The following is a 60,948-nucleotide window of genomic DNA, read 5'->3' on the forward strand; positions in this document are numbered from 1 at the left end:
TATAGCTCTTGGTACTGGAAATCGTAATAATTATCATCCTTGGTATGTTTAAGTGCATGCTGTTGGGTGTCATGAAGGAGTCATAATGAATAGTTTTGATTTTTTTTTTTTGCAGAATCATGTCTTTTCATTTCTGCTTTCCAATACCAATTCTTTGCATGGCAATTAACAGAGATAATGCACATCATTATTTCCCATGATATGATTAATAAAATGTCATCATCTAAACTTTGGTCAACCTTTTCTGTTAGCATTAAAAACAGGCTTGGAATACATACAGCTCAAATAAAAACACTACCGGTCTGAGACAGTAAATTATGTAACATTTAATGTGTGAGTGGCTGGCCCAGTGTTTGTGAGAATGTTGCAATCCAATTTCTGCTGAGCGATGGGCTGACCTTAAGCCAACACTTCCATTAATTCTGATTGAAAGTGAGACAGCGCACGTGAAATTCATTTAAACCGGCATCCATTTTCTCTACACACGGACATGGTGTGTCTTGGTGTGAGTTTGTGTTTTAAGAGGTGGTGTCACTTCAAGGCTTCACTGGTCAGCTGAGTGAAGAACACATGCACATTCGCTTACAATGACTTGTAAGCTAAGTTTGTAGTAGACGTACACATTCCACCATGACGTCCCTGATACACTGGTGAAAAGGATGCTTTGATCCTCTCCTCTTTCATCTAAAACGGCTTCATGTAACAAAGAGGGTGCAGAAAGTGCTTCAGAAAGAATGACTCACTCTTGTCTTTGTGTTGTCATATTATTTGCTATTTAGTTTTTTTTGTTCTTTTGACTTGAAGATGGCGCCGCGAGCGCGACTGCCTTTCCAGCAGCTCATGTATTTTTTTTTCTACCTCTTTAATTCCTTTCATTTTTCTATCATAACTTTGCTGCTGTGAAATGTAAATTTATCCCCTGAGAGAATTATAAAGATAAATCCAATCCAATCCAATGACACTGATGAATAACTAACTTTCCAGTGACCTTGAAAGGACCCAGATGTTTTATTAATAAGTCACTGTAACACCGGAAATGTGTTTCAAATATGGCATAAAAACATTGTAATGTAGGGTTACAGAAAATGTAATAATTGTGCTCAATCACAACAAATTTAAACGTGTCTATCAGAGAGTTTTGTGGTGTGTTTGGCACAAAGCATACATTAGTGAAGACTACATTTGTTGTGGAAAGAAGAATGTATAAGAACAATGAGACCAGATATATTGCCCTCTTTCTCTTCACTTCTTTGCTTCATTGATTGCTTCATCGAGCATACTGCTCCATAAATCAGTAAATGACTTGAATGCATGAAAGAAATGCAAATTGAACATCACCCCAGTTGGGATCTGAGGTCATAACTCGGCCAAAACGGTGGATTCCAGATTTCAAAGCAAACATGGGTAATCAGCATTTAGCTGTAATGCTGCACATAAATGGCATATGCTTCGGACGAAACTGTAGTTATCCCCGAGTGCAAATTCTCTTGAATACAGTGCAAATTATTTTCAATCAATCTTTAAAACTTAGCCGCCGCATACTTATGATTGAAGTCTGTGAAAGCATGTTCATATTTTTTCCAAAGTCTTGTTCTTTTGCTGCTAGTTCTTTTCAGTACAAGAAAAAGCCACCTCACCTACTATCACTTAGTTAAGTTGAAGCTAATTATTGTTCTGTGTGGCTTTTAAAGCATATACAGTGAGACCTCAACTTACGAACGCCTTATAATACGAACTTTTAATCATATGAACGTCAAATTTATGAAAATTAAGCCTTATAGTACGTACTATTTTCATAATACACACCCACCACGGCCGGTCCATCAAGCACACGACCTTCGGATCTGGCGAAAGTGATCTTCGGCAGAAGCACGACCGAACAGCGCGGCGTTACTTTCCATACCCCTTCTCATTGAATGCACACGTCGATCGCCTACTTGGAGCTTTTTGCTGATCATTTTACTATTATGGGACCGGAAAATAAACACCACAGGCTCGTGTTCAGCCTCAGTTCAAATGTGGTGCGTTACTATGAATTAATTGAAGAAACTACCAGCCGTACACGTCTACACTGCTCTGTTTATTTGTCATCCAAGACTTGGGGTGCGTTCAGGTTCGAGAACAGCGCACGATTTCTTAAGACTCTCGGCTGTTTGGAAAGCATTGTCTAACTCAGTGACGTGCAGTCATGGAGGCAGGGGAGGCAGTGCCTCACCTGTCATCATGGAAAGCTGTCATGGAAATATCAAATGAAAAAATAAATTCAACAGTTATATGTATTTAGTGATTTATACTTTAAAGTTCTTGTCCATTTAACTTCACAGTTTTAGGATTTTTTTCTAAATCGCTGAATTTTCACATTTACCGTTCAAATACTAAGTAGAGACGATCAGTGAGGCACCAGCCGGCTGATCCTCACTATGGATTGCGCAATCACTATGCTTACTGTGCTGGCTTGCTCTGCAGTGAGACCGCATTGCTGTCCTTCTGCATATCGCTATTAAAGCGTTCAAACACGTTTAGTATATGAACTAAATTTCTACAGTTTAGCTGGTGTATATAATGTAGAGTCATTGTACATTATAAACACTGTACTCCAGTGTTTATTTTGTTTTATTTTTATCAAAACGCTGTGCGTAGGTGAGGCACACAGTTCTCCCGCCTCATGACAGGCAGGGGGCGCTTGTGATTCCAGAGATACTTCTTACTCCACGTCTGCAGAATAATAGAATTAGAGACAGAAAGCTACAGTAAACAGTTAGCAAGTAAAGTGCAAACCTGCAGTCATTTTTTCGTGTTGCTTGGCCTCACTTTCAGAATGGAGGATTACATATCAAAATTGAAAGAATTTTCTAAACTGGACTTTCAATCGAAGCAGGAGGTAATAATTAAAGGAAGACCAACACCGGAGCTAACAGGTTTGCTTCAGACAACGGGACACAATAATCGCTCTTTTCAGGCGGACCTGGTACACACGAAAAGGCTGGCTGTGTGGATGTCCAGCAAGAAACCGCCTTTTTTGCTTTTCCTGCCTTCTGTTCTCAATTTGTGACAATGTCTGGACTCAAATGGGATATTGTTTCCTGAAAATTTTACAACGGAGCCTCATCAAAAATGAGCGAAGACTCAACATCAGCATCCACAATGCTAAGGTAAAGGAGAACCGGGAGATTTTAAAAGATCTCATCAATGCCACATGCTTCCTTGCCAAACAACAGCTGGCATTTCGTGGAAATGATGAAAGTAAGGGCTCTGCTCATCGTGGCAACTATGTTGAACTATTACATGCTTTCGCTCAGAAATATGACAGGCTAGCGAGTCATTTTGGGACACCCACTATATTTTCTAGCCTGTGAAACAGAATACAGAACGATTTAATTTAAGCAGTTGGTGATGTCATTAGAAATGACATTAAAAAGGAGATCGGTGCAGCCCCATTTGTTGCTGGAGAAGTAGACGAGATTGTCATTCTCAGCACTGAAAACATACAGTCGGAACAGGACTGATCAAGGACGACTTTCTTCACTAGCAGTGATCACCGTTGAGACAGAGAGACTTTTAAAACTGAAGAAAGATAAGGAAGGCTTCTACAAAGAAGTTATCGATGCCTTTCTTCAGAAGGAGCGGCGCATGGACTAAAGGTAACACGATAAAAACGTTTTTTTTAATTATTTTTTTCTATGCTACAGTTTGTATATATAAAAAATGCTGACATGAAATTTTAAACAAAATACATTAACTGTTGCCAATCAAATGGTGAATAAACTATTCTGTAGAGTTCATATGTTTGTAAATCTGACTATGATGACGTCAGTGCCTCACCAGCCATGAACCTCACCGCACGTCACTGGTCTAACTGAATGAGCGGTGACTAACACTTACCAACATTTTTGTGTTGCTACACATGAACGCACTCCTCTGTCATGTTGCGATAGAAGTGATTGTGATTGGCTAAACGGTAGAGTCATGTGTCATGGTAAGCCAATCAGAGCTAGTGTTTTCACACACACCGGAACAGCGTGTCAATAGTCACGCTAGATTGTCACGTGCGAGTTGACAGGTCGGGCGTGGCCTACGTTCGCGACACTTTCATTGTCGTTCTGCAATTTCATTTCATTTCAACGAGTCACTGTCACCTCACCAGTGACATAATTACGACGAAAGTGCATTGCTACGTCTTGTGCTCCAAATGTTTGCTTGTACTCCAAGTGTTCGCTTTTCACGAGGGGATTGTTAGACGCGAGTGTGCCATTTTATTCGCCCCGCCCGCCTTCTTTTGTCGCGTTTTATTCCGCGTCCGTGGAATCATCGGACTGGCGCCTTTTGTTGTCATAAAATCTCTGCCAGCACCTACGGGACTCGAAGTGAATGTAGATGACATCGAGGAGCTTGTTGCTGACCATAATTGTCACGTCACTCGAGGCTCGAGGGCTGGGCTCGAGTGACGAAAGGACAGCGGGGAGTGTGGATCCAAAATACACGGCGAGACAGATACTCGGATACAAAAGTCTTTACTGAGGCACGCATGAAAAAATAACAAACAGGGAAGAGTGGAGGAAGATAGCTAAATGACAGCAGACCTGGCAACACGGAAGTGGAAACGGCAATGTCCAAAAATACTCCGACGGAGACGGTAGTGAGCGACAGACAGATATAGGCAGAAGGCACAATCAGTGAATGACAATCAGCTGTGGGAACCCAGGTGAATGATGATTGGAGGGGCCGTCTCCCAAGATTGGCGGAGGAGGTGACAGGAGGGGCGGGGCGCGCCCCGGATGGCAACGAGATGTGACAGTGCCCCCCCCTCAAGGGACGCCTCTCGGCGGCCCACCAGGTTTGGATGGGTGAGCCGCATGGAACGCCCGGGTGAGGGATGGGTCGAGGATCCAGGAACGTGGGACCCATTGACGTTCCTCAGGTCCATAGCCCTCCCAGTCGACCAGGTACTGCACTCCTCTGCCCCTGCGCCTGGAGTCCAGTATCTCCCGCACGGTGTAGACTGGTCCGTCGTCCAATATCCGGGGGGGAGGTGGGGGGGCGGGCGTGGGGGCTAAGGGGCTGGTCTCCACTGGCTTGAGGAGGGAAACATGAAAAACGGGGTGGATCCTCATGGTGGGTGGCAGCCGGAGCCTCACCGAGACTGGGCTGAGGATGGCCTCGATGGGGAAGGGACCCGTGAAGCGTGGGCCCAGCTTGGCTGAAGACCCTGCCAGCCTAAGGTCTCTCGTCGACAGCCACACCTCCTGCCTGACCTGGTAGTTGGGTGCCTGTCTCCGGTGACGGTCCGCCACCCGCTGGTTCCGGGATGCGGTGCGTGTCAGGGCGTCCCTGGTCTCCTTCCAGACTCGGTGGGCCCGTCTGAGGTGATGTTCAATAGACGGGACCTCCACCTGGCCCTCCTGAGTGGGAAACAAGGGCGGCTGATAGCCACAGGCGGACATAAATGGGGACCGACCTGTGGCTGCGGAGACCAGGGAGTTGTGGGCGTACTCCACCCAGGGTAGGTGCAGGGCCCACGACGCCGGGTTGTGGAGGCACACGCACCGGAGGGCCGCCTCCAGGTCCTGGTTCTTCCTCTCCGTCTGTCCGTTGGTCTGGGGATGGTATCCAGACGACAGGCTCACCGACGCCCCTAGGGACCGACAGAAACGTTTCCATACCTTGGACACGAACTGCGGTCCCCGGTCCGACACGATGTCCGTCGGAATCCCGTGGAGACGGACGACGTGGTTAACCAGGAGTTGAGCCGTCTCGATGGCGGACGGCAACCTGGTTAACGGGACGAAGTGGGCCGACTTGGAGAATCGGTCCACAACAGTAAGGACGACCGTCTTGCCACGGGAGGGGGGGAGGCCTGTCACGAAGTCGACGGAGATGTGGGACCAGGGTCTAGACGGTACCGGTAGCGGCCGGAGGAGTCCTGCCGGGGGCTGATGGGAGGCTTTCCCACAGGCACAGGTCGGGCAGGCCTTCACGAAGAGGGTGATGTCCCTCCGGAACCCCGGCCACCAGAATCGTTGGGCGATGAGTTGGATCGTCCTGTTGACCCCCGGGTGACAGGCAATCCTGGAGGTGTGCCCCCAGACGAGCACCTCCGTGCGAAGAGGGGGGGGGGGGGGACGAACAGGCGATCCTTCGGACAGCCCCTGGGGATGGGGGTCGTCCCCTGGGCTTGCTGGACTTTTCTCTCAACCTCCCACCTCAGGGCACCCAGGATGCGCTGGGCCGGCAGAATGTTGGTGGTGGTGGTCTCCTCCTTTTCTGCCGGCTCATGGATGCGGGATAGGGCATCGGGCTTGGTGTTCTGTGACCCTGGGCAGTAGGTGAGAGAAAAGTTAAAACGGGTGAGGAAGAGTGACCATCGGGCCTGACGGGAGTTCAGTCTCTTGGCCGACCGGATGGCCGCCAGGTTCTTATGGTCAGTGAAGACGGTGAAGGGGTGTTTCGCTCCCTCAAGCCAGTGTCTCCATTCCTGCAGGGCCAGGACGACCGCCAGCAGTTCCCGGTTGCCGACGTCGTAGTTGGCCTCAGCGGGGCTGAGCCGGCGGGAGAAGAAGGCGCATGGGCGTAGCTTCTGGTCTGTGGGAGAGCGCTGGGACAGGACGGCCCCTACTCCGGACTCGGATGCGTCAACCTCGACCGTGAACGGGAGATCCGGGTCGGGATGACGCAGAACAGGGGGATTGGTGAAGGCTAGACGGAGGCGATTGAATGCCCCCTCAGCATCGGGCGTCCACCTGAAGGGAATCTTGGTGGACGTGAGGTTAGTGAGGGGGAGTGCCTTCTGACTATACCTGCGTATGAAGCGGCGGTAGAAGTTGGCAAACCCCAAAAATCGCTGAAGCTGTTTCCGCGTCTTTGGGATCGGCCATTCCACCACCACTTTGGTTTTAGTGGGGTCGGCCCTGAGCTGCCCCCGCTCCACGATGAACCCTAGGAAGGACAGAGAGCGGACATGGAACTCACACTTCTCTGCCTTCACATAGAGCCGGTTTTGCAGGAGCCGCGCCAGGATCTGTCGGACGTGTTCCCGGTGCTCCTCTGCGGAACGAGAAAAAATGAGAATATCGTCAAGATAAACAAAAACAAAAACATTGAGGAAGTCCCTGAGCACATCATTGATCAAATTTTGGAAGACGGCGGGCGCGTTCGTGAGTCCGAACGGCATCACCAGATATTCAAAATGTCCTAACGGTGTCTTAAATGCAGTTTTCCATTCATCCCCCTCCCGGATGCGGACCAAGTGGTACGCGCTACGGAGGTCTAATTTGGAAAAAATGGTTGCTGATTGAAGGGGCGTGAAGGCTGAGTCCATGAGGGGGAGGGGGTATTTGTTACGGATGGTGATGTCGTTCAGACTCCGATAATCGACACACGGACGCAGGGTTCCGTCCTTCTTGTCAATGAAGAAGAACCCTGCGCCCAGCGGAGACCGAGACGGCCGAATGAGTCCCGCCGCGAGGGAGGAGTCTATGTAAGTGCTCAGGGCTTCCCGTTCCGGTTGTGAGATGTGGAAAAGTCTGGAGTCCGGTAATGGAGCCCCTGGCTGCAAGTCAATAGCACAGTCATACGGTTGGTGGGGCGGCAGGGATTGGGCGTTGTTCTTGCTGAACACCTCCCGCAGGTCGTGGTAGCAGTGTGGCACGCCCTTGAGGCAGATGGCCTCAGGCGGTCCACCGCGGGAGGCGTCTCGCCCTGCCGTAGCCGACCGTAGGCAGTTGGCGTAGCAGTAGGGGCTCCAGCCCTGAATGGTGGGACCCTCCCAGGAGATTGACGGGTCGTGGGTATTGAGCCAGGGGAGACCCAATACCAACGGCGCATTCCGGGAGGGCATAACTAAAAATTGGCGGTGCTCGACGTGGTTCCCCGTGACCCGGAGTTTGAGCGGGGCCGTGAGGTGGGTGACTCGGGCTAACAGTCTGCCGTCCAGGTCGACCATCTCCTTTGGGGGGTGGAGATCGATCAGCTGGCAGCCCAACGAGTCCGCCAGCTGGGGGTCAATGATGCACCCGTCGGCCCCCGAGTCCACTAGGGCCCGCACGGTTTGGGAGCTGGATGGGCCGATTAATTCGCTGTCCAGCTCCAACCGCGTAACGGGGGTCGTGGATTTGACCTCCAGAGGTCGCTGTGGTCGCCGTCTTGTCGGGGACTTGCGTGGACCTGAGGTCTTCGCCTGGGGGCCTTGGGTGCGACGAGCCCCGGGGGTAGTGTGGTCGTTCCCCCCCCCCCCCCCCTATGATCATGGGTTCGGGGGATTCCTCCAGGCGCCGCACACGCTCGCTGCCGGGTGTGGGAGATCTGGACCGGCTGCGTGGCTGTCTGGCCCGTCGGCCGCGCTGCTCCCTCCGTCGCTCCCGAAGGCGGTGATCCAGGCCGATGACTATGGCGACCAGGTCGTCGAAGGTGGTGCCCGCGTCGCGGGTAGCCAACTCGTCCTTGAGATCGGTGTTCAATCCGCGACGAAACACCCCCCTCAACGCTCGGTCGCCGTAGCCGCTGCCAGCGGCCCGGATGCGGAAGTCGACGGAGTATTCCGCGGCTGAACGGGCCCCTTGGACGCAGTCCAGTAGTCTCCCCTCCGCTTCGGACTCCGTCACCGGATGATGGAAAACCCGGCGTAACTCGGCGACGAAGTCCGGGTACGAGGTGCGCAGCTCCGGTCGGGATTCTCGGATGGCCAGCACCCACGTCTCGGCTTCTCCCGTGAGCAGGCTGGTGATGAAGGCTACCTTCGCCTCATCGCTAACGCAGGCGTATGGATGTTGCTCAAACACGAGCGTGCACTGCATTAAAAACTGAGCGCAGCGCCCGGTTTCGCCTGCGTAGCGGGAGGGAAGAGGAAATTGAGGAGCGTGCCTACTCACGGGCGGGGAAGACTTGGCCGTGAGAGCGGAAATGCGTGCCTCAGCCGCCTCGAAGCGTTGAGCCAGCCTGGTGGTAATTTGGCTGATTTCCGCGATGGCTCGGGCCAGCTGGCTCGAACGCTCCGCTTGCTCGGTGAGGGCGGCGAGATATCTGTCTTCGCCGGCGGGATCCATAGTTGGTCGGAGTATTATGTCACGTCACTCGAGGCTCGAGGGCTGGGCTCGAGTGACGAAAGGACAGCGGGGAGTGTGGATCCAAAATACACGGCGAGACAGATACTCGGATACAAAAGTCTTTACTGAGGCACGCATGAAAAAATAACAAACAGGGAAGAGTGGAGGAAGATAACTAAATGACAGCAGACCTGGCAACACGGAAGTGGAAACGGCAATGTCCAAAAATACTCCGACGGAGACGGTAGTGAGCGACAGACAGATATAGGCAGAAGGCACAATCAGTGAATGACAATCAGCTGTGGGAACCCAGGTGAATGATGATTGGAGGGGCCGTCTCCCAAGATTGGCGGAGGAGGTGACAGGAGGGGCGGGGCGCGCCCCGGATGGCAACGAGGTGTGACAATAATGAGGTCATCAACACAGAGAATTTGATTTGCCTTCAAGAGACAAGCAGAAGCAGGCCATTCAACAGTTGATGTGCAGCCTTTTATTGAACAGTTCCATTCAGAAAAGGCTATAAGAATCATCAACATGATGAATGATAATGTGATGCCTCAGTTTCGTAAGACCTTACAAGTCAGAAAGCAACAGGTGTCAATTAAGAGCCATTGATGACCATCACAAATGTAAATAAGGTGACTTTATTATACAGTGCAGTGTATTTCTTTCATTACAATACAATAGCACGTTTATTATACATAGGATAAGGTAGGTTGTGTGTAGTTTTAAGGCTTATTTAGTTGAAAAGTATATTTTATGGAAACCCGGGAACGGATTATTCCCATTTTAATGGTTTCCTATGGGATTTTTTTTTTTTTTTCGAGATACACACTTTTCGCCTTGCACACTCTGTCTGGGAACCAATTAAGTTCGTAAGTTGAGCTCTCACTGTAGTACCAAACCTACACTCAAACTGCCATTGTCATCTTAATGTGTAACGTGGTACACATCATAAAATCATCATAAAATACTATGCGCTTAAACACTATTTGGGAGAAAACATAACATGATGTCAGTTTTTCTATTATTATGTATGAATTTATGGCATGACAACATCATTGTCTGGCTCAATGTTTTTGCAGACATCCGGGAATATGCCTTGTGTGCAAAGATGAAACAATTGGACCTGAAACATATAAAACATTTCATCAAACATTTACACGAGATGTGCAAAATGTTGTGCAAACAGGTCAAGACAAGGGCACTTTCTGGGTGAGTGCAAAGCAAGCACCAGTAATCAAGACTTGAGTCGTTTGCTTAAAGACAGATGCAGCTTTTTGCTGGCGGTTCTTGATGAAGTGTTGCTCTCCTGCTGAGGCACCAAACTATTTCTAATCAACAGACCGACTGCCTATAGGTAGGAAAAATAAAAACTGCCAATCTTTCTGTTCTTTCTTTTTTTATTCCATACAAATTTCCTCACATCTATCGGCCAGTATAATACAATGACAGGGTGATACCCGAGCAGAGAATAAACACAGGAGAGAAGCAACAGTTGAAAAGTTATTTTGCTCATGTGACATGCAATTGACATTTTAAAACATTGCCTTCTCTGTAGTCAGCTTAAATGTCAGCCATACTCTTTGGAGTTGCACGATCAGATGCCCAGCCCACTTGCTGGCATTATCAATAATAGAAACACTTCAAACTTGATAGTCATGTGTAGATATCGAGCCTCATTGCTTCTTTTTGTTTAAAGTCAGAATCATCTTTATTGCCAAGTATGTAGAACACACAAGGAATTTGTTTCCGGTAGAACACGCTGCACTAGTATCGTCGTCAAAAATCTGTGGCACTATACAGTTCCATTTTGGCTACTGTTGAAGTGTACGGAAATTAATGTATTTAGCTTTTCTGTATATCAAAAACACTCCTTTGTATGCATGTTTAAAACAATGACACAGGCGAGTGCCTCATGCTTCAAGCATCGTACTTTCCCATGAAAGGTGACTTTCTTTTGATTTTACAACATAGAAGCCTTACTAACCATTAGCCTATTACGCAACAAGCCAGCATCATTAACAATAATCCGAGGTGCTGACATATCATTCATCATCAGGGGGTTTAAACGTTGATCTTTATTTAGGAAACGCACTCTCTAGAGGTCGAAACTGAAAAGAACAATCATGAGTTCAGTTCCAACAATAACACAGTGAAATGTCAAAGCTATATGTTAAAATGTCAGCTCCATTAGCGGTGCTGCCAGTCTACGGGAGAAAAATGTCAGGAAGAAAACAAAAGCAAGTGGCAGTGAAGGAAATGTGAAGTCATTGAAACATATGCAAAAACTGAGTGCAGTACTGTCATGGTCCTTGACTTCTAACTTATGATGAGAAAACTTAGATTTAAATGTTGATGGATTTGGTAGTGTGTGTTGATGTGTACCGGAGTAATCAATGATTCCATATTTGTTGCGCTAAAGAATCATTGTCAGATTCAAGGGGGTTAGTGACTTGAGCAAACAACATGTCTTCCATACACCTCCACAAAGTCACCTTCCACTGATTGGAAGGAAGTGTAGTGCACTTGAATGAAGGGGCAACATAAGAAGTAGACCAAAAGAAGGTCAAGAGGTTTTGACAAATATATCTTTCTAGATTCTTAAGTGAGATTTAGTGGGTTGATCACAGAATCTTTTTTGTTTTCTTGTTTTAAACAAGTTAAATTGAATTTGAGAAAGTGACTCAAAATTGAAGTACAGTAAAGTCTCGTTATATCGATATTCAAGGGAGTCCGAAAAAATATCGATATAACCGGGACTATCGATATATCCGATCCTGCGCCGAACTGCATTAAACAAAAGCCGCCAAAAGAGGGCAGCCAAGCGCCATATAAGAAACGGAGCTGGCCATTAGCTCCCTTTTTTTTTTGGGTGAGAGATGTTCCCCCAATGTTGCCTCAAAATGGCACATATAATTCTTTAATGATTGTAAACATGTATGCTTTAATCTTCAGAACTACAGTGTATTTGAAACATATTCATAACTGGATGTGTAACAAGAAAGCATATTATCCGAATCTGAAGCCATTGTTTGGATTCACAAGCAATGCAAGACGTCTTGGCGTGAAGTCATTTTTATTTGCATTTGAATAAAAAGTGACATCGGCTGTCCTTTAATACACAGTATGAATGTTAATAATTTTCAAAATCATCGCGCTTCAGCAGACAAAACAAGAAACATTGTTGCAAAAAACGATTGCATTCATATACAGTACAGTGGGCATGTACATAACACAACAGGGAAACTGCAACGCTTACATCTTACTGTATTATGTATACAATTTAAAAAAGTCATCAATCTTCTTCTGCTTCCCATTTTTACCTTTGAACACAAACACTTCAATCTCGTCTGCTACACACGAGCTAGCATCTGAAAATGAAAATGGCTCTGCTACACGGGTGCTGGGCACGTAACCAAGTCACCTGACCAAGTCGACCAATGGCGTTACTGATGGCGTGACACGTAACCAAGACACGTGACCAAGTCGACCAATGGCGCGACTGAATGCGTGACACGTAACCAAGACACGTGACCAAGTTGACCAATGGCGCGACCGATGGCGTGTCACGTGACAAAGTCACACGGCCAAGTCGACCAATAGCGCGACCGATGGCGTCTCACGTAACAAGACACGTGACCAAGTTGACCAATGGCGCGACGGATATATCGATATAAACAACAAAAATGGCCGGCGGGGGATGAAAAGGAGCACCGTAATAACCGGATTATCGTAATAACCGGGTATCGTACTAAACGGTACTAATTATACATAAAAAGACTAGAAATGTGCAAGGGAAATGAAAATAGTATCGTAATAAGCGGTACTATCGATATAATCGATATCGATATAACGAGACTTTACTGTATATCCTATGAGACAAAAACATATCCACATGACACCTCTGAGGGAGTGTCGCATGAGTGTGCCAGTTCATCTTTTTCTTTGGTTTGTTGCTCCACCATGATGCAGAGCAGTTCTCCACCATTTAAATGTTTCACAAAAGCAAAAGAGAAAATAAGAGGATCCTTCAACATATAAAGTTGACAATGCCATTCATTGCCAGCGTCACACATTACCACAAAGCCTTCCCAAAATGACAACTTTGGAGTGGAGGGGGAAAACGCACGACAGCAAAGTACTGCTCAATACCCAGGGAGGAAAAGCAGTTGGCCGTGATTGATGGGTCTGACCCAGGAGGGGGAGGGGACGTAGCTACAGTGATGGTCTCAGTGATGGTCCAGAAGAGACAGGGAGTCAGCAAAGCGCCTGCCCCTCTGCCCAATGCATCCAATACTTGTCAGGATGAGAGGCATCTTGTTAAACTCCCTCTGTCAGTTCTTCTATCATTCGTGTCAAAATAGTCTCCATATTCAGTAGACGAAATTTGCTCTTACGTGATGGGAATACCAAGGCACAGCTACAGCATCCATCAGGTTTGTAGCATCAAGGCACATAGACACTCCTTTCTTTCAGTCCTATTAATGACAGCACAATACATCTTTGCAGCGTTGCAGGTCATTGCATACAAAAAAATGACAAATAAATTATGATGCTTACAAAGAGTCTGTCCTTTTATTTATTCATATACGACCAGGGATTAAATTGTGTTTTTGAACTATTATACTATTGCTTGTGGATTTCAGACATTCCTTGAAGTCAAACATGTAGTTTACATATTATGTCAAACAATAATAAGACCTGTCGACATCTGAGTTTAGGAACTAGGACTTTGGAACTGGAGGGCCATGGTGTGTAAAATAAAATAAAATAAAATAAAATAAAATAAAATAAAATAAAATATCAACTAGTTCGAGGAGGAATGTTGCTCTAGTTCTTGACTCTTCACACAATGCCCCAAGGCAAGGAACCAACAGACCAACCCACCCACACAGTTCAAGAACGTAACACTGGTTGGCTATCTTTGAGTGTCTGTGTAAACTCTCAGTCATACGGGAGTGGTCCATCGATGAAAAGGTTTCTTCAGCCGTCATCTGTACTTCTTTGAAGGTGTCGGATTGTTTCACTTCTTATCCCAGAGGCTTAGACTTTTTTTCAACTTTGATAGTTCAAAGGCAGAGTGTAGATTGCAAGGTTAAAATTTCCATCAATCAGGCTCCACAAATAACCTGCACTAGCCATCAGTTCAATTTGAAATGAAAAGACAAGCAAGGGAATCAGCTATTAATGATGTTTCTCGTGTGTCTGCTTGCGTCTGTTGCTGTTGCAATATCACAACTTCCAAGATGAACAACCCAGAGCTCCTTGAGACACTTTATGCAAAAAGCTATCCATTGCATCAAGCCATCAACGACCATCACAAAGGTAAATAAAACGACATTATTATACAATACAGTGTATGTATTTAATTATAATACCATAGCACATTTATTATACATAAAATAAGGTATATTTTGTGTAGTTTGAAGGCTTAGAAAATTAGAAAGTAGAAAATTATGTTTTATGGGGACCTGGGAACACATTCTCATTTTAAGGGTTTCCTATGGGAAATTAATTTTTGGGATACAGTGAACCCTCGTTTATCGCGGGAGATACGTTCCAAAAATAGCCAGCGATAGGTGAAATCCGCGAAGTACAATGTAGTCAGCTTTTTTTTTACACAATGCAAAACTGTACATACTGCAGAATGAAACAAAAAAATAAAACCTATTTTTAATCGTTTAAAGAACGGTAGTGTAAAACAATATTTTGCTGCTGCGTCTATTCGTCCTGACTCCGCTGCGCTGTAGCGTCTTTTTCTACTGAAGGTGTCTTTCTCCGAGAGAAGAACATTGTTATCGGTAATTGTTGCCACTTTTTTTCGTTTTTTAGCAAGATTTTTATAAACCGACATGGCCCGATTTCCATGAGCTGATCAAAGCCAGTGTGTTCGATTTTATTCTGCTTTGTTTGCAGTGTTGTTTCTTTTACTTTGTTTGTTTGCACATTTGCATGCCATTAATAAAAAAAGTTCTTTTCCCCTGAAAAAAAATCCGTGATGCACTTTTCGCCTTACACACTCTGCCTGGGAACCAATTACGTTCGTAAGCTAAGGTATCACTGTATTCCGAAATCAACAGCCGCTCCTTTATTGGTTCTCCGGAGGGGCGTGACAATACACGTTTAACGACCCATGTCTGACGAATACGGAAGTAATCCACTATCACAGAGCTCTTCTAAAAACCAAAACAGTGGCATTTGACTCGTTTTAAATCATACAGAAATCTGACATTCTTTAATATACCTCATATACCATATACGATCTGCTTTTATGTGATCGTGGGGTGGCTGCGAGGTGATTACGACGACATTTAACCATTTGTAGCCTGAAATGGAGGTAAGTGAACGACTTGGAATTAGCTTTAGCGACATTCAGTGACAACCTCAGTGATAGAAATACTGAAGATCGTCAACCAAAGATACCATTCTCTGAGCGAATGCTACAATACACGCGAAGCTGGATAACTTGATCTCAAAGCATATTTTCTACCAATTTTCGTTTGTTCGCGTTGAACCCCGAATTTGATTAATCAATCTGGTGAAGAAAAGTCTGATGTTGAGACATAACAGATATTTCGTTTTTATATCGGCGCATAACCATTATGTGTCTGGATGGACCATTCCAGAATTGGAGGATTTTACCATTCACCCATCAAGTTTGAAATACATAATGCACATACAATATAATAAAACACAGTGAGTAAATCTACTTGTCCCGAGACCTAATCTAAAAGTAACCAAGATTAAAAAAATTAGAAAATAATCTTGACTGCTTGATAAAATGCTATTTTCTATTGCCACCAACAATTAAATTAAATCTCAAATAAAACATTGAAAATGAAATTTACGTTTGTCCCCCATTTTTTCTCATTATTCATTTCATTGCTGTTTCTTGTAACCAACACTGGTTTTTCATAGGACCCTGGTGGCACAATAGCTGAATCTGTGACTTCACCGCCAGCTGGTGCTCCCAAATCAAAGGTTAGCATGCATTTGTGCAATTGTAATGTGTTAGACCCAAATACATCAAGTATTGTTTTGTCTTAATGTGTGCAGACAATGATACACTGATTTTGTTTAATGGTCTTGTTGTTTCTTCCCATTGTACACTTAGCTGGACACATTGTCCAAAGATGATCTTATTAAATTTACAAAGAAGCAGATGGCTGCTTTCCAAAAGATGAAGAACAGATGTGGAGGTGATCACATGCTTATTGTTGGGCTGGAGATAATGAGGTTCTTGCAGCATTTGACCTGATATGTATTTGTAGATTTAGAGAAAGAAGTTGAAGCCCTGAAAGAACATTTAAAAAACGTTACCAACATTTCGGATGACTCCTCATTAATACAGGTTTGAATGATTTGTATCAGAAACTCATGATTGTGCACCTACTAATATGATATTATCAATGAATTGTGGGACGAATAAAGGTTTTCTGATTCTGATTCTGATCTGAATCTTCTACTGTGTGTGACAGGAGTTGACTGAGCGGATGGATGAATTATTACTAGAGAAAGCAGAAACCCAGCAAAGCCTTGCATTGTCCCGTAAAGAACTGGAGCGCACCAAGCAACTTGCACAGGTTAACTGAAATGCCAAGTTTTTCAAATTGAAATTTTAAGACAACCTACTCTGAATGCGATGTACTCATTTGTACTTGTTTCACAATTCTGGATCCAATTATAAGATCAAAAGATTGGCGCAAACGTGTGTAGAACTGAATCCGACAGTCACGCTTTGTTCTTTGCAGGATGATATCACAGAACTCAGACGTGTCGCAGAAGACAACAAAAGAACGATTGACGTTCTAAATGCCAATATTGAGCAATCCAACAGTAAACACCTAGACGAAATTGCACAAATTCAGAAATTACTGAAAGAGCAAGAAGACAGTAAGGTGATAGACAATGAAAGATCGAAAGTGAATCTCATTGAGGAGTCCAGTGGAAAATGTCACCCCGAAGAAGACAAATGCTCCCTGGAACTTCATCTTAAAACTCTACAAGCTGAACTGGAAGCAATCCAAGAGAGAAACTGCAAGGAAATTGCTGAGTTACAAGACACCCACCAGAACGAGCTGACTGAAACCCAGCAAGAGATAGAGAACCTAAAAGAGGAGTTAACTCAGAGGAGTATGCAGCATGAGGAGGAGTTGAGGGCTTTGGAGGAGGACTGTGAGATTGAGAGGGAACGTCTTCTATTGATCCAGGAAGAGCTAACTGAGCAGCTGGCCCTCAAAGGTATACAAACGTTTGATATTCACAGTTATTTGATTGGTTTTGAATGAGAAATTTCTCTTGAAAATGACAATGCAAATGTTTTGTTGCACATTATCCATTGTTTAATTGTGTTCAGCAGCTGACATCTCCTCACTTTGCAGCCAAACTTAGAAGAGAGTCACTGTGGCGCAGACACAGACTATAAAAAGGTGGAGAGATTGAAATACATTTTTACTCTGGCAACCCAAATTTAAATACCATTTAATTTGTATGTCTTTGGCATGTCATCTCATAGCTAATTATTATTACTGTTATAGTAATTTAAGCAAAAGTAATCCTAGACTTAAGATAGGTTATTGAGAAGGGGAAATGTGTAACTGGAACTAAAATGGAGGTTAAAATAGGAGCAAAAATTATGTACAACTTTGTATTTAAATTGATATTTTTGTATTTGGTGTTCATTATACACTTTATGTATGTGAATGCAAGGTATTTGAATCAGAATCTGATTCTGACTCAAAACGTCACACACAGGACAGTGAGTTGAGAGCAAAAAATATGGGAAAAAAACAGGCTTAAAATGCCCGTGTGAAAGAAACAAATGTTTCCAATTAACAGCACTTTTATTTATCCAGATAGCTACCTCCAGGATGTCCAAGAAGAAGATGAAGAACCCGTTCGCAGTTCAGGGGTCACCAAGATGCTGGCGCTGTCTGCATGCAGTCAGGCTGACTCCAGCTATATTGATGGCAAAGTGACACAAGAGGATAGATTAAAAGCTGCTCTGGAAGACCTTAGTGCTCAAAACATCATGTTACAAGATGAGCTCACATTGCTGAGTAATGTAAAGAGCGAACTGGAGGCAGAGCTGGAGAAAATCAAAGATGAGTTCCAAATGGAGAAAGAGGAGATGGACTTCAAAATCAATGAACTGCAGATGATTCAGGAGAGTGACCCAACAACAACAAGACGAAATGTCATGGCTGTTGAGTCTGAAACAAATGCATCATGTGACTCCAAGGAGCTACTCCAAGACCAAAATTCAGCGGAGCAAGATGCCCAAGCAAAGCTCAGGTCCCATTGTGAGGCCTTGACCCAAGAGAGGGACTCCGCTCTGGCTGACTTCTACCACATAAAGGGGATACTGCAAAACTTGGAAACAGAACTTGGTCAGAAAATAAACGATTTTGTTCTCCAGTACAAAGCCATGAAGGACCCAGGACCAAGTACTGTTATCAACCACCAAGACCAGACAGAGCAACTGCGCCAAGAGAATGAAGAATTGTCAGCAAAAGTCAGAGAGATTACAGAGATGAGAAATGTTCTAATGGAAACTGTGGATGACCTCAAGCTCAAACTTAAGAGTCACTCTGCTGACGAGCAGAAACTGCAGTCTGCTGCAGAGAAACAAACAGCTATAGCCGAAGAGCTCAATCAGTCTGTGGAAAAGCTAACCAGGCAGAATGAAGAGATCTTCTCCCAACTACAAATAAAAGAAAATATGACCCAAGACCTGAATGAGATGGTGAATACCCTTACTGAGCATCGAGACAAAACGCAAGCACTGATTCGGCTTCGAGAGGAGGAGATGCAGAACCTAAAAAATGAACATGCTAAATTCACAGAGGGCCTGCTCGATGAGAAGCAAGCATCACAACTACTGAAAGAAGAGACTGAAAGGGAGTTGAAAATGGTGAAAATGGAGAAGGAGAGTGAAATTCAGGTTTTGAAGGAGGAGAAGCACAAGGTGGAGGCAAGCCTGAAAGAGGAAGTTAGCAGGTTGCGGGAGTCTATATCCTCTTCGGAGATGATTATTAAAGACATCTCGTCAGAAAATGCTTGCCTCCTTAAAAAACTGGAAGGGACTTTAACTACACTTTCCCAAACCCAGAAAGATCAAGAACTTTTGAACTCCAAGTTGGTCACCATGGAAGCCCAACTGGAGCAGCAGTCTTCCCAAAAATGTGATCTTGAAGCAACAGTGAATTCTCTTACAGATAAATCAGCGTCCGCTCACAATATTGGGAGAGAACTTGAAGCTTGTTGTGAAACACTAAAAAACACAAGGACCCAAGAAATGGCAGAACTCCAAATACGCATTGAAGAGCTGGAAAAAGAGAGAACCCTGTTGAAGAGCAGTCTTGAAGAGGCACGGGGAGAAAGACATTCAGGGTTGATCCCAAACGAGCTGCAGGCTTTGCAGCTGGAGAGTCACATGCTGAGAGCCAACCTGGAGGAGACAATGAAGGATACAGCAGGGCTGCTGAAAGACTTGAATGATATGAAGTCACTCAATGAGAAGATGTGCACTGAGAATCAGATGTTACAAGAACAAATCAATCTGATGTGCCAAGAGAAAGAAGAAAAGGTTCAAGCCAACATGGACCTCATAGAGAGAGAACGTACACAATTCAAAGAACAACTGGTGGGCAAGGAATCAGACATATCACAGTTAAAGGCTGAGATGGCTTTGCTGCAGGTCAGTGAAGATTCTCACATTCTCACTCTGTCCAACTTCCTTCAAATGGACTTCATCAAATAATACAAAGGTTTTATTTTGTAAATTCCTTGGTTTTACCTTCTTTTTCTCGATTTACCCTGTTACTGTTTAAGGATTCTGCGGCCAAGTCTGCCTCAGGAGAAAATAAATCCATGGAAATTGCACAGAAAATAGGTATGGTGTTCTCTTTCAAACCAACACTTTTTTAAACAGCCCATAGCATCAATAAGGCTTGTGCAAAAACAAACACAATCATATTTTGTGTTTAGTACAGTGCTAAATTGATGTTATAAGTCACACATTTTATTTGCATTTTATTTTCACGTGAACAACAAAACTCAAAATTTCATGTGCTTTTGAAAAGGAACACATCCACCGAAGTGATGATTGAATTCTTATTGTTACAATATTTAATGTTCTATGTTTGTTACCTATTTTGTTTACAGTATTTGTTTATTTCGTTAACTCATTCACTGCCAGACGATGTGCAAATGTGTCCACTCTAGTACCAGGGTTTTTGTCATTTTCACTCAAATTGCAGGACCCAAAGAATATTGAGTTTTAGGACTAGATAAACATTCAATGCAGTGTAAGAAACCTTAGACTCTTCTTTCATCAGAAAAATCATTTCGAGCTTACTTGGTTGTAGAATTATCTGCATTAAAAGTGGGGGCCGCTGTACAAAAGGTAAATGCTGCCCCCTCGTGGGAGGGGAAAACACTGCCAGAGGTCTGACTGAAGTTTGAAACGCACCCCCCTGCAAGAAAAAACAAAACCTGACAAATTTGGGAATGGCGCTCCATGTCATGCTTTTCAATTCCCGAATAAATTCGGGAATGGCAGTGAATGAGTTAAATGACATACACTTCTTTATCTTGAATATGCTTTTCGTGTTTTTATTTTAAAAATCCCATGGTTGATTGGTCTCTTTCAGAGAAAAATGCTGTTATGGACAGACAAGTGTCTTTCTTTGCTTTTTGACACATTGTTTGACTCATGAGAACTCTTTCAGGTGAATTGGAGAAAGACAACAAAGAAAAGGATGAGATGATTAACAAAATCAAGGCAGTGGCTGTCAAAGCAAGAAAAGAGCTGGACATCACTAAAAAAGAGGTACAATTAATAATTTATATGACTTTAAAGGACAACCGACACGTTTTATTGCATCTAAAATACCCAAAGCATGCAGGCTGATATTTTTAGTCAAATGAAAAACACCAATAAAAATGACTTAAAGTGTCCAAAAACGACTTCAAAATGAAACCGGAAATGACCAGTTTCAGAAGGTCCCACCCCCTTGTTCGTGACGTCACGCCAAGACGTCTTGCCTTGCTCGAGAATCAAAACAATGGCTTCAGATTCGGAGAAGATGCTTTCTTGTTACTCATCCAGTTATGACTATGATTCAAATAGTTCTGAAGAGGAAAGCATAAATGTTTGCAATCGATTAAAGGAGTCCTCCCATATCAATTCGAGCCGTCAATGGCATCTGGACTGAAATGTAGTGTCCCAGAAAATGCAAAAAATGGCGCCCAAGCACCGTCGGAAATGGGCTGATTTGTGGGCTGGGAATTTGTGTCAGCGAATATGAAATAGTTGTCTTGGTGCGACACACAACGATTCACCATCGCGTTATTTATGTGTTTTCCTTCTAATTTCGCCATCAACATGGATCAACACGAAGTTTTCAAACCAAACAAAGTACCGCAAAATGCATTGTGTGTTGCTTTCTCGGTCAGGGGCGTTCCAAACGTGACGTCACGTGGGGATCGTCATCAACTCGAAAACAAGGCTTCCTGAATATTCAGCGCGAGTCTTAAAACTTAAAATATAGCTGATGCGGTGGAATCTATGTAAAAATACGCTCAGTTGAAGTCATTTGAAGTGATTTTACAAATTATGGACACAACTTGCCCCGAGGCGTCGGTTGTCCTTTAACGTATTGGTCTGAACTCGATTCAAAACTGCCTCAGGGTCAATGGTTAAAATTTGTTTTGTACAATTTTCTTTTGCAGGTTGCAAACCTCAAAGACGAAATAGCATCTCTAAAATTAGAGCGAGAGAAATTGGACATCTCAATGAAGGACATCATCCACAGTGCTGAAGGCTATAAGGTGTTGTCTTGGGTTGCACAGAAACCTGCTATGGCATCCTCAAACTCTAATTCTGAATTATTTTTAATCAATGAGCCATTATACCAGCAGTTTGCTGTTCAGAATACCATCATTATCAAGTTTTTGGATGGAGACTTCAATGATAATCGAGTAGAATAATAATCATCATCTTAAATTTAAATAGCAAATTAACAATACACTGAAAATATACTTAACAAAAATATTTTAAAAAGGATTGATTTTTAGACTGGAATTCAGATGAATTATGATGCTTGCGGATTACGTTATGACCTGCAGTGAAAGTAGGGAGCAGTTGGCTTAATACAGAAAAGCAACAGTGAGACACACGAGTGAGGGAGGAAGAGATAGGCCCGGGGAGAAGAGCTAGCCAGGGAGAAGGAATTTAGCTATTTAATTGTCAATGGTCCAACACAGTGGTGAATGTGGTAAGAAGGTAAATAGCACATTTGATACAGCGGAATTAAATGGCATGGGCACGTCCAGAGGAGACATGGTGAGTGGATTGCTACAAGGATCATGAGGATAGAGTCAATTGCAGTTAGAGAGAAGGATGATGGTGGCAAAAGATGCACTGTGGCAATTACCGAAATCAAACGAAGATAAAAATTGAATAGTTAAGAGAGGTATAGGCATAAAGCTATTTCATGCATGATCTATAAGACTGTTACGAAAAAAAAACATTTTCCGTCTCACACAAATTGAATAATCCCAGCGGTCTCCATAACCCGGCTGACTGATGAGGAGACGCCGCTACCTGGTTCAAACAAAATCACTGAGTGGCCATGTCCCCAGCTCAAAACCTAAATGCGAGTCATACCTGAGATACATATCATTTTCTTACAATGAGTTCTTCTTTCTGTTTCACTCACCTTTTTTATGTGAGTGTGTGTGTTTGCATGCCTGCGTGTAGAACCTGCAGATCGATTATGACAAACAGATGGAGCAACTGGATAAAGAGAAAGAACATGTGCAGGGAGCAGAGCGACACATCGCTGACTTGACCAAGCAACTCAACAGTGCTGTCACACAGGTAACACAAATACACATTTAAGGAAAAACATACACGTTATCGTGGACAAATAACAACTGCCCACACAAGTAAGGAAGTGCTCAATCATCCTTCTTACACTCCTCCAATACCGCTCACATATGTCACTTTCTCTCCTATTTGCAGCCAGTGACACTTTGCCCAGTTGTGCTTGACAGCGCGGCACTCACAAATAGCCTATCAGATTTGAGTGGGTGATCCCAGGAGGATTTTGGTTTATGTAGACTGAATGCTCCTCTCGCCCAAAGTCATAACTGTGTGTTTGCAGTAAAGAACACAGGCAGGTAAATGGAGCACGGTAAAGCTTCCATCTGCTGTGTTGCAGTGCGGCACCATTTTCCAAGGAACTGGTTTCTTTTTGCATGCGCTCATTGGTCTCAAGGGTAAAAGGCAGACTGGAAGCCAGACAGGGAATTTAGAGTCAATCTCTGTTTAACAACTGGAGTGTCACTATTTGGCTGACAAATGATGAGGAGACGGTGGTATCTGGTTCAGTGTTCCTTGCAGAGGGAGCCCACAGAGTTGGCTGCTGTCAGATTTGCATGAGCAATTTTTAAATGTGTAGATAGAGACGACGTGCTCATTAGCATTTTGCAGTTAAACCATTCAATTTGTTGTTGTTTCTCAGCTTTCGTGTCTCAGTGGATTTCAGAAGATCTATTAAAAACGAGAACATTTAATTAAATAAATAATAAACATGGTTCAATGCGAAAAAAAAGCTTATGACTGCAGACATTTGCAATACCAAAGATAACCTGATATAGTAAAAACAAACCATTGAAATTGCATACCTTTCATGATTAGGAGTATATTTTGCTTTCCAGGTCGATTTGATCAGCAGTGAGAAGGAGGACCTTGTGGCTGCTTTGGTGACCTCCAGGAGCATGGTGAAGCAGATAGAAGCTCAGATCCAAGATCTGCAAAAGCAGTCAGACAGGCTAGACAGAGACATCATGGCAGAGAAGGCAATGAAAGAACAAAAGATCAAGGTAAAAAAACATGACCATGATATATGTTTCTCTGCCAAACATTTGCCACTTATATTGTTTGTTTAGCAATTCAGCGGAAGTTTGTTGGGATGTACGGTGAAAACAATTAGATGAACCATGATAGACGGAATAACCAAGTGTTGATAGTCACATTGTTGCAAATTTTTATTATGTTTTTGAGTTTATTCCTTCTGCATACAATCCATCCTTCCATTTTCTGAAGAGGGTCTTCCCTCTTCAATCCAAATCCAATTTCATCCAACAGAGTCTTACTCTTATTCCATTACAAAATCAAATACAATTAATCCCATATAGCACTGTGGTGTCAAGGAAAAGGGTAGGAGTGAGTTGACGAATTTCAATTTCACATTCATTGTGCTTTACCCCACCTGGTGGCAACTAATAGCAATTAAAATCATATTTGGAAAAGAGCCTTAATTACTCAGATTTTCACTTTGCACTGCAGGGTTTGGTCCTTTGCCCCCATAATCTGTATGCAGCCATGTACAGAATAACCACACACACTTAGTATTTCCTGAAGTTGATTGAAAAGAAAGACAATCGATGCACATATACAGATAAACCGTGGTGTCTGATTCAGGAACTGTCAAGGGCCAAAGAGGATGTGGATGAGCTGAGAGCCCAGCTCAGCAAGCAGCAACAGCAGTCACAGCACAGTGCCCAGGAGCTGGAACAGCTACGCAAGGTACAACAATTCACTCAGACGCACAGCTTTTTAGAACTCTGCTGTCTCTGAGGAGTTATCCAGTCAAATGCAGTGACCGTTGATGGCCGGCCTGCAGCGACAACAAGCGCTCTCCAGAGAGAGAAAGAGAGGAAATGTTAGCCCTCAGCAAAGGAAAGTGCTCCTGATTTTCCATTAGCTGAGACGTTGAGAGAACAGAAGTTCACACGAAGGCCGCCGGGAGGACTGACTTTTCAATGTGTCGTGTCTACATTGTTAGTGCTGCTGGGACATGTTATGCTGAGACTGACTGCATCATAACACCGGTGAAATATGAGTATCATTCATATGAAACATTTCAGTGATAATGTCTGGTTCTGTTCTCTTTGTAGGAGGTGCAGCAAAACTCACTGTTAGACATGGAGATGGCAGACTATGAACGTCTGGTCAAAGAACTCAACGCCAAGCTTTCAGAAAAAGATGAATGTTTGGAGGGGTTCAAGGCTCAAATAACTAAATTGACTGAGAAGGAGGACACCCTCAAACAGGAAATTGGTATGTTTGCTTTCCATGTCATCTCAGTCATATTGACATCATTTGTGTTGATGATGATATAACCTTCAACAATTCTTCAATAGTTTGGGGCTTTTAGAGGTCTCTTTCCTTCTTGTCCATTTCCTCTCATGTTATTGTAATGTAGCTACAGCAAGAGGGCAAGTCTATTTTCCTCAAAAATCGCAGCATGTTATTTGTGATTCAAGGGATCACAGTTTTTCTGTTCCATTGAATTGTATGACACAGTCAATCATCAGCATAAGTAAAATAAGTTGTATGACAATAAATGACATTTATGATACATAAATGTTTTGGTCTGAATTAACCATGAAATGATAGCGCAAACAAATGTGTGGCTCCATCACTTTCCGTGTTTTATCATTACACTGATGTGGACTCCACTTCTTTAGCAGTGAACCTTTTTATGACAACTTTAGTTGTTACCTTGTTATTTGTGTTTTTATCTAACCAGAAACCTTGAAATCCCAGTTGAACCAAGAGGAAGACAAAGCGTCCAAAATCAAACAGCTGCTAGTCAAATCGAAAAAAGAGCTGGCTGATGCCAAGAAACAGGTCGGTTTCAGATGCCACTATTTGCGGCTAATTAATGCTAATCATGTAAACTAATGTTGTTGTACTGTTTGTAAAGGATTTGTTGTTGGGAATAGTAACTGAGAATGTGTCGTTGCATTTTTTTTTACATATCTAACACACAATTAGGAAAACTCCCTAGCACTGTTGCAGGCATCGTTAAGAGGAGAGCTAGAGGCTAACCAGCAAAAGTTAGAAAGCACCAAAGTAAGTAATCTCTAATATCGCCGTTTGGCAATTTACCATACAAATTAACACATGACGTTGTGTGTTTGTTTTCATGTGAGATCGAGGTGTGTCACTTGACCACTGAGCGACATCATCTGCAGGACCAGCTCAGGTCTGCACTGGAGCAACAGCAAAGTACCAGAAGCTCTCTGCAACAAAGGCTTGAAAGCCTGCAACAGGAGAGAGATATTGCTAAGGTACAAACATATTCATACAACCCAATTGACACATTAGCTTTTAGTGCATTTTTAGACACATCTTCAATGTATATGGATCAGCTCACTGGTTTCACCCTGCTCTGTTACAATACAGAATCATGAAATTACTTCATGAGATGTTGTAATTTAGCCTCTTCCCTTACTACTGTATTATAAATAAACCTTCAAGAAAACTTGATGACGTTGCACTGTTGCAAACTTGTTTTCATTACTTTAACTTTTTATTATTAGTAAAACATAAGCCATTTCATCCTTATTACCAGTAGTATAGGTCTTTCACAACACACGGACACACACAGACACACAAATTCATATCTCAACAGGAATGCTAACTCAAATGATCTTGTTAAAGCAATTAATTGGCTTATTTACCATATATTTGCCCATTATGTATGCTCTCTCTAGGCTGAACTTGGGGCAACCGCTGAGGAGTTTGAGAGTTATAAGGTTCGGGTGCACAATGTGCTAAAACAGCAAAAGAGTAAGCTCAGTGGGCAGGGTGAAAGCGACGGCAGCAGGCTTGAAAGGTAAGAACACTAAAAAACAAAGACCACAACAAGAACATCCTGCCACGAGATGCACATAGCATTTGTAATTTGTTTGAAAGATGCTTATGAAGGTGTATGTGATTCTCCCAGAGAGCAGTTGTTGACTCAGGTGGACCAGCTAAAGTACAGACTGGGAGAAAGCCAGCAGAATCTCCAAAGCAGCACTACAGAGCTGCAGCAGCTCCAGACTGAACATGACACACTGTTAGAGCGACACAACAAAATCCTGCAGGAAAATGTTTGCAAAGAGGCTGACCTCCGAGAGAGGTGAGCTTTTTTCAGTTATCTAATGGTAGAAGTTCACACTCTTTTACATGGAATGTAAGAACGATGTTGAGCACCCAAATACAGTCACACCCTATTTCTCCTTTGCCATTTCCCAAACATAGACATAATAAGCTCAACCCGGTCGGCTATTCTGAATATGCTAAAGCATTCTGGCATATTTTTGCTCCCTCTCCTCTGCCAGACTGATGTCAGTGCAGTCTGAAAATGGGGACCTGCGGTCAGAGTTGGCGCAGTCTCAAACCGACTCATCTAACCAAATAGAGAGCCAGCGACAAGCACACAGGGAGCAGTTGAGGAAGCTGCAGGACGACCATCGTGCGACAGTTGAGACACTGCAGGGTCAGCTGACTTGTGTTGAGGAGCGGCTCTTCAACCTGCAGAGTCAGAACAGTGAGTATGCTGGGCCAATGTGTACCTGATCCATGATGTTTCTTCTTCAGTGGTCTTATTTTCATTTTAATGTGTGGGGAGAGGGTGTGCAAGACTGCCTTGGATTACCTGAAGTCATGTATGCTCCAAACATGATACAAAAAGTGTACTGAAAGTAGTGCTTAAAAATAAGTAAATCTCCCAGACAACAGGACAACCAGAACAGGACCATCTGCTGTCAAAGACAACACGGGTCCCAAAGAAATGATCAAGGTTTTGAAGTTTTCTATCTCGTTAATTCCACGAGATAAATGATGCAAGAGAGAACTATGGAGGGCAAATCATCTGTGTGTTTATCAGTTGGAAACTCAGTCCTCACTTCCCACACAGCTGCCGCATGGAGTCAAACACTAAACACACACACACAATCCACACAGCATGGGGTTGGAAAACGTCAGGTGTTGGCGATTGCTCTGCTCCGATCCCGCCTCTCAGTGTGGCAAGCAGCTCACCGTGGCATCTGGACAGACGCATCATTAGTGGCTCACACATGCATGGCAGGCTGTGAAGATGGGCCCAATGTTAGTGCAAACCAAAGTCATATGTCAGTCTGCCACCCTGTTTGAATTGTATAGCAGCTCAATGATAAAGGTCTTATACAGTATTATTTACTGGTAGGCAGTGTATGGACATTGTAATTCATAGGTCATGAATATGTAAGCTAAATACATGTCCTCCTCATGTCTTTTTTTAAAATACTGCAGCATTCATGTTTATATAATTGACTACCCACAAGATTGGGTAAGTATAAAGGGTGCTTCAAAGACGACAATTTAGTGTAAATTTATATTTTTAGATATATTCAGACAATACTGCTCTTGTGAGTGCTAAACCTGGAGAGTAAATACCTTCTGCCTGCTCTGTACACACCCATTTAGGAAGGCCTTGGGTTGTTGAACGAGTCTTCCTGGTTCATTTATCACCATAGTCCCTGTTGTCCACCTACTCTGAAGCCCTCTCCTATGTCTCAGACTGGGTGACAGTGCGGACCAGCTACATTTGTGTCTGCTCCCCCTTACGTTGTAATTAAATAAAAAAAGAGAATGGAAATTACATGGAAGAGAATCAATGGGATCTCTTTCGCTCTCTATACTATACACTGTGTGTGTATATATATATATATATATATATATATATATATATATATATATATATATACTTTTACGTCGGATGCCTTCCTGACACAACCCTCTGTATTATATATATATATATATATATATATATATATATATATATATATATATATATATATATATATATATATATTTTTTTTTTTTTTTTTTTTTTTGCGTATATTAAAAATATGACCCGTGGCCACTCCTCAGGCTCTTTGCTGGTCCAGTCCAGCCGGAAGGCCCTTGATCCTCAGCGCAGAAATACAGACCAAATTCAAGCAGGGTTGGGACAAGTGACCCCAAGTGACCCCTGGTCTATGGACAGGGAGGAGTGTGAAGGTATGGAAACCACAGAGAATGAAAACACCTCCCCTTCATCAGTAGTCTCTCTGGAGCACCTTCTTATGTCACCGGACCCAATGCAAGGTGAGTTCGAACTAAAACTTGCAGTCACAAATGCACTGTTCTTTTCAAAAGCATTGTTTAACGCAAAAAGTTGCGCAACTTTAAAGATTGTGACATATGTTGGGAAAAATAAGAAAAAAGCAAAATAAGTGGATGACCAAGTTCTCACATGTGTTACTACAGCAGCCTCTTCTGGTGACTAAAAGCATCATGTGGTTAATTTCTTTTGTTAATTTGTTTTCCAGAGCCTTTCGTTTGGACTTTAGAGCCAACTAAAGATGAGCTGAGTCACAAGCTGAGTACAGCCACACGCAGTCTGGAGCACATGAACAGCCTGTTGCATGAAACTGAGGCAACCAATGCTAGACTGATGGAGCAGATCAATGTAAGTGAGCTGAGACTTTTACGAAGCATTTTTTTCACCTGTTATTGAATCACTATTAGCAGCACTGACCCACAACAGGTAGAAAAGCAATCTTCCCTGAGCTATTGTAGAAAACAAATAAAAATGCTTAAGCAAGTGTAAATTTCACATTCAAATTTTTATGGCCCGTCTGTTTAAAGCGATTGTCGGTGATGGATAGCTATTTTGTACATCACATAATTAATTTGATTGTCTGATTCCCATTCGCATACTTTAACTTACTTTGCAAAGAGTAATTGAACTTAGACACATTAGTGCTCACACGTTTTATTACAAACAATATTGGTCTCTGTTATGTTTTAATGCTCCTCATTTATAAAACTGATGTCATCTTTCCATAATGGAACAATTTCACAGCAAACTAAACCGATTTGTATTATAGACAGTTGTGCCATTGAATAACATTTGGAGAAAGTTATTGTAAATAATAAGCAAATCACAAAATTACATTTGCACTCAGAGGCAGACTCTTGGGTAAACATCTTGCTAGTTTAGGAGTAAATACACATGCCCATCCATGACTTTAGGCAACACAGTGATTTGTCTTTTTTTAATTTCCACAGAAATAGTAAGATCTTTACATCACATGGCATGAATGTAGGAGTCAACTTAGAGAGGACGGTATGCCCCAACAGTCACATCAAAAAGTTTAGCATTGTTCATGGTGCCATCTTTGTCCAACAGAAAGTAGAACTTGTGTCCCTTGATTTTGAGGGGGATAAATGAGGGAGACTCCTGTCTGTGAGCATGACAGGCCACCTGGGTCAACGGGACCATGATTCTCCAGCCGCGGCCCATACCCATGGGTGACTGTGTGGTAACTGACACCATCGTTCCACCTTGGTGCAAAACTACCTGACTGACAGAGCGCCGACAAAATAAGACTCCCAGTCCCAGTATGCCTACTCCTATTGTCACACATCCCAACGTGAAACCGTACCTCCAGGTACTGGATCCCAGGTTCATATCAAAACTCCACATTCCAGCCAAAGCAATGCTGGTGGGAGCTTTTCTTTTCTCCTTCCCCCGAGAGGTCCCTGTGTCTCTGAGGCCGGTATAGGCGAAGTGAGCCAGGCACGACCAGAAGATAAATTGCCCCCCGCAGAAAACAGCGAGGAGGCGGAAGAAGCCCGTTCTGTCGTGTTGGAACAGGGTGACGTCTCTGGGGGGTTTAGTGTCGGTGCAGAAGCCGCGGTGTGTGAAAACACGTCTCGCCAATCCTGCAAAACAAACGTGGGCGAGTCGGATAAAAACGCCGCAGACTGGATGCTTTGACCGCAGTAACGCGCCTTTTTGCTGGACGGCAATCGGCCGGAGCGGACATAGTGCGCCGCAGATTCGGAGTAAACTCATATTGTGTGTGAAAGGCCGTATTCCGTATGTGATATCAAAATACAAAAGCGTGTACAGTGAAGGAATTCGAAAAATACAGCTAGTTACATCCGTTTAGCAAATCTAGTTTGGCAAACTTAGATTCCTTGGCACGAAGGGGGCAGCCATTTTCTGTTATGACGTAAACAGTAGTGATGTGTCGTTCGCGAACGAGCAGGTTTTAAGAGCCGGATCTCTGAAGTGAACTAACAGAGCCGGTTCCTAACAAGGAGCCGGAAATGGGAGCCGACTTTTTTGTCCTCTCATCCCCGCCCCTGATCTTCGGTTAAAGCTGCACGTGATTGATCGATATCCCTGGTAGGGGGGGGGGGGGGATTGCAGACACACAGCAGTGAGTGGGGGGGGGGGGTAGGATAGACCGCTGGACAAATGTTATTACATTGTGCTATTATTATTATTCTTCAATTATAGTTTTTTTCTAGTTAGTATGATAGCATTATTAATATGAAAAGCAAATTAGTGACAAATTCGTTCTAAAAGTCGACGTGTGAACATCACTTGACTGTGAACCTTTTGAATACACGGCCACCAGTTACGTGTTATGATGCTGTTATCTAAGATGGAGTTGAAAAGCAAGATTCACAACTGATGTGCAGGCGGTTAACAGTTTAAAAAAGTTCAATTTAAGTTCATCAACTTAATATATCCAATTAATGCTGATCCCGAAGTTTCACTCTAAAATTATAACTAACAAATCCCTTATTGTGACTAGTACAGTTTTATAAAACAACTTAATCTGTCAACTAAGCATATTCTTTCAGAAAAGAAAGGGGAAAAAATGGTGAAAGGTAACTATCAGGGAAATATGTTGTTCCGAAACCACAGCTACTTAATATGTATCATCACATCTCAGCTAAGATTTCAGAAAGCTTTTAATTTGGTTAATATATAAAATGTTGCCTATATTTTAAAATGTTGCAGCTGTTGAAGAGTGAAGTACGTCGGTTGGAACGTAACCAGGAACGGGAGAAGAGTGTGGCAAACCTGGAGTATCTAAAGAATGTTTTGCTGCAGTTCATCTTCCTGCGATCAGGCAGCGAGAGGCAGGCACTGCTTCCTGTCATTCACACCATGTTGCAGCTCAGCCCAGATGAGAAAAGCAAACTGGCTGCCATTGCACAAGGTTGATGAATATCCAAAATATATGTTGTCTCTTGACAGGTAACAGTAGAGTATACAGACGGTCTAATGTTTGCTCTCTGCTATATGGTTTGCAGGCGAGGAGGAGGCATCAGGGACTCGGGGCACAGGCTGGGGATCTTATCTTCACAGCTGGTCTGGGATCAGATAGTCCAGTTCAGCATCAGCCAACAGCAGAGGTGTGGATGTATGGACATATGACCTGAAGTCCAGTATTTTGAAGGGCAAAATAGAGGTGACCAAGGAATGTATATTGACAAATATTTTACAGATTATGAAAACCAAATGTGATTATTTCTTTTCTTCCCCGGTGAGACTTGATAGTAGAATAAGTTGCAAGTTGATAGATGCAGTGGCATGAATATTGGCAATATACTGTACATTCAGTGCTCAGTATTCATAATGCACGTAAGGGCTCTTTTAGGAGGTGGAGCTCCTGAGGCATGATACATACTGAATCTGTTTGGAGAGAATTTAAATTATTGTGTAACCCTTTGCTTTACATTTGGTTGTTTGGTTATTTTCTGGACTCTGGTTCTCAACTCAACGGTATTTACAAATAATCAGTGCTGCATACAAACCGCTGTACATGGAGCAAGTATATACACAACAATAAAGCAACAAATCTGTCATAAAAACAGTAGAAAGCACCAGGGAATAAAACTCAAATCAAGCCTGAGTCATGCTGAATCAAATGCTACAGTACAAGGGGGTGTCATTCCCGAGCCTCTGTTTAGTTCGAGGTATTTCTAATAATGTCTGGGCGGAGGAGAGCAGAGAGTTAAGGTGGCACAAGGTCATTAAAAGATTTGAAAACATTGTTAATGGACCAATTCATTCTTCTGTTTGGAGTCTCTACTCCCAGAGTGATTTTTTTATTTAGGACAATCCATTTGTCTGTGATTTAATTTAAATCTAGTCCAAATTTGGCATAAAAAACTTTGCCAGATTAAAATATGGTGTTTGTCGTGAGTCCAGTGAAAGGTGCATTCTATAATATTTTTGTCTTCCATTTAACCTCTCTATCATTCCATTTATGCAATCTCAAAAGTGTTCTGCATTTGGTGTTTTAGTGTTCACGATGAAGAAAATGAGGGCATGGCTTTCACTTTCAGTATACAGTAAATTTAATAAAATCTATGAATGAACTGGCTTTGTTTTCGCAGGCTCCCCTGACCAATATGGCTGACAGAAATTATTTGATGATTGATTTTGAAGGTGTTACTTTTCATCCTTGAACTCTGAAAGTGAACATCTGTAAAATTCACCATTTAAGATGTGATTAATAGTTTCCTTCTTTTTTTTTGTTTGTCGTGATTTGACTTTTTTTTTTTTTGCGGTTGTGTTTTATTTAATTTATCTTAATTAGTAACTTAATTGTGATCAGTTTAGACGAAATGTGATTATTGGAATCACTTTACTTTCTCATCTCATTGGCAGTTCATAGTGAATTATGTCTCATCAATAAATGTGATTTTTTTAATAACTATTGTTGTTATGAGTAGCATCCTCTGGACTTGGCCAATTTAAAGAAATAAAACGAGTGTGGTCATAGCATGCTAGTCATCTCAGTGTAAATAACACTTGTCTCTGTGCTTTGATTATTACTATAACTAAAATTAAGTGTTGTTAACTATGCCCGGATAAATACAGAGGGTTGTGTCAGGAAGGGCATCCGACGTAAAAGCTTGGCCAAAACAAACATGCGTATCATACCTCTGAAGATGGAGGTTACTGATTCGCTGTGGCGACGCCTTGAAGGGAAAAGCCGAAAGGAAAAGAAGAAGAGTTAACTATGATACAATACAAATTCAATATTGTGCTTCCATTCTCTTGTTCATTCAACCCTCCACAGATAGCATATTTGTAAAACACATATTTGTGCATTAGCACAATGGTACACTTTGGTTTTACTTTAGAATGAAAATGTCAATAATGAACTGACTTTAATGCTGCTGTGACCATTTAAATCCAAATCTTTGTGACTGCATTTCTGTGTCAACTTCTGTGAAGTTTCCAGTTCGATTTGGAAGCAAAGTTCTTGTGCTTCCAGGAATAACAGCATGTACTTGTCACAGAATACCAATTCCCTCCCATAGGCAGGAGGCGGGGTCCAAAGGATTTCCTTTTAAGGGAATAAAAGTGGCGCTTCTACTATAATGGCGCAACCGCTGGAGGAAATAACAGAATGCTTCTGCGTCTGCTTAAGGAAAGACATGCGGCAATTATTTTGCTTCCTACGAGACACGCCTGCTATTATCGTGTTTTGTCACCCCCACCCTATCCCAAATTAGCATCCATCCATCTTATTTTTTAAGTGCAAGCAAGTGACAATTACGAGTATTCAAAAGCTGTTCACAAAATGTAGAGTAATAAGTGTGTTTCTAAAATAGTACGGGGAAAAATAAGAACACTTGTCAGAAAGCTCGATACTAGGGCTCTGTACAATGTAGAGTACATCGATGAGAAGGTTTCTTCAGCCGTCATCTGTACTTTTTTGAAAATGTAGAGTACATGACATTTTCGCTGGAGAGAAAAGCATGCCCGGCTCTCACGTTGGTCAGTTTCATTTAACCCCTTCTAAATATTGTGCTGATGTAATGGGAAATAATGTCGAAAAAAAGTATCAAGGATGGGCCGATTTTGGGGAAAATGTATTACGTATAGCACAGTGGTGTAATTTTACCGATTGTAATATTCTTGTATAAGGTGATTATGGATTCCCTTTTGTAAAATAAAAGTTATTCTAAAAGTGACACAAACAAATCACACTATTCAAAAACACGAATGAATGTGTTTGAATATGGAATAGTATAATTTCATAACCTGATTCCTATAATTTTATCGTGCAAATATGTTTTGATTTGTTGTAAAGGTAGACACGTTTTACTCTGAAATTAACAAAAGCGGAAGTATTGTGTCCAGTTGGAGCCAGCTTGAAGGCGTAAACCCTTGAGGAGAAGGCCTCTCCTGCTGTGGTTGACTGGACTCCAGCGCTCGCGACTCGCGTTTAATTCGAGACCGTCAACATCTGTCAGCCGAACACAGACATAACAACACTGGTCCGGGAAACAGCCAAAAGATGCTCGCTGTTGCTGAAATGACAAACGGGTGAGTAAAAAATCCATCACTATCTTCACAAGGGAAGTTGATTTTTTTTCTTGTGTGAGTACCGGCATTTTTCCTTCTCCCATACAACGGGCAAAGGTTGCATTGAGCGCCGATGAGGTTGTTTATATTCCCATGAGATGCGCATGTCTAAATAGCATCAATGTCTGCAGTAACAAATCTCACCATCGCCACTCGGTTTACTCGCTCATGTCCCATACTGTTGCTTTCATGGAGTCGATACCAGAAACTTGCTCCCTCGATTTCTAAAAATTGAATTCTTTCCCACTTTCTAAATTGATTGTCCTACATTTTTACTTCCCAACTTCTGCTATAGTCGTATTCATCTCACATTATGTTCAATAATTACATAGTTGACTTATGTCATTGCGCTACAGTAGCATTGTGATGCATAGTTTCTGATTGAAATGTAAATTTCTCCACTGCGAGACTAATAAAGGCAAATCCAATCCAATTCTCTGAGTCCATATGTACAAATGTGTGAACTTGTCGATAATTATCAGTTCGAAAAAGAAGGGATTTTTTGCCTTCTCCCTTGCCAAAAATGTCCACTCAGACTCCTTGACAGAGCTGGGACTTTCTGCACCACTTCCTGTCCATCCACTCCCTTAGGGACTGTTTGATTCTTTGTGCATTGCCCTCTTAATGGCAACAGTCTGGAATGAATATGGCTTTCTAAAGCCAACATTTCTATTAAGTAAGCATTGGGCGTTTTATATTTGGCCTCTCTGACGCTACACTTTGTTGATACAACTTGAGCTCATCCCATTCTCGAGCTTGAATGTGGCCTTGTTTGGAAGAGAACTGCTCTCTCAAGATGAAGTAGGGATTCTCACATCCTTGCATTGTTATTCATTCATTCATTCTTCCTTGCATCTTCCGAACCACTTTATCATCATTAGGGTTGTGACTTATTTGATCTTAAGGAATGAGAACAAACCACAATTGAGGACTTCCATCATGATTAATTAATTTATTTGTTTACTTGTAGATTTGTTTAAATTGACCAGAGTCTATTTAATCCACAAACAGGACATACCTTTGAGACAAAGGCATCATTTGAAGGAAGGAGGTTTTGTCTGGCTTCCAGTTGATACCTGAAAGGAGTATTGCAAATACAGTAACCTAAACACAGGTGTCCAAAAAGTTTTTTTTTTTTATCTTCACCACCTTTTGACAATGCTGAGCAGAACTGAACTTGGACGGACTGACGCGCTTCTGTAGAAATTTTCTTTTGGGATAGTGATGGCAAGGATGTACTGCGCTTATTCCTCAGCTAGTGATGTGGAGCTTTTTGAGAGGAAACATACAATTAATCACTGGAAAAATCAAACCACTGTCATGATGACAACTAATGCCTCGGCATTGACTGTACCTTAAACTGTTACTGAATATGTATTTGAAGAGGAGGGTATTTCACTTCATTTTAATATAATAATAATACATTTAATTTCTAAGTGCCTTTCAAAACTCTCGAGGACACTTTACAGTCACAGGATCAGAACTTTTTTTTTGTGTGTGTGCGGGTGAGCAGCGGCAGCCATTCGCACTAGCATTCACTCTACCCGGAAGTAATACGGCAGCAAAGTTATGAAAGGAAGAGGAAAGGAAAGAAAGAAGGAGAAAAACAAAACACAGGAGCTGCTGGAATGGCAGCCGTTTACATTTTGATATTAACAGCAATTTACTTGTTTTTGCAAGAAACAAAAAAAAAAACTATATATATATTGCCTGTAAATCATACTTGCAGTTTGTCATTGGCAAATTCCCATATTCACCGCCTTATATATGACCCCTATCCTCAATTTTTGATGCAAAAAAACTGTATCCTGTGGAATTGTTTTATGATTATAGCACTTTTATGAGGTGGGGTGTCGATTATTCAGAGATTTTTGCTATTTGTGGCTGGATTCAGTCCATGTGCCCCACAAAAAGCATGCGTTCACTGTCCAAGTGTGTGTAGAGCCAAAAGCCAGTACCGTAGAGCAAAGGAAGCACTGGAATTGACTTTCAATCGATGCTGACTGTCGTGGTACACTCACCTGACTTGTGATCAAGCATCATCCCCACGGAACCATCTCTCCATTGCTCCTTTTTGTGCTTTCTCCCCCCTTTTCTCACAGTCAAGTTGGTATAAAATCACAAATTAACATACAAACACACACGCACGCTCGCACACACACACACACACACACACACACACACACACACACACACACACACACACACACACACACACACACACACACACACACAAATTGACACCCACCCCCAGGCACACATGCAGGAAGTGATGTGGCCATGCGATAGAAGCGGTAGTGTTTGCGGCGACAGTAAAAGGAACATTACCAACACCAAAATGCTGTTCATTCCGCTCTCACATACCACACACACTGGTAAGATGCGTTATGTTGTTTTTGCATTTGTAAATTAACATCCTTGTGACATGAAGTGCCATTATATATATATATATATATATATATATATATATATATATATATATATATATATATATATATATATATATAATGGCACTAATCTTACAATTGACACAAATGGCACTAATCTTACAATTGGAGTGTGTATATATGTATATACAGTAAAGTCTCGTTATATCGATATTCAAGGGAGTCCGAAAAAATATCGATATAACAGGGACTATCGATATATCCGACCCTGTTTGCATGTAATTTTCTCAGTGCGTGCATAGAAATAGTATCGATATAACCGGGACTATCGATATATCCGATATCGATATAACGAGACTTTACTGTATGTGTGTGTGTGTGTGTGTGTGTGTGTGTGTATATATATATATGTGTGTGTGTATATATATATATATATATATATATATATATATATGTGACGACGCTCGAGTTAAGAGGCAGGACTCGAGCGACGGGGTTGGCGAAAGGGTAGGACCCGAAATACACGACGTGACAGGGTTTGAAGGAGCAAGAGTCTTTTCTGAGACACGTATGGAAAATAACAAACAGGGGATCGTGAAGGAAGATAACCAAACAATAGCTGACCTGACAGCGCGGTAATGGTGAAGGCAACATCCAAAATACTCCGACGGAGACGGCCGTGAGCGATCGGCAGATATAGACAGAAGGCACAATCAATAAATGACAATCAGCTGTGGGAACCCAGGTGAGTGATGGTGGGAGGGGCCTTCTCCCGGGAGTGGCGGAGGAGGTGACAGGAGGGGCGGGGCGCGCCCAGGATGGCAACGATATGTGACAATATATATGTGTGTGTCTCTCTCTCTCTCTCTCTCTCTCTCTCTCTCTCTCTCTCTCTCTCTCTCTCTCTCTATATATATATATATATATATATCTCTATATCTCTATCTATATATATATCTCTATATATATGTATATATATATATATATATATATATATATATATATATATATATACACACACACAGATATATATCAGTGAAGTGAGCTGGTGAGGCACTGACGTCATCATAGTCAGATTTACAAACATATGAACTCTACGGAGTAGTTTATTCACCATTTGATTGGCAACAGTTAACGTATTTTGTTTAAAATTTCAGGTCAGCATTCTTTATATATACAAACTGTAGCATAGATGAGAAGGTTTCTTCAGCCGTCATCTGTACAAAAGTGAAGGTTTCGGACGTTTCGCCTCCTATCCAAGAGGCTTCGTTAGCGAACTAAAGTCTGACTGATATAAATGGGGCCGATACGACCAGTCAGACTTTAGTTCGCTGACGAAGCCTCTTGGATAGGAGGCGAAACGTCCGAAACCTTCACTTTTGTACAGATGACGGCTGAAGAAACCTTCTCATCGATGGACCACTCCTGTACGACTGAGAGCTTACACAGACAAACTGTAGCATAGAAAAAAAATAATTAAAAAAACGTTTTTATCGTGTTACCTTTAGTCCATGCGCCGCTCCTTCTGAAGAAAGGCATCGATAACTTTTTGTAGAAGCCTTCGTTTTAAAAGTCTCTCTGTCTCAACGGAGATCACTGCCAGTGAAGAAAGTCGTCCTTGATCAGTCCACTGTATGTTTTCAGCTGAGAATGACAATCTCGTCTACTTCTTCTGCACCTATCTCCTTTTTAATGTCATTTCTAATGACATCACCAACTGCTTCAATTAAATCGTTCTGTATTCTGTTTCACAGGCTAGAAAATATAGTGGATGTCCCAAAATGACTCGCTCGCCTGTCATCTTTCTCAGCGAAAGCATGTAATAGTTCAACATAGTTGCCACAATTAGCAGAGCCTTTACTTTCATCATTTCCACGAAATGCCTACTGTTGTTTGGCAAGGAAGCAGGTGGCATTGATGAGATCTTTTAAAATCTCCCGGTTCTCCTTTACCTTAGCATTGTGGATGCTGATGTTGAGTCTTCGCTCATGTTTGATGAGGCTCCATTGTAAATTTTTCAGGTCGCAATATCCCATTTGAGTGCAGACATTGTCACAAGTTGAGAACAGAAGGCAGGAAAAGCAGAAAAGGCGGTTTCTTGCTGGACATCCACACAGCCAGCCTTTTCGTGTGTACCAGTCCGCCTGAAGAGAGCGAGTATTGTGTCCCGTTGTCTGAAGCAAACCTTTTAGCTCCGCTGTTGGTCTTCCTTTAATTATTACCTCCTGCTTCGATTGAAAGTCCAGTTTAGAAAATTCTTTCAATTTAGATATGTAATCCTCCATTCTGAAAGTGAGGCCAAGCAACACGAAAAAATGACTGCAGGGTTGCACTTTACTTGCTAACTGTTTACTTTCGATGAGAAGGTTTCTTCAGCCGTCATCTGTACAAAAGTGAAGGTTTCGGACGTTTCGCCTCCTATCCAAGAGGCTTCGTCAGCGAACTAAAGTCTGACTGGTCGTATCGGCCCCATTTATATATCCCTAATGTCCAGACATGGTGGCGCCGGACACAGCTATGATAGGTCCCTACTCTCAGGTTGGGGGGGGGGGGGGGGCAGGGGACCCCTCCCTGTGGCCCCACTGATTGTTCCTACATTCCTGACTAGCGACTGGCCTATTACCCCCACTCCCCCCGGTATCACCTCATCAGCATAACCACCCTCATCAGCATTGCGAAAGTTGCCTAACCTGTTTTGCCTAAGCAGGCTATTGTATGAACGATCCAAATTGAACCTCACCCCACCAGACCGGTTTAATGAAGGATTTTGTTGTTTTATAAGAATCGCTTCTTTTACCCCCCTTTCAAACCATCTATGTTCTTTCGCTAAGATTTTAACCTCATTGTCGTCAAATGAGTGGTTGCTAGCTTTTAGGTGCAAATGTACTGCCGATTGAGGCCCACTAGTATTATCCCTGCGATTGGATTGGATTGGATATGCCTTTATTAGTCTCACAGTGGAGAAATTTACATTTCACAGCAGCAAAATGATGAAAGGAATGAAAGTAGAAAAACGAAATACACGAGCTGCTGGAAAGGCAGCCACTCTCGCGGCGTCGTGGCGATGTTGATAAAGTCTTTTTTTGAGAATTTGTTGAGTCTCCCCAATGTACTGCTCTTTACAATTTTCATTCTTACAATCTATGGAATAAACTACATTACTTTGTTTTTCATTTGGTAGCCTATCTTTTGGATGCACTAATTTTTGCCTTAACGTGTTTATCGGTTTGAAATAAGTAGGAATTTTATGTTGCCAAAGGACTCTTTGTAATTTTTCAGAAACTCCTGCAATGTAAGGTACTGCTACTCCTCTCCTTTTTGAATCTTGAGAATTATTGGTTTCGTTCGCTATTCTTTCTTTCTGACATTTGTTGAATGACCACTGAGGGTACCCACAGTTAGTGAGTGCTCTCCTGATATGTTTTGACTCCTTTTCTCTACCTTCAGTGCTAGTTGGTATTAGTTATTAGCCTAACTGTTTACTGTAGCTTTCTATCTCTAATTCTATTATTCTGTAGACGTGGAGTCGGAAGTATCTCTGGAATCACAAGCGCCCCCTGTCATGAGGCGGGAGAACTGTTTGCCTCACCTACGCACAGCGTTTTGATAAAAATTAAACAAAGTAAACACTGTAGTACAGTGTTTATAATGTACAATGACTCTACATTGTATACACCAGCTAAACTGTAGAAATTTAGTTCATATACTAAACGTGTTTGAACGCTTTAATAGCGATATGCAGACGTCTCACTGCAGAGCAAGCCAGCACAGTAAGCATAGTGATTGCGCAATCCATGGTGAGGATCAGCCGGCTGGTGCCTCACTGCTTGTCTCTACTTAGTATTTGAACGGTAAATGTGAAAATTCAGCGATTTTGAAAAAAAATCATAAAACGGTAATGTTAAATGGACAAGAATCACTAATCACTCAATACATATAACTGTTTCATTTATTTTTTTATTTGATATTTCCATGACAGCTTTCCATGATGACAGGTGAGGCACTGCCTCCCCTGCCTCCACTGACTGCACGTCACTGATATATATATATATATATATATATATATATATATATATATATATATATATATATATATATATATATATATATATATATATATATATATATATATATACAGTAAAGTCTCGTTATATCGATATCGGATATATCGATAGTCCCAGTTATATCGATACTATTTCTATGCACGCACGGAGAAAATTACATGCAAACAGGGTCGGATATATCGATAGTCCCGGTTATATCGATATTTTTTCGGACTCCCTTGAATATCGATATAACGAGACTTTACTGTATATATATATATATATATATATATATATATATATATATATATATATATATATATATATATATATATATATATATATATAGATAGATCTATATCTATATATATGTATAGATATATTTTTTGGGGAAATATGCGAATCAAACCTCTTCTTTCAAAACGATTTGAACTACGTTTTCAGACAAAATTGCATACTCAGTTTAAATTCATCTCTTATTTTTATATTTTTTCTGTTGTTTTATCGTCCTTGATTGATGTGTCATTGAGTGTTTTGAAAAGCTGTTATAAATAAAATGTGTCGTTGTAGTATTAGTATTATTAGTATTACTGTACTAGTATTAACCCTCCCCCCCGACCCGCCCTTTCCCAACTGAAAATTCGAGCAGAAGCGATGTTGTACCTTTGTTGTCCACACAGTGGCAGTGAGGTCGTTTGGATGTTTCTTAAAATCTCAGACACTCATTGATTGCAGAGCTTCATTTCAACGGTTAATTCGAAAGGCATGAAAAAATAAATACAAATAAAACGACTGCACTGTCAAGGGTTGTATGGACTCTGAAATGTGTCCGAAACGTTGTAAATTTTACCCAACATCTGAGATGGATTTTCGCTTGATTTTATTCAAAAATGAATTCTCCTGAGGAATGAGAATTGAATAGATTTATTGTGATAGTGTACTCCAAAAATATTCGTGGGTATTTGCATTAATTTAGGTCTTCAGCTGTACTGTATTATTTTAATTTTTTCCATGACAAAACATTGTCATCTTTTCATTTTCATCAGCAATTTCTCTCCTGGTGGCTTTGAAGAAAGTGTCATATTTGGGAGCCACACGGTCATGAATTATTCATGGTTTGGCATTCTCATCTATCAATAGCCTATTGTGACTGCCCAAATCAGTTTTATGTTGGGATTAGGTTTCTATTTTAACTGAATTGAAAAAAAGACAAATAAAAACTACAGCTGTATGTTTCTTATATAAGGAACATTTGTTGTCCTCTGTGATAATCTAATGCCTCAAATGATTCAGTGTGTCACTTAGCCTTCTCGGACTCCGATTATTATTATATATATATTTTTTGTAATATGCAAGTGAGAATAATGATAATCAATCCATTGCTTGTTAATAATTGAAAACCTGGACTCGCCCCTATCTATACATTATAAATAGCACAGCCACCTTATGCAGCATGTATGCAGGTGCATATACATGCTATTATATTTTTATACTTTTGCATTGTGGACAGTTCTCTTCTGAAACGTTTTTGTTTGTGCAATACTTTGGTTTTCTTTTCGAACCCCACCAACCCCTTTCATCTTTGCCATTCTGGGACTATTACAGGCTTTCTTATTCATATTCAAATCTTATAATTCTAGGCAGCAACAATGTACAAAATATATCATAGGCATCAAAACAAATTCAATTTTGTAACACTTATTTTCTTTGTGGTTAAAAACTACCCAAATATCGTTGATCAATCAAGGGAATATAGCCAACAGTCTCCCTTTTGTGAAAAAAGGTGCGTGAAGGTTCGAATTACCAATCAAACTTCGTCAAAGCTTAGCCTTATGCCTACCCTTGCAATAAAGAGCATCCTTTATCTGTTTGTCTCTATTGTGGTACTCTGCTGGCATCTTTGGATTCTTATTTTTCCCAAAACTTATCTAGTGAGTAAGTAAGCGGCAAACAGACAGCAGAGGCAAAGGCCGGAATTCCTTTTCTCCTCCTTCTCTTCTCCATTTCCCATCTACCTGCAGAAGGCGTTCAGAGGCAGTTAATAGGTGTGCAGGCGGTGTTACCACACCTCTGCACGTCCTTCCTCAAGACCGTGTGCCCTGGAGGTGTGTCAGTCTGATAAGGAGCTCGAGCGACACAAACCTAATCTTTTTATTTGGAACAACACTGAACACACACACACTTTCTCTGCCGCATTTCTGGCCCAGTGGGTCGTGAGATCGGAACAGACGAGGAAGAAACGAGGTTGGCGGGGAGATGAACTCTTTGCGACTCAAGGCGTTGTCAAATTCGGGCTTGTACAGGCGAAGACAGGAGAGACCCGACAGCTATGGTGTGCTTGGGGATGGCTTCAGGTGGGTCAACCATTTTTTTATGAAACGTTTTTTCTGGTGGTTATTCTCTTCATGCATGAACTATTCTCAAGAAATCAGTTTTGTGTTGTAGGTTGGTAACTGTTGTTGTGCAATCAGAGGTACATGAGAATAGAATAGGAAGAACTAGGCACAAGTGATTATTTTAAGCGTCCAGCCTCCATGATGACATCAGAGTTTCTCTTCTATGAACGGCACTTAAAGTTACTTTGTTGTTTCACAAGAATGGACCGATTAATCTTGATGGTGATTGCCTTGAACAATTTGTCCATTCCAACTTCCCCGATTTTAGGGATTGTCGGAGGTTGACTAAAAATGTTGAGAGTTTACTGGTCCTTTGTCCTAGTCAATAAGCCATTATCTGAGCGTTTGGACTTTACTTACATTTTATATCAGACTGTGATTTGTCTTTGCTGTCTTCCAGTGAAAAAAAAAAACAACTGACATTAATTACGCAAGAAATTTGCAAAGTGGTGCATTTCATTCCTCTTTAGATGAGTAGGACGGACCGGCACAGCATGTGGAATTGCGGTGTGACCATACATCAACACAAGTCCTTCCCCTCCTCAAGTGGTTGCAAGGAATGTAGCAATTTGAAGAATGTAGACACAAAGAGGGGGGTTGTCTTTAAAGGTGTCCCCGGTCAAGTTAAATAAACTTTAATTTGTACCTCTGTACAAAATGATCTCCCTAGTACTACATTTATAGTATATCCTGACTTGAACCCTTGCAGAACTTGCGCCATCTCTCACCGGAGCAAGTTTTGACTACAATATTGTTATTAAACAATGCTGAGCATTATTTATTGGTACAGCACTTACATTGTAGTTAACTATCAAGAACTATTGTACCTTATGTCAGAAATATGAATTATAGTCTTTGTGAGCAATGTTTTGCCATCATTGTAACACTTCAATGATATAGTTGAACAAAGGACACACCGTAAAGCTATTAAGGTATTCAAATTTTGCTGTAATATAATAGCATTTACATTAAATAAGTTACTGGTAAGTGTATGTCTACTTATATATTGATGGTTTATGTTGGGCTACTAAAAGGTTATATGTCCCTATTTGTGTTCTTTGTTGCCATACAGACTCAAGTGGGACTGGAGATAGTGCAGGTCAATGTGGGCGTTGTGACTTGAGTCTGCGTGTGCATGCGTGTGTTTGCTTGGGTGGGTGTGTGCATCCACTTGTGTGCTTCCCAAGCTGCACTTGCTTGAATCTATGTTACCTTGGTTTCTGTTGACACTGTGCGTGTTTATGTTAGCAAGGCATACGGTACATTTTTCAGCCTGTATCTGCTTGCATGGCACTTGTTAAGCTATTTCCAAATATTTTCCTTTCCTTTATGAAGAAGATTAGGGATAATTATAATGTTTTTGATGATAATAAAAATGTATGAAAGTTAATTGATTGTGGTCATAAATTGTTCCATAGCACCATTCAACGTAGAAATAAGTTGATGAGATGGTGGGAAGCCAGGAGGAAAGTTGCACAGTACCGGCAGGCCACCCCATCCCCACAGAACTTTTCTACAGAAATACATCGATTTGTGTAATTTCATTTGTGCTCCGTATTGTCAGAGGTTGTGAAGAGTACAGGACAAAAATACGCTCAGTACCCAGACATTACCTCCTACTTCTTGTAGCACTGATGTTATGCTTCTTTATCAGTTCAGTCAGTAGTCTCTTTCCACCAAACACATTATATCGATGAGAAGGTTTCTTCAGCCGTCATCTGTACAAAACTTCACTTTTGTACAGATGACGGCTGAAGAAACCTTCTCATCGATGGACCACTCCTGTACGACTGAGAGCTTACACAGACAAACACATTATAAAAAGAACTTTGATAATACATTGGCTGTGCTCTTATCAGCCTGTTGGACTCCTCATTGTGCTGTATAGCTCATCCATTCTGTCTGGGAAAGGTAGGTTTTATATTACAGACAGAGGAGAATTTGGTTCCGCTACTTAATCAGAGGCATGTTTGTTTTGAAGACATTGGGCAAAATATTGTATCTCTTAAAACGGGGCACGATGAAGAAAATAGCTCTTTGGTAAAATTAAACAAGGTTTAAAAGTATCAGTCTGTCACAGCAATTAACAAATTTGATGGTCCATCGATGAAAAGGTTTCTTCAGCCGGCATCTGTACTTCTTTAACAAAAATACATAAAGAAGGGTTCCCCCTCAGAGCCATTGTTTGTAGCATTGACTCCACTCCATACAATGTAGCCACATATTTAAAAATATTTATTTAAAAACTATTTTAGCTCCGTTGGTTGGTAACACAGAATATCACGTAGAAAACACTACAGGGTTTGTAGAGAGGATCAAAGACCTCATATTGGAACCTGACGAAACATTGGCATCTTACGATGTGACTTCTGTCTTCACATCTGTCCGAACCCCAGCAGCAGTCTCAATGGTGAGGACGAGACGGCTGGCGGACGTTTCTCTGCATGAAAGAACTAAACTTAAACCGGACCACATTTGCCAATTATTGGAAATCTGCCTTAATACTACGTATTTTCAATTTAGGGAGAAATTTTACAAACAAATTCATGGTTGTGCTATGGGCTCACCAGTTTCACCCATAGTGGCTAATCTGTAGTACATGGAAGAGATGGAGAAACGGGCCATCACATCCTTCCTGGGGACAAAACCTAGACACTGGTTTAGATATGTGGACGATACTTTTGTCATAATTAAAAAACACGAAATTCAATCCTTCACAGGTCACCTCAACTCGCTAGATATCAACATTAAATTTACTCGTGAGGACATTAAAGAGAACCAACAAGCCTTTTGGGATTGTAAAGTAATTATAAAAGAGGACAGAGCGCTAAAAACAGAAGTCTTTAAGAAGGCTACACACACTGACCAATACTTACTTTTCGATTCTAACCATCCTTTACAACACAAACTAGGAGTTATCAGAACACTCCAGCATAGCGCTAAACTAATACCAACAAGCGTCGAAGGTAGAGAAAAGGAGTCAAAACATATCAGGAGAGCACTCACAAACTGTGGGTACCCTGAGTGGCCATTTAACAAATGTCAGAAAGAAAGAATAGGGAATGAAACCAAAAATTCTGAAGATACAAAAAGGAGAGGAGTAACAGTACCTTACATTGCAGGAGTTTCTGAAAAACTACAGAGTCCTTTGGCAACACAACATTCCTACTTATTTCAAACCGATTAACACGTTAAGGCAAAAATTTGTGCATCCAAAAGATAGGCTACCAAATGAAAAACAAAGTAATGTGGTTTATTCCATACATTGTAAGAATGAAAATTGTAAAGAGCAGTACATTGGGGAGACTCAACAAATTCTCAAAAAAAGACTATCAACATTGCAGGGATAATACAAGTGGGCCTCAATCGGCAGTACATATGCACCTAAAAGCTAGCAACCACTCATTTGACGACAATGAGATTCAAATCTTAGCGAAAGAACATAGATGGTTTGAAAGGGGAGTAAAAGAAGCGATTTTCATAAAACGGCTGAAACCAAGATGGTGGGGTGAGTTTCAATTTGGATCGTTCGTACAACAGCCTACTTAGGCAAAATAGGATTAGTAATACTGATGAGGTGATAACGGTCAAAGTGGGGCAATCAGGCCAGTCGTTAGTCAGAACATTAGGAACAATCAGTGGAGCGGCAGGGAGTAGTCCTCTGCTCCCCCCAACCTGAGAGCAGGGACCTGTCATAGCAGGGTTCGGCACCGCCATGTCTGGATAGGAGGGACATATATATAGGGCCTAAACTACCAGTAAGACTTTAGTTTGCTGAGGAAGTTTCTGGGATAAGAAGCGAAACGTCCGACACCTTCAAAGAAGTACAGATGACGGCTAAAGAAACCTTTTCATCGATGGACCCCTCCTGTACGACTGAGAGCTTACACAGACGACATTTGATAGTCATTCCAGTGAGATTTTTAACATTATTCTTAGAATTGAAAAAGTTGGAAAATTGTTTTTTTTTTTTAATTGCAGCTGTCTAATCACATTGAAAGACAATTCCGGGCATGACAGGCAAAGTCATTTTATTTACCTTTGTGATGGTCGTCGATATAGTTGCCTCTTGATGTTATCCAAGTGAAGTTGCCGTGCTTTCTCTGCGATAATAACCTCACTCACTGACCTTGCTAGCTGCTTTTCGTTAATCCAAATCAACAGAAGTTTTTCAACCGCTTCTACTGCCTGAGACCGTTGCTTGGACAACACAGAAACACCCTTAGCCACACGTAGCAATGGTCGACTTAGCATACGGGTACTGGGACGCTAAGTCACAGAAACGCACACCTCGTTCAAGTTTTTTGATGATCTCCTTCTGCTCGACAGTAATTTTCTTTTATGTCTTCTTAAGCTTAACACTAGCATTTGTTGGGGTATTTTTCGGTCCCATACTAGCAAAAGTACTACACGCGATAACAAACCACGTCTGCACTCAAACAGAGGTAGTGTGGAAAAGTAGTCCGCCAGCCACCGTGGTGCTGTTCAACCGTGTGGTTTGGTGTTCATCCGCCAAAAACTAGTCCGCCAGCCAATGTGGCGCTGTTTGGTTTGGTTCGTCCGCCGAAAACTAGTTCGTATGCCAAGATTATATTCTCGCGAATGTAATGTTTGTAAGGCGAATAGTTCGTTAGCTAAAGCGTTCATAAGCCGAGCTATCACTGTACTGAATGACTAGTGGCTATAATGTTCCTTAAAAGCTTGATCTTAAGACAAAGTTTGGAAACAGTTGCCTCAGGCTTGTCCAATCACAATCTTTCTTGTTACAGGGTAGTACACTTTGCATCATTGTACAATGGACAGTTATCAGGGGGAAGGCCTGCATGTTTCCTCCTCCCGCTGATTAGATTTTCCCGTCTTTCCTTTGCCCAAACTGAGACAGGTGACTGACTATTATGCATTCATTTTTCTGTTATGGCAAGGTACTGATAAGTTTGTGTGTTTTTTGTTGTTTTGTTTTTTGCCTGGTGAAATCTTTCCCTGCGTGAGTCCATATTACTGCTCTTAGTTACACAATACTTTGATGCTTCAGTAGTTTACAATATTGTAGTGAATATATATTTTATCCAACAAATAGGTGGCATTGAGTCTTAGTCATGTAAACAAATACAGCTGTTCAGCTATTTATTACGTGTACACAGTGAGCCTCCCCCCCAATTGTGGCCGTGCACATGGACTCACAAGCAGCTGCCAGCACAGATGACATTTCACTGGGTGTCTATCTGTCTATCTTTGTTTGTTGGAGATTGCACAGCGGTACAAAATAAACACATCGATAAATATGAATACGTCTCCTTACCTGTCATATAGACACACACACAGTGCCAATGGCCACAATTCTTGCGGAGTTACTCAACAAGCAGACAAACTAATAACCAGTTCAGAGTCAACCGTGTCTTCTTCACCTTCCGTTTGCTGACATCCACGTGACTCATCAGATGAGGCCCTGCATTTTAAAACCATCCACATTCAAAGTCGCAGATTGAAAATTAGGATAGTCAAACAGGAGACAAAAATAATACGTGTACCCACATGGATGTTACTGTATTGAAGTAAATGGATTGCTGATCGGTAGAATACTTGATTTGTAAAAAAAAAAAACATTTGACAGCGGCAACCCTATTTGAGAACTACAAATTAGTGTATTAGCACCCTTGTGCATAGGTGTGCATGAATGTGTGACCGCTCAGCAGGCAGGCGTCAGAATCGGCTCTTCATTTCAGTAACTGGTCCAATAATAGACAGCAAGTTCGACAGGCAGGAGACTGCGTGTGTGTGTGTGTGTGTGTGTGTGCGTGCGTGCGTGCGTGCGTGTGTGTGTGTGTGTGTGTGTGTGTGTGTGTGTGTGTGTGTGTGTGTGTGTGTGTGTGTGTGTGTGTGTGTGTGTGTGCGCGTGTGCGTGTGTCTGTGTGTGTGCATGTGTGTGTGGCTGAAAAAAAGAATGTGTGTTGATATGGGAAGCGAGTGAGTGGGTGTGTGCACTTGCACAGAGAAAAGGGAGAGACTACACCCATCACAGTTTGACGAGCGGGTCAGTCTCCCGCTTGCTTTTTGGATAACTGGGAACTGGGAACTTTGAAAACTCAGTTTTGTCCGTTGTCAAGAGCGCAGAAATGAACGGCCGTGCTTTACCGCCTTCCATCCCCGAGGATGGCGAAGTGTTAGACTACAATACGCACGGGGAGATGAATGGTTACCATCAAAGGTTTCGGGATGGAGGAGAGGCAGAAATCCTGGTGTCGAAGTCCCAGAGGCGGAAGAGTGACGTCAAAGTCTATAAGGAGTTTTGTGATTTTTATGCACGCTTGTAAGTACAGAAAGGGCATGTGTACGTTGTCATTGCTTGTTGAAATTGTGAATGTGAGGGATAATGGGAGTTTTTCAAAGTGTGTGATAAACTTCTGTAGTTCTACAATACTGTGCTGTACCAAATACCAAATCAAGATTTAAAAATGGGAATTAATAAAGTATAGTTGAAATTAACGGTTGATCCCATCTTTCATACTGTTAGTGTCAAAATGATTTCCTGTAAGCAAATAATACATGTTTTTGACTAACATACCACTGATCATGTTAACAATACTGAGACCTCATGTGGCTTGGTGGCGGTGGATGCTTTGGGACGTTTTGTCTTCATGTAAACTGATACTTTGCTGGCCCGTTAGCTGTGACCTTGGAGTGTGACCGAATGTGAAGGAATGAAATTAAAGAAAGGCTAGTTTTTCCTGACTGGTTGGATTTTTCTTTTCAGTAAATTATGCAATCATAGCGTCAACCTGCGCAAAGAAACAGAGAATAAGCTATTTTTGTGGCGAGGGGAGGAGTGATGATGCAAACTAGAAAATGACAGCTGGTATCCTGACTATGTCACCATGAATGACATGAAGGCTAAATATAAATGCTATATTTACTGAATGAGGACATGAAGTCATCAGTGAATTCATTGAAGCAAAATATTTCTTGTTGCCTTCTTGTTGGGATGTGTCAGAAAAACTAAATGTATCAATTCAATGGTTACTTGGACAGAAAATGTTCCCATTTTACTGAAATGATGTATGATATTGTTGTTTAAGCGTAATGCACATTCCATCTGATTTTTTTTTCATTGGGGACGTGGTACACCCTGGACTGGTCGGTTCCAATGAGACTTTATCAGACTCATTTTGTTTTCTTTCTGAATTTTTGTTTTAACAAATTTAAATGATACATTGATTGACTGACCATGTACGTTACAGTCCAAGTAAATGAGGACATTGACAACACTTAGTCATCATTATATCAAACAAATGAAAGGTGGGTGTTTTTTTTCTCATGAAATGAATCACATGATTCATTTTGGTATTGTAGAGCCTTAGTTAGAGGAGGTCTATTATCAACTGACAGTCATTCTAATCACCTTTGGAAAAATGCAAGTTAAAATTGACACCCAGTTATAAAACGTGTTTTTAATGAGTCCTGAGCACATTTTCCATCCAAAAAAAACTCTATAAATTTGTCACATGCTTAATGGCATTCTTAAACATTTCCGAATTGTTTGCTTATTTTGAAAGTCTTAATCTGACTGAGGGCAGCTATAGAATCGGAACAAGGATGATGCCCTCACCAGCAAACATGAGTTCGTCATAGCAGAGTTGGTCAGTCCACTGTGTCTCATGAAGAAACTTTTTTCTCCGATGAGGCAGTGGCAGAATACAGGGTGGAAAGGCCAAAGGAACGTCTCACTTCCTGCCTTTAATCCTGTCAGGCAGGGCTGACTGTGCATCTTACCTCATGTCGTAATGTATAGATTTTTGAGCAAATAATACAATATGTATTATTTGATCCATAAATCACAAACCTTAAATACATTATTTTAAAAAAAGAACCCAATTTTCTCCAGGCCACATCCAGCAAATGATTACTTTGTTAAATATTGGATTTTTTTTATCCCGTGATTGGAGGTACCGGTATTTTGTTTCTTTACCAGTACTTTACGATTGAGATAATAATATTTTGTTTGGGAATTTCTCAAATTAATTCACAGTTGACCTTTAACTTGTAAACGTGACTTTACTCCCTGGAACTAATTTTGATTTTATTTAATCCTTTAGCAACATGGCCAACGCCCTTGCCAATGCCATGTGTGAGCGCTGCAAGAGTGGCTTTGCTCCAGCAGAGAAGATTGTGAACAGTAACGGAGAACTTTACCATGAGCAGTGCTTTGTGTGTGCTCAGTGTTTCCAACAGTTCCCAGAGGGACTCTTCTATGAGGTAAAGCTGCTGTTAAGTTCACATTGTATTAACTAAACAAGTGTATGACATCATCCTTCAATAACCTCCTGCCCCTTTGGTCAATGTAATGTAATTCTTAAAAGACAATGCAGCAACTGCGTGAGCAGTAGCTAGGTTACATTCACACAAATCCAAGGATGAGGGGTATTGATTTGAGCGTTAGTGCAGTATTGAATTATTGAATTTTGAGAGACTACTTACAGTGAACTTGCGTGTGCATGTGTGTGTGTCATACAGTAAACAGTATTTACTGTATGATCATCTAATTGTTCCTCTTGCTTATATTATGAATAAATAATCCTTGTCCTGTTGGCAATTTTTCACAAGTGGAATACTTATGACACAAAGCGAAAGCTGTAAGAAACCTTAAAATCTGTTTGCAGTTTGAAGACAGGAAATACTGTGAACATGACTTCCAGATGCTCTTTGCTCCATGCTGCCACCAGTGTGGTAAGTATCCAAACTGTACTCAAAGGAAAACCATTTGGGCAAAGCGACGCAGGATCCTCAAGTTTAAAAACAAGTAAATATCCAAGAGATGTGTTTTTTTATGAACAAACTCATCATCGTGGTGTCCTGTCTCAGGTGAGTTCATCATTGGCCGTGTCATCAAGGCCATGAACAACAGCTGGCACCCGGAATGTTTCTGCTGTGACATCTGCCAGGCCGTGCTTGCCGATGTTGGATTTGTTAAGAATGCCGGGAGGTCTGTGTTACCTTAAATAGTGATACATTTATTATTTAGGGTTTTTCCTGGCTCAAATTGAGGCAGACTTTGTTCAATCCTGATAATGTGCCACAACCTGAATGTGTTCTATAACTTAAACGGACTCATTTTCTTTTCCAGGGAACAAACTCTAAGTTAAGAATTCCAAAAAGAATATGATGATTATCATGTTAAAGTGTTCATTTCTTAAAAGTGGCAGAATACAGGCCTCTTCCCAGAGTCCACGCCCTCTTGGATAAGGAAGCATGAAGTGCACTAGGCAGTGTATGAAAATGAAAAGAAAATGTCAATGGACCCACAAGTGAGCCCTATAGTGTATGTTTTAAAATGAGCATGCAAAGCCAACAAGGCTAATATCACACGGCCATAAATCAGAAGTGAAACACATGTTCAAATTTTATTTTCTCAGGGTGTATAGAAGCATGACACTTGTTTTTCAAAAAAACAACAGAACCGTACGTGACAAGTGGTTTAGTAGGCCACGAAAGTCAACTATGCCAAAAGTTGGTTACCAAGCGCTCCCAACATCAGTGGTTAAATCAGATTCCATTACTTGAGCACTTGCCTCCTTTCTGGCTAAAGGACTACACTTTTTTCCTTTTTGTTAGCTTTTAGAACAGTCATACCAATGACCCCCCTGAGCTCAGTGAAAGAGCATTTGAGATGATGCTTCAGGTTTTTCCTGTGTACTGTTGTTGATATAGATCAATATACAGTATATCAATCACTCTGACTTGGGACAAAATTAAATTAGTTGGATGTGGCTGCCATGCAATTTTGAACGCAGGAAAACCCCTGGTATGGACATTGTAGTTGACAACATTAATATTGGACTTTCCCTGCTATCAGGCACCTGTGTCGTCCGTGCCACAACAGAGAGAAAGCGCGTGGCCTCGGGAAGTACATTTGCCAAAAGTGTCACGCAATCATTGAAGAGCAGCCCCTTCTGTTCAAGAATGACCCCTACCATCCAGATCACTTCAACTGCAACAACTGCGGGTAGGAATGGAGACCATAATGAGCAAGTGTGATCCAGAAACAAGGGCTGTATCACAAAATATGCCTTTAATACAACTTCATGGTTCATACAACAGTACATCTGGTGCAGAATCACAGAATTAAATATTCAAACTATGAATAATGTTCAGACAGATTAAGCACAAGTGGCATACAATAACATTAAACCATTCAGTGACATTTTTATAAGGTAGCATGTTATTATTACTGCAAGTAGGTTTGTTTGGTTGTTTGTTTTTTTACAAAATAATACATCAACTTCATTTTTGATGAACATCTGGGCATAATCTGCTTTTCTACGATGTTAGCAATTTTAGTGGTTAAAGTAGTTGGAGGGCCAAGGGATTTATAAATTAGAATTGTAGACATTTTTATAATAACTGACGAACACACAAGCATGAAGTGAGATGATTACTTTCGTTAACTTTACACTTGAGTCAACACCAATGCAAATCATAACCACAATAATAAAACACTCGTTTACTTAGTACATGCTCCTTCTTTGCAGTACTATTTTAAATCATATGCATCTTTTACTAAAGTCATAATACAAATTCTACAATAATTTCATTGAATAAAAATGATGCTCCCTTTCTGTAGAAAGGAACTGACTGCTGATGCCAGGGAGCTGAAGGGGGAGCTGTACTGTTTGCCCTGCCACGACAAGATGGGTGTCCCCATCTGCGGGGCTTGCAGGAGACCCATCGAGGGCCGTGTGGTGAATGCAATGGGCAAGCAGTGGCATGTCGAGGTCAGACCTCAAAGTCTTTCAAAGATATATTCACATCTCATAATACGAAGGACACAAAAAAAGTATTTGTGTCCACAGTATTTGAAACATCACTTTCCTAGTCAGTGCATATCTACGACATAGTAAGATTTATTTGTCATTATTTCATTACCATATTCAAAAGCATATCGATTTATGATAACACAAACACACTGATTTCATTTCACCAGAAATTCTGCTTTAATTTGGTGACTTTTGAGATCTTTGAAGTAAGAATTGGCAATGTTATTACTTTGTATATATGAAATGATGTCGTTTTTTTGAGATATTTTGTATATTGGGCGCCAAGTAGTAATGTTACATCATTCTCTAATCCTCAATAATTCCACATCATGTAAAACGCTAACATTATTGTCTACAGACTACAACAAGTCTTTTTTTCATTGATTCTGTGTTGTTTCCTCAGTTAGGTGTAATTGATTTCATTCAATCAGATCATCGCTCCTTTATCTTTATATATTCCCCTCACTCACATGAATGTAGCTATCCATTTTTCATTCTTTCTGGCCACTTTGCTGTCTTCCCTCTTCCATATGCAGCACCACGTCTGCACTTTGTGTGAGCGCCCTTTTCAGGGCCATCCGTTTTTTGAGCGGAACGGTCGTGCATATTGCGAGACACACTTTGACATGGTGAGGGTTCGAACAGTTGGCCTGATGTTTCTGCTAAGTAGCTTTGCCTGGCCTCTGTACTAGAGCTGCACTTACGTTCCGGTAATTGATAATGAATACATTATTAGGTGTTGTGAGTAACAAAACCTAATAACCTGTCATTTGCTGTTCACACGCTTTGTATGTTGTTTGTTTCTTTCTTTCTTTACCCAGCTTTTTGTCTGCTACTCATCCACACCGTCCTCATAAACAATCACGCCCCTCCATGAATTCCAAACATCCATTCAAGAAATGAGAAAACTTTACTCCTTCTCTTTCTTGTCTCTATTTTGACTCATAATTGTGAAACAACACCGGGACAAGTGGACTGATTTGAACTAAAGTCATGAGCTGATTTAGCTGCAGAGCTAACTGTTTGTGCTTGACATTGGACATGTTTGCAGCATTTTGTGTGTGCTAAATGTGAGAAACCCTTCCTGGGACACCGCCACTATGAACGCAAGGGCCTGGCCTACTGTGAAACACATTACAACCAGGTAATATACCATATGTGTATATGTGATGAAGAAGGAAAACTTTCATGACTGCACATAAGGGAGATTTGTGACCACATATTGTTAGGTTTTGACATGTGTATACTTTGCTTTAAATATTAAATACCAGCCTTGCTCCTGCTGCTCTCTCCACTTAAAAAAGAGATAGAGAGAGGGAGCAAGGCTTGGGGGGAAAGAGAGGGGTGGGGAGAGGGAGAGAGAGAGATGTTGTTAGTGTTACACAAATAATATGTCGTTCCAATTACCGGTACTGTACTTATTTTATTTTTTTAAAGCACCAAGCAAAAAAAAATATGAATCAAACTAGGGGGGGAAAAAATCCAGAATTGGGGTTATTGTACTGTCCTTTCTATAACACCTGCAGAGCATCAGTCTAGCTGAAGGTTAAGGTAGCACGGGACATGAATGTGTGTGTGTTTGCTAAACCGGCCAGAATGCACCTGCTGAACTGTGTGTGTGTGGTTTTTTTTTTTATGATTATTATTCACGTCAGAATATATGTATGTATAAGGTATTGTGCACCATTGCTGACATTGTTTTTTTCGCCCTTTCTGTAACTTAGCTGTTTGGAGATGTTTGCTACCACTGCAATCGCGTTATAGAAGGAGACGGTGAGATCACTTTTTGAGTTTTAAAAATTTCTAAAGGTAATGCAGTCATAGTTCTATGGTGCTTCTCTTGTGTTTTCAGTGGTGTCAGCCCTTAACAAGGCTTGGTGCGTCAACTGTTTTGCTTGCTCCACTTGCAACACCAAGCTCACCCTCAAGTAAGTGACAAACTTTAACATGTGTACTGCCACAAACTTGTTTAGTTGTTTGCATTTACAATTGCGCTTTCGTTGCTTTTTGTAACCTTTGTGTGGTCTTTTAACACCCCCATGTTGGAACATGTTATTGTTTTAATTCTTTTATCCATGATGATTGTACCTTTGCTTTTTTTCCCTTCCTTCATGTCGTTCGTGTCATCTTCTTCTTCTATGTCTTAATTTTCCCGCCTTTTGGGACCCTTTTCATCCGTGCTGCGTCAGGGACAAATTTGTGGAAGTGGATCTGAAGCCGGTGTGTAAGCACTGCTATGAACGTCTGCCGGATGATGTGAAACGCCGGTTGGCAAAGCGGGAACGTGACTCAAAGGAGAAAAAGAAGACACCGTTGATACCCATGTGTCTGTGATCCTCTCTTATTTCCTTCTCCAAACTTCAGCTGTTCTTCTCTTGGTCAGTTCTCTTCACTTCTTCCGTTGTATGTCTTTAGTTGTTTTATGTTGTTTATTTCCACTCCTCTTTTTCTTCTATGCGCTCAGACAAAAATAAATTCATAAATAATTATTTTCTTGGTGCCAAGTCCGGAATTACTTAAAAATGAATATGATGCACCACAAATTTTATACTTTGACGCTGGTGGAGGACTGCACTATGCTATAATAATATTCAGGTTTTCTGGCCAGTATGTTTCATCTATCGCTGGCATTAGACTGCACCATAATATGACAAGACTTTAAACAACGGTACACATTAGTAAACTATATTTTGTGTTAATATACCCTGCACCCTAATCGTCCTATCAGTGTCATTTTCACAAAAAGCATGAAAAAAGAAATAAAGCAGGTAAATCTTTAAACAAGGGTTGCGTGTGACTTCATCAGAAGTTGTTTGTACTCGGCAGTCTGAAAATTGTAGCTTGTGGTCAGAGCTGTTGCGCGATATATTTTATTGTAATAAACATTCTCATTGAGAGATTGTTTCGTGTACAAGTCACCATGGGAATGAGCCCAGGAATCTAAAGGGCCGAGGGAAGCACTTTTAAACAGTATGTGTGAGCTAAGATAGTTAACAAGCTGTAAAAGTGATTCGTATGCATCTGTCGTGTATCTGTGTGCATCCATTTTTCTCTATCTCGTAACAAAAAGCAAACAGCTTTACAGATCTTTACATGACAAAAATGCTTAAACAGCTTTTCATACGACACTGTATGTAGTGGTTCAATGCATTTCATACAAATATAATGACACACCAGTAAAGGCTTCCGGCGGTTTTACCGTAAAGAGCTCATATCTACTCTATAGCGCGTTTATAGAGTGCTGTAGAATTGGAGATACTGTATTTCTGGAGTTCGAGTGGAGTGCAAAATTTGCCCTGTTTGACCATTTCTCCGTCACAAATGCTAGAGATTTAAGTTCTTGGAAAACGACTCCAAGCTTTGCATAAAGGGAAGTCGGATCAGTCACATGTTGAAGGGACGCCTTTGTTTCACACGGGCTCTTGTGCTGTCTGAGTCCAGAGTGCAAGCCTTAATCACTTCCGGGAGCTATTTTATATCCCCTGTGGAAATGTTAGTGGAGTACCGCTGAGTTTGACACGTGCCTCGTCCAGTCAGCGATTATACACCTTATGTAGGAGGAACACCAGAGTTAATTGAATTAAAGGCATTTGACATTGAAAAGAGCCACTTCACACACGTGTAAGCAAGTTATTACTTAACATACATGAAAAAGCTTTCCTGTTTCGATGACATCTTTCAGAGGTCATTTTTTAGCTCAATGGTAAAAAGAAAAAAAACCTGGACTCGTGCATTGTAAATAGCACAGCCACCAGTCAATATATTTACATTTAACAAATAGCATTTTATACTTTTCACTATGTACAGTTCTTTTTATGAAACTTTTTTGTGCAGTTGTACATTTCAGTCACCTGACATTTTCTTTTGTGCATGGAATATTTTGTTTATCTTTTGACCCCCCTTTCAATGCGGGACTATTTCAGGCTTCCTGATTCAGTCATAGTTAATATTGCCATTAATTATGGGTTTTAATTTTGTATTTTGTAAGGTTGCTGGAACCTAACATTGTTCTGTATTTTCAACTACACATTGTATTTCTCTATTAAGTACAATACACACAGAATGACAAATGTCAGGTTCTTGTAATCTTAAAAAGAAAACCAAAGTAAATCAGGCTATTTTAACTTTCGACAAGTTGGAAGGGAATTTACAACATTTCTCAAATGCAGTTTGTGTTAGCACAAAACCATCAGGCCTCGGTTGGAAAGACAAAAAAGGTGATTGCAAAATCTAAAAATTATTTGTAGTTGAGCATTGGGACTTGACTTAAATGGTGACAGTTGTGTGCTTAGTCCAATTTGGAATATGCACATTTGAATGTGACTGATTATTCTGAACACAGAAATGAGTGTGTGCATGTATTTACAACATCATTACCACAGGTGGATGATTTTTACTTTGCCTCTCGAAATGATTTCTTTTTCCATTTGGGGTGGACAGATTATTGGTCACATTTGTGGTGGTGGGACCAGGGGTTAATTTCAAGCAGTTATCTTGGTCTAAGTGTTTGTACATCACAAAAAGCTGGAATTTCAGCAGATGTGTGATGACTTTTTTAACCCAGTCTGTGTTTAAAAAATTATCATCAGAGGTCAATAAAATCTGCCATATGTATTGTAGAACTGAAATAAATACTTGCCATTGTCTGGTTTCTCTCACAGGAACAAGTTTGTGGAGTTTGACATGAAGCCGGTGTGCAAGAAGTGCTATGAAAAATTTCCACTGGAGTTGAAGAAGAGACTGAAGAAGCTGTCAGAAACGGTTGCACGAAAGTAAATGCAGCATTCATGTCAACACCTGACATTTCTACATTGAGTGTTTTTACGTATCAGAGCTTTTGAGTGTCATGTCATGAGGCAGACTGTCGCAAAGTGTGGTGTCTATGTCATTTGCATCTTAAAACATGCTTTCACACAATCTCCTTTTTACACTTATTTAACAAATTGCGATGGATTGACTGTGTTACTGATGCTCTTCCATATTAAAGAGCAAGCCCAAAGTAAAATGAAGAAAATGTTTATCGTTGAATGCTTATGTATAAGATATTTGCTTTTATATTATTGCTATATTCTGTATTTTAAATGTGTAATTTGGCTAATATATGTCAAGTAGTTTCTTCAATGGTCTTCTCGTGTCTGTAACCGATTTGACTATCATTTCAACTTGATTGCTTTGTTGTTTTGTGTTATGCATTGCTTGAATGTTGACTTTATTGGGGTCGTTCTCTATTCCAAGTGTATTTCTACACCATGTGGTTTATGTTTATGATCGAAAGTATGCATGCCTGACATTAAATGATAAATTTGGTTCAAACTGTGCACCGGAAGAAAGGGTGGACAGATGCCTTTCAGAGCAAGTGTTGTGTTACAGTACAATTTGATGAATGGTGGCATTTGCATGTGGTGTTCAACATGCGTCACTGCTGTTTGTAATCCAGGCAAAATTAACCTCTTACCCCAACTGTTTTCAGACTTGAAAACAAAGCCGACTGTCCAATCTTCTTTTCAGTATTGTTTAACTTGAACTCTATTTTACCCTAGAAAGCAAATATCTTGGATTCACTATAGATTACACATTCAGAATCAGAATCAGAATACCTTTATTCGTCCCGCAATGGGGAAATTTGCAGTCCACAGCAGCAATTGAAGAGGGATGGGGTTGGGGTGGGAGTGAAAGGATAGAAAACAAGATATTCTAAGCACACACACACAAGCTCCACAAAGCTAAAGTTCCACAGCGGTTCTGATTTCTCACCTGATTCCAGATAATTTCAATTGTTTCACGTTTATATACAATCCTACGGCCATTTATTTTCAGACGTACTTAAGAGGTAAAGTGGAAAACTACAGTACTGTTGTTTTTTTTCCCTTCGCATTGCTTGGCAATCACATAAACATGCCAAAATGTATGATTGTAAACCATAATGTATTTGATGAAAAATTCTGCCCACTCAACCTAATAAACATATATACATTACAAAATGACCCCCCCCCCCCAATACCTATATGACATTCATTACAAAAGTTGCCATATTTTATATATATATATATATATATATATATATATATATATATATATATATATATATATATATATATATATATATATATATATATATATATATATATATATATGTGACGGGTGTCACAACAGTGACTGTCTTCATCCTCACGATGCTGCCGTATTAATGAAGACGAGACGCGTGGATGTGTC

The 60,948-nt window shown here is 41.3% G+C and overlaps 3 protein-coding genes across 9 annotated transcripts; 2 read left to right on the plus strand and 1 right to left on the minus strand.

Moving 5' to 3' along the window:
* The first annotated feature begins 15,180 nt into the window (after positions 1–15,180).
* Positions 15,181–33,099, plus strand: gcc2 (GRIP and coiled-coil domain containing 2). 2 transcript variants are annotated; one of them, XM_089002382.1, is made up of 24 exons: positions 15,181–15,378; positions 15,960–16,022; positions 16,156–16,240; positions 16,313–16,392; positions 16,520–16,624; positions 16,793–17,282; positions 17,897–19,740; positions 19,875–19,935; positions 20,774–20,874; positions 21,777–21,875; positions 22,807–22,926; positions 23,769–23,933; positions 24,535–24,639; positions 25,011–25,173; positions 25,646–25,746; positions 25,894–25,971; positions 26,052–26,189; positions 26,616–26,737; positions 26,849–27,025; positions 27,228–27,436; positions 28,801–29,016; positions 29,241–29,380; positions 31,733–31,934; positions 32,029–33,099. In XM_089002382.1, the coding sequence occupies exons 1-24, from the start codon at positions 15,373–15,375 to the stop codon at positions 32,100–32,102; spliced, it is 4,944 nt and encodes a 1,647-aa protein (XP_088858508.1). In that variant the 5' UTR covers positions 15,181–15,372; the 3' UTR covers positions 32,103–33,099. The 2 variants fall into 2 exon arrangements, with proteins under 2 accessions (XP_088858508.1, XP_088858509.1); XM_089002383.1 differs by lacking the exons at positions 16,156–16,240; positions 16,313–16,392.
* Positions 29,955–34,003, minus strand: tmem223 (transmembrane protein 223). The gene is made up of 3 exons (XM_089002391.1): positions 33,897–34,003; positions 33,668–33,705; positions 29,955–30,639 (listed from the first exon to the last, which is right to left on the minus strand). The coding sequence occupies exons 1-3, from the start codon at positions 33,914–33,916 to the stop codon at positions 30,029–30,031; spliced, it is 669 nt and encodes a 222-aa protein (XP_088858517.1). The 5' UTR covers positions 33,917–34,003; the 3' UTR covers positions 29,955–30,028.
* Positions 34,004–34,889: 886 nt separating this feature from the next.
* On the plus strand, positions 34,890–60,719 carry LOC148894720 (LIM and senescent cell antigen-like-containing domain protein 1). 6 transcript variants are annotated; one of them, XM_089002390.1, is made up of 11 exons: positions 34,890–35,062; positions 52,018–52,177; positions 52,582–52,648; positions 52,784–52,904; positions 53,775–53,924; positions 54,543–54,693; positions 55,787–55,879; positions 56,460–56,508; positions 56,588–56,663; positions 56,925–57,113; positions 59,397–60,719. In XM_089002390.1, the coding sequence occupies exons 1-10, from the start codon at positions 35,034–35,036 to the stop codon at positions 57,067–57,069; spliced, it is 1,041 nt and encodes a 346-aa protein (XP_088858516.1). In that variant the 5' UTR covers positions 34,890–35,033; the 3' UTR covers positions 57,070–57,113; positions 59,397–60,719. The 6 variants fall into 6 exon arrangements, with proteins under 6 accessions (XP_088858516.1, XP_088858513.1, XP_088858515.1 ...); XM_089002387.1 differs by lacking the exon at positions 34,890–35,062 and adding an exon at positions 43,622–43,885; XM_089002385.1 differs by lacking the exons at positions 34,890–35,062; positions 55,787–55,879 and adding exons at positions 49,793–50,234; positions 55,272–55,364.
* Positions 60,720–60,948: the final 229 nt, after the last annotated feature.

This window comes from Hippocampus bargibanti, linkage group LG08 (genome assembly GCF_051943395.1).
Source record: "Hippocampus bargibanti isolate YZ-2025 linkage group LG08, ASM5194339v1, whole genome shotgun sequence".
Classification (NCBI taxonomy): domain Eukaryota; kingdom Metazoa; phylum Chordata; class Actinopteri; order Syngnathiformes; family Syngnathidae; genus Hippocampus; species Hippocampus bargibanti.

What these genes read in the sequence shown, in the direction of transcription:
- gcc2 (XM_089002382.1), top strand. An exon ending in TGAGCAGCTGGCCCTCAAAG is followed by an intron (nt 17,283 to 17,896) that starts GTATACAAACGT and finishes TTATTTATCCAG; the next exon opens with ATAGCTACCTCCAGGATGTC. An exon ending in AGCTGGAACAGCTACGCAAG is followed by an intron (nt 24,640 to 25,010) that starts GTACAACAATTC and finishes TTCTCTTTGTAG; the next exon opens with GAGGTGCAGCAAAACTCACT.
- tmem223 (XM_089002391.1), bottom strand. Translation starts at nt 33,916, where the DNA reads ATGGTCACAGCAGCATTAAA. An exon ending in ATGGTCACAGCAGCATTAAA is followed by an intron (nt 33,706 to 33,896) that starts GTCAGTTCATTA and finishes TTTCCCTTCAAG; the next exon opens with GCGTCGCCACAGCGAATCAG. An exon ending in AGTAACCTCCATCTTCAGAG is followed by an intron (nt 30,640 to 33,667) that starts GTATGATACGCA and finishes TTTGTTTTGCAG; the next exon opens with GATTGGCGAGACGTGTTTTC.
- LOC148894720 (XM_089002385.1), top strand. Translation starts at nt 50,041, where the DNA reads ATGAACGGCCGTGCTTTACCGCCTTCCATCCCCGAGGATGGCGAAGTG. An exon ending in GCAAGCAGTGGCATGTCGAG is followed by an intron (nt 54,694 to 55,271) that starts GTCAGACCTCAA and finishes TTCCATATGCAG; the next exon opens with CACCACGTCTGCACTTTGTG. An exon ending in AACACCAAGCTCACCCTCAA is followed by an intron (nt 56,664 to 56,924) that starts GTAAGTGACAAA and finishes GTGCTGCGTCAG; the next exon opens with GGACAAATTTGTGGAAGTGG.